This window comes from Armigeres subalbatus, chromosome 2 (assembly GCF_024139115.2).
Source record: "Armigeres subalbatus isolate Guangzhou_Male chromosome 2, GZ_Asu_2, whole genome shotgun sequence".
Taxonomy (NCBI): Eukaryota; Metazoa; Arthropoda; class Insecta; order Diptera; family Culicidae; genus Armigeres; species Armigeres subalbatus.
The window spans coordinates 417198677-417270765 of record NC_085140.1 but is presented as its reverse complement, the minus strand read 5'-3'; the positions used below and the strand labels follow the sequence as shown (position 1 = coordinate 417270765).

The window sequence follows — 72089 nt, the reverse complement described above, 5'->3', positions numbered from 1 at the left end:
TCCAGGGATTTCTCGGATGACTAAGACTTCATTTCAGGGATTTTTGCATTACCCGAAGCATATACTGTAAACACCTTCAATTCTAAGAAGCGCGAAGAGCTTGTAGCATATTTGAAACTGGCTGAATGGCCTTTGGTTACGCGTGTAGACTCTTAAGCCTTACTTCAAAGATTTCTTGTATAACCATGGGCAAAAGCTGTAAACCTTGACAATAGGCAAAAAGTATATGAGTTTCTGTTTCCAAAACTGTCAAAATTATCCAAATCGGTTGAAAATTGTTGAAGTTATGAGAATATCAATTTAGTGGAACACGGGTACCCTGTCGGCCATCGACGTGTGTTTTTTTTGTTGGCCGCATAAGGGTTAATCAACATTCGATGCGTCCGTGTCGTCGTCGGTTGTCTTACTGTGCAGAGATATGGAGGAAAAAATCTGTGTACAATTGCGGCAAAGAAGAAACAAACCTTTGCACGCTTATTTTTTGTTCATAATTGTGAACATTTGTAGTAGCACTCCCGGCAAATTAGGACCAGGTAGAAGAGCCGCTTCTTTCGTTGCTACCGAAGCAGAACATTGGCTTCTAGTCAGGAGTCCCGGATCGACCCTTCCTATAGTGCCGGAAAGGGTCTTATCGCGAGCTCGATGATGCGTGTGAGTCGGCGGCATCCATGGATGTACCCGTAATGATAATCCCATAATGAGGAGTAATTATTTCTGATTATGTTTATGATACAGAAACAGAAAGTTGTCCGATGCATTTCCTACGCGAACGGCCGCCACAAATTTCCTGTAATGTGAATGCAGACTGTGATTAAAATGCAATGCATTTGGCATTGTGACACTCCCTCAGCGACAATTAATGTTGAAAAGAAATGCACAAATTGCAAGGGAAACCGACATAATGCATCCTAGCGGTGTGTATACGACTAACCCAAACAAAAGGATGCAATTCTGCTGGCGGAAAATTGTTCTTGTCGACAGTGACTAAGACAGCCGCCAGCTATTGCACGTTGCCACGTTCGTACTTGAGTACTCGGAACTCGGAAAAAAAGCGGTGGAAATACCTTTCCGTACATTGCATTGCTCATATGTTTAGCGTTCTTATATGTTATGTACTCTCATGAGAGCTTCCCATTCAGTTAGTATGCGAGTTCAAATGGCATCTTGGCACGTACGTTTCCGATGGTCTTTTCAATTAAAATATTTCCGTGCAAATGATGAAGGTTTGTGGATTATACAATGCGAACCATTTGGTATAAGTTGAGGCTATTTAGGATTATAAAGCAGGATATCTATATCAGGATATCAACGTGAAATTGGCATATAATCTTAAGGATTGAAATTTGTTTTGAAATGCAATTCGATAAAAATGCTAGACTTGCCAACCCGTCAATGGGGCTTATACCCGGGTTGGTCTATATTTTGTCTTTATTTATGACTAGCAGCCCCGAAGAACTTCGTCTCGCATAAAATTGATTAATTCACCATAGAAACATTCTTGTCTTCAAAGATCTCCACATGCCAGATTAATTCTCGAGTTATGAAGAAATTGATGATTCATTTGTAATAGAGTCCCCCTTTCCGAAGGGGGAGGGGTCTCGAACCATCTAAGGACGCTTCCCCGGCCCCAAAAACCTCTTCATACAAATTTTCACGCCGATCGGTTCAGTAGTTTTCGAGTTTATAAGGGTCAGACAGATAGAAATTAATTTTTATGTACATATATAGATCTTTAGATTTTCAGAACGTGGGTGGCCCATCTTGTAAGCCTTTTATTATTGTATGTCATTAGTAGGCCGATACAAATATTTAAAATCTATTTTGTCCCCTCGCCCTAGGATTTTTTTTGTCAAAAAATAATATTTTGAGGGGGCAACAAAATAAAATTAGAATAATTTTGAGGATTTTCAAAACATTCTTTAACAAATCCGAGGATTTTTATTAAATATCTTGGTTGGGCATATGCACAGCATATGTTTCGAAATGGACAAATTGATATGAAATTTGTGAAAAAGAATCCACGTGTCTTGGAGGGACTCGAACCCTCAACCTCCTACTCTCTAGATAGGCGTGATAACCCCTACACAACAAGACCACTTAAAGGTCACGTTTGCAGAAAAGCCATCAGAATCCGAGTACCAACCTCCACCGCGGTTAGCTCTCTTTTTTGCAAATTGAATGAATAGTTACTGGGGGGCATGGAGTGCGATCCTCTCGTTTAATAAACAATGTGCACTCGCTTGGCTGTGGATATACAATAGTAAAGCACATGTGGAGATTGGACAAATCAAGCATCCGAAAGATATTCAATTTGCAAAAAAAAAAAGAGCTAACCGCGGTGGAGGTTGGTACTCGGATTCTGATGGCTTTTCCGCAAACGTGACCTTTAAGGTCTGAGGGAAGGGTTTGCCGTTAAAAAAGCACGTGGTAGCACTCTCTGAGAGAGAAAATTGCCCAATTCAGCCCGCCAGAATGACGCTGTCAGTGTCGCCAAAATTATTTCATCATTATGCAGTTTACAATTGCTTGAGAATTTGCCGTAAACGGAGAACAAAAGGAATTGGCAACAGTGAAGAAGAAATTTATCACTCATGCAGTGGTTCGGCGAGAGAACAGCAGCAGCGCCGACCAATCACGCAATGAGGAAATCAAAATAAACAAACTCCAGCTGGTTTTGGAAAATGAAAACATGAGCCGTTTCTAGAACAACATTAGAAAATATCGTTGGAGGATTTCTGTACAAGGTTTCCACACAAGCTTTGAAAAGTATTTGGGTGATAACAGTGGTGCTGGTGTAAGTAAGACAAATAAGACAAATAAGACAAATAAGACAAATAAGACAAATAAGACAAATAAGACAAATAAGACAAATAAGACAAATAAGACAAATAAGACAAATAAGACAAATAAGACAAATAAGACAAATAAGACGAATAAGACAAATAAGACAAATAAGACAAATAAGACAAATAAGACAAATAAGACAAATAGGACAAATAAGACAAATAAGACAAATAAGACAAATAAGACAAATAAGACAAATAAGACAAATAAGACAAATAAGACAAATAAGACAAATAAGACAAATAAGACAAATAAGACAAATAAGACAAATAAGACAAATAAGACAAATAAGACAAATAAGACAAATAAGACAAATAAGACAAATAAGACAAATAAGACAAATAAGACAAATAAGACAAATAAGACAAATAAGACAAATAAGACAAATAAGACAAATAAGACAAATAAGACAAATAAGACAAATAAGACAAATAAGACAAATAAGACAAATAAGACAAATAAGACGGATGACAAATGGCGGAACTTCCGAAGAAATTTTTGGAGGAACTTCCGAAGGAATTCCTGGAGGAATTTCCGAGAGAATTCCTGGAGGAACTTCCGAAGGAAATCCTGGAGAAACTTCCGAAGGAATTCCTGGAGAAACTCCCGAGGAATTCCTGGAGGAACTTCCGAAGGAATTCCTGGAGAAACTTCCGAAGGATTTCCTGGAGAAACTTCCGAAGGAATTCCTGCAGTAACTTCCGAAGGAATTTCTGGAGAAACTTCCGAAAGAATCTCTGCAGTAACTTCCGGAAGGATTTCTGGAGGAACTTCCAAAAGAATTTCTGGAGAACTTCTGAAGGAATTCATAGAAGAACTTTCGAAGGAATTTCTGCAGTTACTTCCGAAGGAATTCCTGGACGAACTTCCGAAGGAATTCCAGGAGGAGCTTTCGGAGGAATTACTGAAGGAAATTCCGGAAGATTTCCAGGAGGAACTTTCGGAGGAATTCCTGAAGTAACTTCCGAAGGAATTCCTGGAGGAACTTCCGAAGGAACTCCTGGAGGAACTTCCGGAGGAATTAATGGAAGAACTTCCGGAGTAATTCCTGAAGGAGATTCAGGAGGAATTCCTGGAGGAACTTCTGGAGGATTTCCTGGAGGAATTCTTGGAGGAATTCCCGGAGGAACTTCCGGAGTAACTTCTGGAGGAACTTCTGGAGGAATACCTGGAGGGACTTTCGTAGGAATTTGTCTTGTTTATCTTGTTTGTCCTATTTGTCTTATTTGCTTTATTTGTCTTATTTTTCTTATTTATTTCATTTTGCTTATTTGTTCTATTTGTCTTATTTGTTTGTTCATCTCATCAAATTCTTATATTTGATTTCAATTTATATATTTGGTATCCTCGTGTTCACAAATAGGAATACGCTTTTTTCTAGTGTCACGCTAGATACAAAGTTGACGGACTTTCTACCGCTCTCATCGCTCCTTTCCTGCCGTGCGCCACAAGAAAATATGCTGTTGACTGCTCTCCCGAAATGGTAACTTTTGTATGGAATTTAAAAAACTTGGTTGAAGTAAAAAGAGCTTCCTGCAAAATTTATTGCGATGACATATACTTTTTATTACATCAAAATGATCGTTGGAAAAATTCAAAACTTTTGTCAGTTGGGTTTTGCGAAATTCGGTTCCTTTGTGCCTCAAATCATCGGAGAGAGGTACTGAGAAGCGAAAATTTCAGTTCTACAATAGTTCAGTATTTAGAGCTTAATTCAAATTTGGGAAATAGTAGGTCCATGAAATTTTGTACGAACATTCCTTGATAAATTTCAAAGAGATTGTCAGTTGGGATAAGCGAAATTCGTTCCCAATTCCGAGTTATAGACATTCTAGTACGAAAATAGCGCTCTACCGCGAGAGATCTTAGACCTTAAGTGGTCTTGTTGTGTAGGGGTTATCACGCCTATCTAGAGAGTAGGAGGTTGAGGGTTCGAATCCCTCCAAGACACGTGGATTCTTTTTCGCAAATTTCATATCAATTTGTCCATTTCGAAACATATGTTGTGCATATGCACAGCCAAGATATTTAACAAAAAATGGTTTCCGTACGGCCGAGTTGCCGAATAATATGCAATTAATTGTAATCAAGTGTCGGTCTTTCACCGTCATTAGTCGTCTGAGTACACGCGACCGCTTACGTAAAAGGCAATCAAACTCATCAAATGGTTTAGCCAAGCAAGCTTATGGCACAGCAGAGTGCGATTGAATTCGCATTCTATACCGTTCCGCCCAGACAGTTACTGGGGGGCATGGAGTGCGATCCTCTCGTTTAATAAACAATGTGCACTCGCTTGGCTGTGGATATACAATAGTAAAGCACATGTGGAGATTGGACAAATCAAGCATCCGAAAGATATTCAATTTGCAAAAAAGAGAGCTAACCGCGGTGGAGGTTGGTACTCGGATTCTGATGGCTTTTCTGCAAACGTGACCTTTAAGTGGTCTTGTTGTGTAGGGGTTATCACGCCTATCTAGAGAGTAGGAGGTTGAGGGTTCGAGTCCCTCCAAGACACGTGGATTCTTTTTCGCAAATTTCATATCAATTTGTCCATTCCGAAACATATGCTGTGCATATGCACAGCCAAGATATTTAACAAAAAAATGGTTTTCGTACGGCCGAGTTGCCGAATAATATGCAATTAATTAATTAAATCCGAGGGTTTTTTTTTAATTTTTTCATTTTAATATTTATTTCTTATTATCCCCCCATCCTTGACCTTTTGGAGACTAGTAGGACCAAATGTTTATTAAATATTTGTAACGGCTTTAGTTAATAAAAACAATGTATTGATTTTGGCCAGAATTATAGTTTTTTTCTTCAAACATTATATAAATAGTTTAACCGATTCAATATGGATTTTTTTCGTCGTATTTGAACATAAATTTTGGATCAAAAACGGATGCATACCATAAAAAAGTTTAAATATGGGGGGAAATATTTATTTTGAGATCTTTTAGGGCTTCCAAACCTTCCTTGAGTTCAGATGATCTACATAAACAACAAAGCGTTTTACGGGGCAACAATTCTAATATGAAGTTGGAAATGGTACTTGAGGTATAATTGAACTATTTTTATCAAATCACAGTGTTACCAGAACATCAACGGTACTCCAAACTATTCCTGAGTTCAGATCTTGAAGGTCTACAAGATCAACAGAGTAATTCATATGTTCCCGAGCTTGTGTAGCCAGTGTGTACACCAGTATATACAAAATACATCATTCCCAGAATATTTACGGTACTCCAAACAATTCTTGAGTTCAGATCTTGGAGGTCTTCAAGACTAACAGAGTGCTTGATAGGTAACTGAGTTTGTGTGTTAGTTGTAGAAATCCTATGGGACATCATTACATCAGCATTTCCAAAAAAAAAAAAAAAATCAACATTCCTTGAATAGCTATGGTAGTCCAAACTATTATTGAGTTCAGATATAGAAGGTCTACAATACCAATAGAGGGATTCATACGGTCCTGTGCTTGTGTGTTAGTTGGAGCACCCCATGGGACATCATACACCAGCATATAGAAATCACAACATTCGCAGAGTTCCTGCGGTTCTCCATATATATATTTTTATTCCTTTCTTTATTTGGTAGGTGTTACTCAACCGCTACTGTGCCGAGATCTACTGTGGTATTCTGCTGCCAGAATCCACAAGGAAACTATTTTTAGATTTATCCATTATTCATTATTGTTGTCGTTGCTGGTCCATCTCAGTCCATTGTGTCCATTTTGTCCGTATCGTGAATCCAATGATCGTTGCATTGTTCGGTTTCCATTTATCCGGGTACCTACGTTGGAGGAATCCCAGTCAACACAAGATCATATATGATGTCACATAAGATGCTAAAGTGGAGGCCATATACGTACTTCCCCATACAAAATGTACGTATATCGCCTCCACTTTAGCATCTTATATGGCATCATATACGATTTTGTGTTGACTGGGATGCCTCCGAGAAGAACAATTTGTCATTCGTCATCAGGCAGTCGTAACCACCCCCATGAAACGGCTGTCATCCACGAACAACTCGCCTGAAGCCAAAAACATGGTGCTGCAACATGGTGCTGGATGTAAACATTGCCGGTTAAGCAATAAACACACGAAGTTAGAACAGTCGGATGCGCAAGCGGCATGTGTTGCATTGTTAAATTATATTCAACGAGATGTATTGCATTGTTCCGGTGTTTTTGACGTGATTAATTGGGTTGTTTAGGGGTATATATGTTTTTACATATTCTGAATCTGCATAAAAAACTGAGCCTAACCCTAATTTTTCAGAATTTTTGGAGCCCCGGAACTATTTTTAATTTGCATTTTAAATTTGTATGGGACTAAAAATTTGTTCATATGCTGCATGGGCCAAATGTCATTCTATGAATGTTAGTGTCATTCTATCGATTGAAATGGCTTATTGTTTGCTGCACAAAAATGTAAATAAAAGGTTTACAAACAAAATAAAAATATGTTGGAGATCAGGAAAGCATGCTCTTTATGTTAAACTATAAAAACCTCATATTTTTCTTTGCTAAACAACCCAATTGGCGCTTTGATCAAGATTTTTTTTATGTATACAGGTTATCCGACTTGTCAATATCCCCAAATCAGCCATCTTGGATTTTTGTATGGAATTTATGCTCGTTTGTTTTCGTTTTGCACTGAAAATGTATGTTTCCCCCCCGCGCTGGTTATTCCCATCTACTGACGAAGTCGGATAACCTGTACATAAAAAAATCTTGGCTTTGATGTTGCATGAAAAAGAAGAGGAAGAAGCAGAAATATGATAATCAAAAATATTCGCACGGGAAAACATACGAAGAAATTTTTGAAACTTTCTTTAAAATTCTAGAAGCAATTTAATTAAAAACGGTAAACAGTACGGCGTTGGACTTTCCTTATACTGTGCATTAAGTATGATATCAAATTGAAATTGAAATATTGTGTTTATTGTTCAGTAGAAAACAAGTCCAAACTCGTACTGCTTACCGTTTATAATTAAATTGCTTCTAGAATTTTAAAGAGAGTTTCAAAAATATCTTCGTATGTTTTCCCGTGCGAATATTTTTGTTTATCATATTTCTGCTTCTTCCTCTTCATGCAACATCAAAGCGCCAATCGCCAATGCTCTCGCGGAGGTATGAACGGAGCTTAAAATAGGAAAGGCAACACTAGCGCCACCCAATCGGTAGACGGCTTCAAGAACTACATCTCATTTCAGGGGGGTGGTCGTAACGGTAATGACGATCCCCAATGGGTTAGGGACAAAAGGTCGAAAAACAAAAGGTCGAAAGACAAAAAGTCGAAGGGACAAATGGTCGAAAAGAACAAAAGGTTGAAAGGGACAAAACGTCGAATGGGACCAAAGGGCGAAAGAAATAAAAGATCAATAAGATCATAAGGTCAAAAGGCACAAAAGATCAAAATAGACAAGAAACTGAAACGGGGAGAATCAATTCCGCACTAGAGTTGCCTTACACAATTGACACAACTCTGCTTTTTTTTATTTTTTACAATTTTTAACAATTAAATAAAACTCATTCAGTTTTCAAAATGTCACTTCGTTCTCTCACAATAGCGCACGCCGCACATTGAATACACTGGCGTGTATTAGGGTTCCCCCCAAACACACGCGATGAGACAATCTTGACGCGATTCTATTGCCTGGCAACTACGATTCTGTCGCCGTTAGTATGGAAGCGTAAATGGAGCATTGCCAGCATCCACCGAACGATAGATCTCCATCTATTATTTGCACTCATTCAATGATTTTTTTTTCAATTGTTAAAAATAAAAGAGCAATTTTTTAGGACAATTCTATCTCACGTAATAAAAGTTTTATTCATTTCTTAAATTAGCAATCTTTTTTATCTCTAACAGAACTATCTAGATATTCATAATATTGGTTTATAGTAATTACTCCTTCTTTGAAAATTGCTCATTCTTTAACTTTGATTGATGAGATGAGTGTGTTATTTCTGCTTGAAAATAAATGCATTTAACAAATTCATTTAGAATACACACAAGTTGTTCTTTATCGATGTTTTGTCCCTTTAGACATTTTGTTCTTTTCGGCCTTTTGTCCCTTTTGTCCCTTTCGACCTTTTGTCCTTTCGACCTTCTGTCCCTTTCGACCTTTTATCCTTTCGACCTTTTGTCATAGATTCCTCCCCAATACGCCACCGTATAGACTGCGCGTCCGGCGACAGACGAGGGTTTGATGGAAGCGCTCGCTTGTAAGGCGAGCGTGTAGCCAACTACGCTACGGGACCCCCCGTACTCCAAATAATTCTTGAGTTCAGATATTGGAGGTCTACAAGACCAACAGAGTGATTCATAGGTTTCCGAGCTTGTGTGTTAGTTGGTGAAGCCCCATGGGACATCATTACATCAGTATATAAAAAAATCAACATTCTCAGAATATCTAAGGTACTCCAAACCATTCTTGAGTTCAGATCTTGGAGGTGTACAAGATCAACAGAGTAATTCAAAAAGTTCCCGAGCTTGTGTGTTAGTTGGAGAAGCCCCATGGGACATCATTACATCACTATATAAGAAATTCAACATTCCCAGAATAGCTACGGTACTCCATACCATTCTTGAGTTCAGATATTGGAGGTCTACAACACCAACAAAGTGATTCATAGTGTCCTGAGCTTGTGTGATAGTTGGAGCAACCCCATGGGACAACATTACACCAGTATACACAAATCACAACATTTTCAGAGTTCCTGCGGTACTCCAAATCATTCTTGAGTTCAGATATTGGAGGTCTACAGGACCAACAGGTTTGTTAGTTTGTTGTATGTTAGTTTAAGCGAAGTATGTAGTATGTCTGTAATTGTATTACGGGGTACCTTGGAGCTATTCCAACTCATAAAAATAGTGGAAACATCAAAGATCTTCTTATTAATCGATTTGAATATTAGGATCTGACCTCAAAGACAGTTTGGAGTGTTGTAGAAGTTCAACGAATTCTGTAATGTGTCTATAATGGTATAACGAAGTCCCGTGGAGTTCCAACTCATAAAAATAGTTGAGAAATCTTGTTGATAGTTTGAAATATCGTTTTGAATATTAAGATCTGTACTCAACGACAGTTTGGAGTGTCATAGATATTGAACAAATTCTGTGGTGCATTTGTAATTCTGTTACGAGGTACCTTGAAGCTATTCCAACTCATAAAACTAGTGAGGACGTCGAAGATCTTCATGTTGATCGATTTGAATGTTCAGATCTGTACTCAAGGATAGTTTGGAGTGTCGTAGATGTCGAATGAATTCCGTAGTTTGTCTGTAATGGTTTGTTTGTTTTTATTAATGGCATTTCACACCGCTGGAGTGCATTTATGCCGAATCAAAAAGTATCCCTGCTACCCTACAAAACATTTCATTTTTTCTTCGATCTTGTGTTATATACTTTTCATCCTGATTCGGGAAGATTTTCTCCGCTGTAGTGTAGTTCTTCCACGCAGCCCTCATCACTACACGATCTCTTCCTGTTCGCATCTAGCCTCGTTAGTTTAAATTTTTCTTCATGTTAGTGATATCCGTTCCATGATTTAAAATATAATTTTCCTAAGGCAATGTATATGAATGGATTTGTATTTGTAACTTAGAGGAAACCGCTGGATTTTACGGGACGGCAATATTTTTACATCCGTTGTAATGGTGTTACGAGGTATCTTTGAGCTATTCCAACTCATAAAACTAATGAGGACATCGAAGATCTTCATGTTGATCGATTTGAATATTAAGATCTGTACTCAAGGACAGTTTGGAGTGTCGTAGGTAATGATCGATTTCTGTGGTGTGTCTGTAATGGTGTTACGAGGTACATTGGAGCTATTCCAAATCATAAAACTAGTGAGACATCAAATATCTTCATATTGATCGATTTGAATATTAAGATCTGTACTCAAGGATAGTTTGGAGTATCGTAGATGTCGAACGAATTCTGTAGTTTGTCTGTAATGGTGTAATGAAGTCCCGTGGTGCTATTCCAACTCATAAAAATAGTTGAGACACCGGAGATCTTCATGTTGATCGATTTGAACATTAAGATCTGTACTCAAGGACAGTTTGAAGTGTCGTAGATATTGTAGACGATCTGTTATACCACTGGGTAGAACAGGATTTTATCATTTTATTTATCATCAGACTAAGGCCGGAGTGGCCTGTGCTGCACATAAAAGACTTCTCCATTCAGCTCGGTTCATGGCTGCACTTCGCCAACCACGCAGTCTGCGGAGGGTCCGCAAGTCGTCCTCCACCTGATCGATCCACCTTGCCCGCTGTGCACCTCGCCTTCTTGTTCCCGTCGGATCGTTGTCGAGAACCATTTTCACCGGATTACTGTCCGACATTCTGGCTACGTGCCCGGCCCACCGCAGTCTTCCGATTTTCGCGGTGTGAACGATGGATGGTTCTCCCAACAGCTGATGCAACTCGTGGTTCATTCGCCTCCTCCACGTACCGTCCGCCATCTGCAACCCACCATAGATGGTACGCAACACTTTCCTTTCGAAAACTCCCAGTGCGCGTTGGTCCTCCACGAGCATCGTCCAGGTCTCGTGTCCGTAGAGAACTACCGGTCTTATAAGCGTTTTGTAGATAGTCAGTTTGGTACGGCGGCGAACTCTATTCGATCGGAGCGTCTTGCGGAGTCCAAAGTACGTACGATTTCCAGCCACTATGCGTCTCCGAATTTCTCTGCTGGTATCGTTATCGGCGGTCACCAGTGAGCCCAAGTACACGAATTCTTCTACCACCTCGATTTCGTCACCACCGATACAAACTCGTGGTGGGTGGCTCACATTGACCTCTCTTGAGCCTCTTCCTATCATGTACCTCGTCTTCGACGTGTTGATGACTAGTCCAATCCGTTTAGCTTCGCTTTTCAGTCTGATGTAGGCTTCCTCCATCCTCTCAAAGTTACGTGCCATGATATCAATGTCGTCGGCGAAACCAAATAACTGGACGGACTTCGTGAAAATCGTACCACTCGTGTCAATCCCTGCCCTTCGTATTACTAAGCGATATTGAATAGCAGACACGAAAGACCATCACCTTGCCGTAACCCTCTACGGGTTTCGAAGGGACTCGAGAATGCCCCTGAAACTCGAACTACGCACATCACCCGATCCATCGTCGCCTTGATCAACCGTATCAGTTTATCCGGAAATCCGTTTTCGTGCATTAGCTGCCATAGCTGGTCCCGATCGATTGTATCATATGCGGCTTTGAAGTCGATAAATAGATGATGTGTGGGCACGTTGTATTCGCGGCATTTCTGCAATACCTGACGTATGGCGAACACCTGGTCTGTGGTAGAGCGTTCACCCATAAATCCCGCCTGGTACTGCCCCACGAACTCTCTTGCAATTGGTGTTAGTCGACGGCATAAAATTTGGGAGAGTACCTTGTAGGCGGCGTTCAGCAATGTGATTGCGCGGTAGTTGCTACAATCCAGCTTATCGCCCTTTTTGTAGATGGGACACACGACACCTTCCATCCACTCCTGCGGCAGAACCTCATCCTCCCAAACCTTGGTAATCACCCAGTGCAGCGCTCTAGCCAGTGCTTCACCACCGTGTTTAAACAGCTCTCCTGGTAGTTGGTCAACTCCAGGGGCTTTGTTGTTTTTCAGCCGACCGATCTCCTCCTGGATTTCCTGGATTTTATCATTAAGCGCTTTAATTTCAATTATTCAACAATAATATGGTAAAGTATGCTGTTGATTCCTAAGAACATCAAAATTACAACTCAAGGATAGTTTGGATACTTTAGATCATCGTATGGCCCGTAATCTGACCTGTGCAATATTTTTCCTAAATGGAGCAGTTAATTTTGAACATTTTTGCTGAAGAAAGCAAGGCTCTATCTCTTAAAACTGATTTTTGACAGCTGATTTTCGTCTTGGGTCATATATGACCCATCCGTATTGAATCGGCTAAGCAATAGGTAGGAAATTGTTGACGTGACACTCGCTTTGATAGAAGCCGACAAGTCATCAGACAAAGCAAAACCAAATTTTGACGACCGGCCGATCGCTCTGCTTGCTGGAGAATCACCTCACTGCAACAGATGTGATTATAGTAAAAAATCATATACCTACAACCACTAACCAGGTGAAACCCCATTAGAAAGAAAACAAATTTTAAATTCATTTTATTGACCAGAAAACGCAAACATCCTAATCTGTTCCTACGCTGGCCTTAGTTTTTCTTTTTTGTCAACGACCAGGATTTGCAGAAATCGCTTTCAATCGATAACGAACAACTATAAAAGAGAAGCAAAAACTGTTCCGAATCATTACAAGCCATGAATATAAGTTTATCGAACTTGTATACAAGTGCGAAAAAACAGAATCGGATAGGCAGCCCCCCACAAGAAGTGATAATCAACGGTTGGTTCTCGCTCATTTTGTGTTAAGGACCATATTCTTTCGCACAGCTGTGCAAAACAAGTTGAAATGCTGCTTGCGGAAATTACAATCCGCAAATTACGCAGGCGGCGCAGAATTCTAGATTGCTTTGAGAATAGGTCGTATGTGCAAAAGAGAGATTCTCTTTGATCACGCTCTCTTTCGCTAATAAATCGGCTAGTTTTGCATGTTTTGCTACGATTCCACTTCAGCATGATAGACAAAGCTATTGTCTTTGGATATCTGCCAAGAAATTCTAAGTAAACTTTTGTATAGTTTAGTAATAATCGAAAGAGAATAGATCCAAAGAGAGACTCTCTTTTGTACATACGACCTATTTGCGTGAAATGCGTGAAATAATCAAAATGCCAGTTGAGCGTTGCTTTCGTATCGAGTGGTGTGCCCCCGTAAACGTGAGCCCTTTGAAACTTGGATTCCGTAAGGAGTGACCTTAAATTTGTTAAACCGAAGCTTGGGCATAAAAATGGGTATTTTTTTGTTGGCGCTTACTGCGATTTGGCAGAACCCCGGACCGATTATAATTCGGTCACGCACGGTCACAATTTTATTATTTTACAAATTATGAAATATTGAATTGTAAATATTAACTATATTTATTTTATCTCACATGATCAATTTTAGAAACAACCTATCTTGTCTACGATTATGAATTGTACATTGAAATCCTTCATAATAGCCACTTACACATGTAGTCGTTTATATGTCACCCCAATCATCACAACTTTATAATGGGGGTAAACTTTGATTGGACCATTTTTCCTCCGGATTGCAGGCCACACACTGGACACCGACCATCCAGGCGATTAGTTTAATGAACTCCATCTCCATTCTCCAGTTGATCCTTTGACAACCTTCACAGAGCAGACCGTATTTTAGGGATTTTCACGTATTTTCACACACTTGACATGTAATGTATGTCACCGGCAGGCATCCCACAGCTTAACTGCGGCGGCGGATCTCACAATTTTATGAAACCCACAATCCATCCCACCCACGACGACGGCAGAGCAACGGTGACGAGAATGACGCGTGACGTGTGCGAGCGATTTTAAAGCTGAGAAATTCGGATGTAATTTCCCGCTCCCTCCGAAACAAGCCACCGCGTTACCACCCCAATGTCGTTGATTTGAAAGGATTTTGTCGGTTGTGCGCTGGCTGGGGACCGACGCCTTTTGTGTGGTGCGACTGCTGAACGTGACGCTTATGGTTCCCGCCAACGCAGCTATCAACCAGCGATGATGACTGGGACGGGGATGGGGTGACGCTGTGACTGAAAGGAGCCAGTGAGCGAACGTTCAGGTCTGTCATTCACGCTCCATGACCGACGTCGTTGAACGGTTCCTAATCCTTTTAAAATTTGAATGAAATTAGAGTTAGAAATACTTTTCTGCCAGGGACATAAACAAACAATTTGAGGTTTTAGAAGGGCGTTGGGAGACCGTTGACTGCTTTCTGGAACGACAGCAACCATTATTATGGTGAGATATTTGTTCATTGGTGTTATAAAGTTTCACACAATATATTTGAACTATATGGCGCAGCTCCATGGTGGTGTTGACATATTAATTTTGCAAGAATATTTAATGCAAAAAAGAACTTCGCAGTAGAGTGACAACTCTAATAAATAGTTGACTGCTATCTTGGGTAGATACATATAAAGGTATCATTGGACAAACCCATTCACTAATTAATTATTCAAGCATCAACACAACAAACGATGTTGCATGGATGAATGGATTCAACTGAGCAAGTGGAAAGCAAATATGATGAATTGTTTTGTACTGCCAACAAACTAGCAACGGAATTCAGAATAGTGTCAATCTGTGTCAACTCGAACGATTTCTTGAAGATGTTCTGCGCTGGTTTGAAAACTAGTGTCTGCATCAGTGCTGGCACACAATATGAGCATTTATGAAGCGATGCTCTCTTTCTGCAGCTCGTTTGTATTTGCATGTTGAAGAATAGTCCAATATCAGAACTCGATGTTCAATACTCTACATATCAGAGCGCAGTTGCGCTTGCACCCCCGGAAATAATTATAACGCATTCGATGATTTTCATTCAAAACATTTTGGCATCCCGGCCTAAAATAAAAAAAAACAAGAACTTTTTTAACATCCCCCCAGCCTAAAATGACAAACATTTTTAATTATGATTGTTTTTTGTATGCATGTTTACTGAAAAGGCCGAGAAGGCACGTTTCAATTGGAAATAATTATAAAGCCACTCCACTTGTATGGAGCTACATATGGTCGGGGTTCAGCCAAATCGCACCAAGCGCAAATAAAAAATTCCTTTTTTTCTTTCTCAAATTGGCCTTTCCCGTCAAAAAATTTTATTCGCTCAATCAATTCTTTATTTTATTTAAGGTCAACTTTCCCAAAGAATCCACATTTTTTTACGCCTCTAAGTATTTTTAAAATTAAAAACATAAAATCGAAAATGTGCTGTTTTTCAAGAACGGACATTTGCCGGACATTGAACAACAAACATCGGGTGGATTTTTCAGACCGGTGCACACGTTTTATTTATTTATTACCAGACTAAGGCCGGAGTAGCCTGTGCAATACATAAAAGTTTTCTCCACTCAGCCTTGTCCATGACTGCACTTCGCCGACCACGCAGTCTGCGGAGGGTCCGCAAATCGTCTTCCACCTGATGGATCCACCTTGCCCGCTGTGCACCTCGCCTTCTTGTTCCCGTCGGATCGTTGTCGAGAACCATTTTCACCGGATTACTGACCGACATTCTGGCTACGTGCCCGGCCCACCGCAATCTTCCGATTTTCGCAGTGTGGACGATGGATGGTTCTCCCAACAGCTGACGCCACTCGTGGTTCATTCGCCTCCTCCACGTACCGTCCGCCATCTGCACCCCACCATAGATGGTACGCAGCACTCTTCTGTGGAAAACTCCAAGTGCGCGTTGGTCCTCCACGAGCATCGTCCAGGTCTCATGTCCGCAGAGGACTACCGGTCTAATGAGCATTTTGTAGATTGTCAGTTTGGTACGGCGGCGAACTCTATTCGAACGAAGCGTTTTGCGGAGTCCAAAGTTCGTACGATTTCCTGCCATGATGCGTCTCCGAATTTCTTTGCAGGTATCATTATCGGCGGTCACCAATGAGTCCAAGTTCTCGAATTCGTCAACCACCTCGATTTCGTCACCACCGATAGAAACTCGCGGTGGGTGGCTTACATTGACCTCTCTTGAGCCTCTTCCTATCATGTACTTCGTCTTCGACGTGTTGATGACTAGTCCGATCCGCTTAGCGTCCCTCTTCAGTCTGATGTAGGCTTCCTCCATCTTTTCAAAGTTACGTGCCATAATCTCTATGTCGTGGGCGAAGCCAAATAGCTGCTTTTCGTATTACTCCTTCCAAAGCGGTGTTGAATAGCAGACACGAAAGATCATCACCTTGCCGTAACCCTCTGCGCGTTGCGAATGGACTCAAGAATGCCCCTGAAACTCGAACTACGAACCCGATCCAAACCTTGATCAACCGCGTCAGTTTATAAGGAAATCCGTTTTCGTACATTAACTGCCATAGCTGGTCCCGATCGATTGTATCATATGCGGCTTTGAAGTCGATGAATAGATAATGGAAACGTTGTATTCGCGGCATTTCTGCAGTACTTGGCGAATGGCAAACACCTGGTCCGTGGTGAACCTGCCTGGTACTGCCCCACGAACTCCCTTGCAATTGGTGCTAGTCGACGGCATACAATTTGGGAGAGTACCTTGTGGGTTGCGTTCAGCAATGTGATTGCGCGTTAGTTTTTTTTTTTTTTTATTCTTTGCTGCAATCCAGCTTATCGCCCTTTTTGTAGATGAGGCACACGACACCTTCCACCCACTCCTGCGGCAAATTTTCTTCCTCCCTAATCTTGGTAATGACCCAGTGCAGCGTTCTAGCCAGTGCCTCACCACCGTGTTTAAATAGCTCTCCTGGTAGTTGGTCCACCCCAGGGGCTTTGTTGTTCTTCAGCCAGTCAATCTCCTCCTGAATTTCCTGGAGATCCAGAGCCTGTAAAATTATGTCCTACGCGCGTTCTCCCAGGTTCATCCATACCGCCATCTTCGTCTACTACATCGCCATTCAGGTGTTCTTCGTAGTGCTGCCGCCACCTTTGGATCACCTCACGCTCGTTCGTAAGAAGGTTCCCGTTTATTTCCTTACACATATCAGGCTGTGGCACATCCTGTTTTCATGTCTTCTATTGTTGCAAGTTGCAACGCAGTTTAACATTTATTAAGCAGTGTGAACGTATAGGCATCATTATATTTTGATTAAATTAAGTTCGATATAGAAAATCAAAAGTGCAAATTCAGTTCGCGTTCAGTCGTGTTTTCTTCAGTAAGCAGAAAGATCGGCCGGTCTTCGAAAATTTTGTTCTGCTTTGTTCGGTTAGCACAACGATCGGCCGACCGACGAAATTATGTTCTGCTATGTGCGGTTGCGTAAATTATTGTCTATCCGGTACAGAGTTAGTAGACATTTTCTACCGAAGATAGATTTTTCTCAAGATACAAGTAAAATACCCGTCTTTGGAAATAGTGCACTGTATTCACCCAAAGAAGCGCTAAATAACGCTTAGTTTAGTTGACAGATGGAACTTTGGAAGAGGGTTCGGTTCGGAAGTCCATACTTCCAAATTTTAATTTGGTGCTACGCCGACAATAATTAGTAAGTGAAGATTCAATTCGCGCCCAGTGGTTATTTTTTTAATGAGCAGAACGATCGGCCGGTCATCGAAAATTATGTTCTACTTTGTGCGGTTAGTAGAATCATCGGTCGGTCCCTAGAAGAATCGTTTTGCTCACTGAGCAGAAAGTACAAATTTGGTAAATTTAGATTTGTTCAACGGATAGTTGTTGATAGATTGAGGTTAAGAAATCGCCTGTAAATTACTTAAAGAATAAACTGTAAATAAAATTGATATTAGCATACTCTTTCGACAGCCGGCTGGCAAGAGTTTAAATAAAAACAGGTAAACAACATAGTCTGTGGGTCGAATTGCCAGCTTGAGGCAAACGTCCATGACCTACCTTACCCTACTAAACCACCAACTCCGTAGAACTTATGAGGGCGTCGCCAAGTCGGGGGCCTCTCGTTAAGTAAGTTCTACATCAACATTTCCTTTCCTATCCCTAGTTACGGTAAAGATGGGCGTGGTTGGAGTAGTAATCCTCATGCTTATGCCATTTTTATCTTAGATTGGAATCAAGGGTAATTCCCCACCTTGATTTCCGATAGCAATCTGGATAAGGATTCCATAAGAAACATGAGTATCACTAGTGTCCAATCTACGAAGTATACCGTAACAACGCTAACGCTAACGCTACACATATCAGGCTGTGGCACGTGGCCCTTACGTGAACGGTTAAACTTCTCATAGAACTGGAGTGTGTTGTTAGCGCGGTACAGTTGTTCCGTCTCTTCACGGTCTCGATCTTCCTGCTGGCGCTTTTTCCTCCGGAAAATGGAGTTTTGTCTGTTCCGCGCCCGCTAATATCGTGCCTCGTTCGCCCTCGTGCGGTGTTGCAGCAATCTCGCCCATGCTGCATTCTTCTCTTCCACAAACTGCTTATATTCGCCGTCATACCAGTCGTTTCTCTGATCCGGGGGCACCGTGCCAAGTGCAGCGGTTGCGGTGCTACCAATGACGGATCGAATATCTCTCCAGCCATCTTCAAGAGACGCTGCGCCTAGCTGGTCTTCCGTTGGGAGTGCCACTTCCAGCTGCTGAGCGTATCCTTGGGCTAGTCTACCGTCTTGTAGCCGCCCAATGTTAAGCCGTGGCCCGTGTGGCCCCCAATGTTAAGCGTGTACCCCGTCAAGATTTTTGAGCGTGGCCTTGTGGATATTTTTGCGGGAAAAGAAGGTGCTTCGGACTACCATTCCGCGAGAGGCTGCAAAGTTTATGCATCGTTGGCCGTTGTCATTCGATACGGTGTGCAGTCTATCCGGTCCAATGACCGGTCTATACATTTCCTTCCTTCCTACCTGTGCGTTAATGTCGCCGATGACGATTTTGACGTCTCGCAGTGGGCATCCATCGTATGTCTGCTCCAGTTGTGCGTAGAACGCTTCTTTCTCGTCGTCGGGTCTCCCTTCGTGTGGGCAGTGCACGTTGATGATGCTGTAGTTGAAGAAACGGCCTTTTATCCTCAGCTTGCACATCCTTGCGTTGATTGGCTGCCACCCAATCACGCGTTGGCGCATCTTACCCAGCACTATGAGGCCGGTTCCCAGCTCGTGCGCTTTTCCACACTTTCTGTCCTGTCCAGCAAATCTCCTGCAGCGCCACAACGTCGAAGTTGCGGGGATGTAATTCATCGTAGATCATCCTGTCGCAACATGCGAAACCTAGCGACTTGCAGTTTCATGTTCCAAGCTTCCAATCGTGATCCTTTATTCGTCGCCTAGGTCTTTGCCGATTATTTCGAGTCGTATTATCTCTTATATTGTTCGTAATTATTGGTTTTCCAGGCGTCATATTGGGTCTGCGCAAACCTCCTGTCTCGTCGGAGGGCCGTCGTGTCAGGTCTGTTTTGTGTCCCACCTGACACCAGGACTTGGGCTTGTGCGCTTTGAGCGGCACAAGGTCACTTTGGCGGGGCCTACTTGCGGATACATGCAGCTTTTTATAGGAATTTAACAGGGCCCACTGTCAAACCCCACCATATCCTGGGCAAGCCCCACAACTCGCAGATGGCCTGGGGAGGGATCATCAAGCCCTTGGACATAGTCCATGCTGCCCTATATAAAAGGTTGGTTAATTTAATGGAGACATGTAAAAAATCATTAGAATACAATTTTAGGTCAGCTGTTGTGGTAAACAAAACAATCGCACGGATTTTGATATAGAGTGCGGTGGTGCAGATAGTTCAGTATGAGACATTTGAAACACGAAACATCCGGGCAAAGCTGGATTTTTTCGCTAGTTGTCAATAAACTTTGTTACCAAAACACGGTTACAATTACTTCGTTGAGAATCAACGTACTTTCATCCAAAAATAACAACTACAAAAAAAACTAACAAAATTTTCCTCCTTTAATAGTGTATTTAATAACGCTACTGTGGAACCCCGAATCCGAGCGAAATTTTATCGGGTAACCCAACCCTGAGAGCGAAGTCGAAAGAAAAAGAAGGATGAGAGGGTGAAAAGTCAGTCGGGGATAGACTATTAAGATAGTAAGACGTGTCTATCAAGTCGCCAACAACACCGACAAGCAAGTGAAAAAAGTCGCCATCTTTACCGCCAGGTTTGGCCGAAGTCCACGCTCCTAGAAGGTTGTGCCTAGGTAGCGACCGGCGGAGAAATACGAAGCTATCGCCCTCAGAGGATTTCCGTTGAACAGAAAAGGACGACATCGAACCAAGCGTTTGGTGTGGCCACCGAACTCCGCGACAAAGTCGTTCGCCTTCCACCATTGTGGACACGTGGCCGATTTCCACTTTTCCATTGGCTTCTCGTCGGTACAAGCCCGGAACCGACACCAGGTCGAGCCCGATTCCCTTCCGACGGCCATTTCAAGAACTCTGCTAACCTCTATCATCGCTGGCTTCGCGTCAGTACCTACCGGTGACCGATATCAGGTCGATCACAAACCCCGCCCGGCCTCTGCCACCCGGCAGGCCTCTTCCATCGCTGGCGTCCTGTCGGTACCTGCCGGTAACCGAAAGCAGATCGATCCCGAACCCCGAAGACCATCTCAAGAACCCTGTAAGCCTTGCCATCGCTGGCGTCTCGTCGGTACAAGCCCGTAGCCGACACCAGGTCGAGGCCGATTCTCGTCCGAGGGCCAATTCAAGAACCCTGCTAAACTCTATCATCGCTGGCTTCGCATCAGCCGGCGTCCGATATCAGGTCGATGCCGAACCCCGTCCGGCCTCTGCCACCCTGTAGGCCTCTTCCATCGCTAGCGTCCTGTTGGTACCTTCCGGTGACCAACATCGGTTGTCCGTCTAGTTTTCCTTTGGTACATCAATGTTGGCCTTCTACCAACTAGGGCCAACATTATGAACAAAAACTCTGAAAATGCACCTAACGGTAATTGTGCCTTTCTCGCGCGTAATGAAAGTAATATTTTGGCCATTACTTCCAAGCCCATAGTCTGATCCAGCTACCCGAGCAACACACATGTTGCACAATAGTTTCTGTGACCCATATGCACCCAATTTAGTCACATATGAGTTGCTGCAGCCAAATCGGACTGGATTGTGCTGCTAGGGTATTTTTTTTAGGAAATAATAGGATAGGATTCTCTTGTTACAATAAATCGGTTGAGAGTAAATACAATAAAATAAGCACAATAAAATAAGCCCCCAATGGGGGTTAATTATTATGTATGTTATCAACACTGAAATTCAATAATAATGACAGATGATAAACAACGAATATAAAGGCTACTAGGATGCAAGTGTAAAAAGCTGTACACAGTATCTGTCACTTTGAACCACACCTCTCCAGATTTATGGCTAGCGTAAGAAGCTAGATATAATTGGAGTGGTTAATCCTTTAAGCGATGAATCAGCTAAAACGTTTTCAGTTTTAAATATTAGGATATTTTAATTGTTTTTTAACGTCTTGAAAATTGTTTAGTAATTTGCTGAAAAACCTTTTTTTCGAAAACTCCTCCAGTAATAATTTAGAAAATTCCGCAAATATGTCCATTGGATACTTCTTTAATAATTAAGTGATGATCTTCCTATCAAGATAAAATCACTAATATACAGCATTAAAAAATAATCTTTAATGATACAAAAATAGCTTTTGGTGGAATGTTTTTACTTGTCATAAGACGAGTTTGTACTATTCCATTTAATTCAACAATTTTATAGTACCTTTGACAGATACGTATTTCGACCTCAAAAGCAATGCCTCGAGTCAAGCACGGGACACTGAAGACGGCCTTACTATTGAGGTCGAAATACGTATCTGTCAAAGGTACAATAAAATAGTGGAATTAAATGGAATAGTACAAACTCGTCTTATGACAAGTAATCTTTAAGGATTCCATCAGAAAATCCTGCGGAAATCCTTTCGGAATTTGTCCAGAAATTCCTTTGGGAGATCCTCCATGAACTCATACAAAAATTCCTTTAGAAAAATCATCCATTCCTAAAGGAATTTTCGAAATATATTACTAACGGAATTAACGGAGGACCTCCTGATGGAATTTAATGCATAGGAATGTAGCTTTCTTTCGACCGTCTCAATCACGAGAATATGTGGGGCGCCCTGAGACGCAAGGGGGTTCCTGAGAAAATCATCGGCCTCATCGAAGCACAGTACGAGGCCTTTTCGTGTAGAGTGGAGCACAATGGGATCCTGTCCGACCCTATTCGGGTCGTAGCTGGTGTGAGGCAAGGATGTATTCTATCACCGTTACTGTTCCTCATCGCAATCGATGAGATTCTGGTAGATGCGATTGACCGTGAACCAAACCGCGGGCTGTTATGGCAGCCTATAATTATGGAGCATCTAAACGACTTCGAATTGGCTGATGACGTTGCACTCCTCGCGCAACGGGGCTCTGATATGCAGAGTAAGCTCAACGACCTTGCCGAGCGCTCCTCTTCGGCAGGTTTAATCATCAACGTCAACAAAACCAAATCGTTGAATGTAAACACGGTGACTCCTTCCAGTTTCACAGTAGCCGGGCAACCAGTGGAGAATGTTGAAAGCTTCCAATATCTTGGTAGCCAAATGGCGTCAGACGCCGGTACCAAGATCGACATAGGCGCACGGATCAAGAAAGCAAGGGCTGCCTTTGCGAGTTTAAGAAATATCTGGAAAATCAGGCAGATAAGTGAACGCACCAAAATACGAATTTTCAACTCTAACGTGAAATCTGTGCTGTTATACGCTAGCGAAACATGATGTGTATCAGTGGAGAACACTCAACGGCTGCATGTGTTCATTAACAGATGCCTGCGGTATATAATTCGGGCCAGGTGGCCTCACAACTGGATCTCAAACAACGAGCTCCATCGTCGTTGTCACCAGAGGCCGATAGCAACAAAAATTCGGGATCGGAAGTGGGGCTGGGTCGGCCACACTCTACGTAGGGGCGGAAACGAAATCTGTAAACAAGCATTAGACTGGAACCCAGCGGGACATCGCATCAGAGGCAGACCCAGAGGCTCATGGCGGCGAAGCCTCAATAAAGAAATAAAAGAAGTCGACCGAAATCTAACCTGGCAACAGGTTAAAGCGATAGCCGGGCAACGCTCAGGATGGAGATCTTTCAAGTCGGCCCTTTGCACCATCGGAGGTGTACAGGATCCATAAGTAAGTAAGTAAAATGTATAGAAAAACATAAATAAAGTTCTGAAGAAATTCTTAAAGTAAACTCCGAAGGAAATCCTAATAGAAATCTCGAATAATCTCGTCAATTTCTCCAGTATTCATTCAAAATTTCCCCACGTCTTTCGAAAGTTTCCCTAGTGTTTATCAAAAATGGTGAAGTGTCGGTTTTGCCTTTCTCGTATACTAAGTATACGGTAAAGGCTATATGATCGCTCCAAAAACAAACTTTTTATAGAAGGCCCGGAGACCCATAGTGTTATATACCAATCGACTCAGTTCGACGAATCGAGGTGATGTCTGTGTGTGTGTGTGTGTGTGTGTGTGTGTGTGTGTGTGTGTGTGTGTGTATGTGTGTGTGTATGTGTGTGTGTGTGTGCGCAAAACTACTCAAAAAATGTCACTCATTTTTCGGGCACTTATCCTCAACCGATTTGCTCGCAACAAGTTGCATTCGACGCAGAATGCTGTCCCATTGTTTCCTATTTGAAATTGGTCAGATCGGACTATGGGATCAGAAGTTATGGCCAAAATACAAATTCATACGAAAAAATCGCGTAAAAAATGTCACTCATTTTTCGGGCACTTATCCTTAACCGATTTGCTTGCAACAAGTTGCATTCGACGCAGAATCCTGTTCCATTGTTTCCTATTTGAAATTGGTCAGATCGGACTATGGAATCAGAAGTTATGGCCAAAATACAAATTCATACGAAAAAATCGCGTAAGAAATGTCACTCAATTTTCGGGCACTTATCCTCACCCGATTTACTTGCAACAAGTTGCATTCAACGCAGAATCTTGTCCCATTAGTTCCTATTTGAAATTGGTCAGAACGGACTATGGGATCAGAAGTTATGGCCAAAATACAAATTCATACGAAAAAATCGCGTTAAAAATGTCACTCATTTTTCGGGCACTTATTCTTAACCGATTTACTTGCAACAAGTTGCATTCGACGCAGAATCCTATTCCATTGTTTCCTATTTGAAATTGGTCAGATCGGACTATGGGATCAGAAGTTATGGCCAAAATACAAATTCATACGAAAAAATCGCGTAAAAAATGTCACTCATTTTTCGGGCACTTATCCTCAACCGATTTGTTTGCAACAAGTTGCATTCAACGCAAAATCCTGTCCCATTGTTTCCTATTTGAAATTGGTCAGATCGGACTATGGGATCAGAAGTTATGGCCAAAATACAAATTCATACAAAAAATCGTGTAAAAAATGTCACTCATTTTTCGGGAACTTATTCTCAACCGATTTGCTCGCAACAAGTTGCATTCGACGCAGAATCCTGTTCCATTGTTTCCTTTTTTAAATTGGTCAGATCGGACTATGGGATCAGAAGTTATGGCCATTTTTCGGGAACTTATTCTCAACCGATTTGCTTGCAACAAGTTGCATTCGAATCCTGTTCCATTGTTTCTTATTTTAAATTGGTCAGATCGGACTATGGGATCAGAAGTTATGGCCAAAATACAAATTCATACGAAAAAAATCGCGTAAAAATGTCACTCATTTTTCGGGCACTTATCCTCAACCGATTTGTTTGCAACAAGTTGCATTCGACGTAGAATCCTGTCCCATTGTTTGAAATTGGTCAGATCGGACTATGGGATCAGAAGTTATGGCCAAAATACAAATTCATACGAAAAAATCGCGTAAGAAATGTCACTCATTTTTCGGGCACTTATCCTCAACCGATTTGCTCGCAACAAGTTGCGTTCGACGCAGAATCTTGTCCCATTGTTTCCAATTTGAAATTGGTCAGATCGGACTATGGGATCAGAAGTTATGGCCAAAATACAAATTCATACAAAAAATCGCGTGAAAAATGTCACTAATTTTTCGGGAACTTATTCTCAACCGATTTGCTCGCAACAAGTTGCATTCGACGTAAAATCCTGTTCCATTGTTTCCTATTTGAAATTGGTTAGATCGGACTATGGGATCAGAAGTTATGGCCAAAATACAAATTCATACGAAAAAATCGCGTAAGAAATGTCACTCATTTTTCGGGCACTTATCCTCAACCGATTTGTTTGCAACAAGTTGCATTCGACGCAAAATCCTGTCCCATTGTTTCCTATTTGAAATTGGTCAGATCGGACTATGGGATCAGAAGTTATGGCCAAAATACAAATTCATACAAAAAATCGCGTAAAAAATGTCACTCATTTTTCGGGAACTTATTCTCAACTGATATGCTCGCAACAAGTTGCATTCGATGCAGAATCCTGTATCATTGTTTCCTATTTGAAATTGGCCAGATCGAACTATGGGATCGAAAGTAATGGCCAAAATACAAATTCATACAAAAAATCGCGTAAAAAATGTCACTCATTTTCCGGGCACTTATCCTCAATCGATTTGCTCACAACAAGTTGCATTCGACGTAGAATCCTGTCCCGTTGTTTCCTATTGAAAATTGGCCATATCGGACTATGGGATCGAAAATTATACCATTTTGCCTTTCTCGTATACTAAGTATACGGTAAAGGCTATATGATCGCTCCAAAAACAAACTTTTATAGAAGGCCCGGAGACCCATAGTGTTATATACCAATCGACTCAGTTCGACGAATTGAGGTGATGTCTGTGTGTGTGTGTGTGTGTGTGTGTGTGTGTGTGTGTGTGTGTGTGTGTGTGTGTGTGTGTGTGTGTGTGTGTGTGTGTGTGTGTGTGTGTGTATGTGTGTGTGTGTGTTCGCAAAGCTACGCAACAAAATGTCACTCATTTTTCGGGCACTTATCCTCAACCGATTTGCTCGCAACAAGTTGCATTCGACGCAGAATCCTGTCACATTGTTTCCTATTTGAAATTGGCCAGATCGAACTATGGGATCGAGAGTTATGGCCAAAATACAAATTCATACGAAAAAATCGCGTAAAAAATGTCACTCATTTTTTGGTCACTTGTCCTTAACCGATTTGCTCGCAACAAGTTGCATTCATTGCAGAATCCTGTCCCATTGATTCCTATTTGAAATTGGCCAGATCGAACAATGGGATCGAAAGTTATGGCCAAAATACAAAATCATACGAAAAAATCGCGTAAAAAATGTCACTCATTTTTCGGGCACTTATCCGTAACTGATTTGCTCGCAACAAATTGCATTCGACGCAGAATCCTGTCCCATTGTTTCCTATCTGAAATTGGCCAGATCGAACTTTGGGATCGAAAGTTATGGCCAAAATACAAAATCCTACGAAAAAATCGCGTAAAAAATGTCACTCATTTTTCGGGCACTTATCCTCAACCGATTTGCTCGTAACAAGTTGCATGCGACGCAGAATCCTGTCCCATTGTTTCCTATTGAAAATTGGCCATATCGGACTATGGGATCGAAAATTATATCATTTTTGCCTTTTTTGCCTTTCTCGTATACTAAGTATACGGTAAAGGCTTTTTATAGAAGGCCCGGAGACCCATAGTGTTATATGCCAATCGACTCAGTTCGACGAATTGAGGTGATGTCTGTGTGTGTGTGTGTGTGTGTGTGTGTGTGTGTGTGTGTGTGTGTGTGTGTGTGTGTGTGTGTGTGTGTGTGTGTGTGTGTGTGTGTGTGTGTGTGTGTGTGTGCGCAAAACTACTCAACAAAATGTCACTCATTTTTCGGGCACTTATCCTCAACCGATTTGCTCGCAACAAGTTGTATTCGACGCAGAATCCTGTCCCATTGGTTCCTTTTTGAAATTGGCCAGATCGAACAATGGGATCGAAAGTTATGGGCAAAATACAAAATCATACGAAAAAATCGCGTAAAAATGTCACTCATTTTTCGGGCACTTATCCTTAACCGATTTGCTCGCAACAAATTGCATTCGACGCAGAATCCTGTCCCATTGTTTTCTTTTTGAAATTGGCCAGATCGAACTATGGGATCGAGAGTTATGGCCAAAATACAAATTCATACGAAAAAATCGCGTAAAAAATGTCACTCATTTTTTGGACACTTGTCCTCAACCGATTTGCTCGCAACAAGTTGCATTCGTCGCAGAATCCTGTCCCATTGATTCTTTTTTGAAATTGGCCAGATCGAACAATGGGATCGAAAGTTATGGCCAAAATACAAAATCATACGAAAAAATCGCGTAAAAAATGTCACTCATTTTTCGGGCACTTATCCTTAACCGATTTGCTCGCAACAAATTGCATTCGACGCAGAATCCTGTCCCATTGTTTCCTATTTGAAATTGGCCAGATCGAACTATGGGATCGAAAGTTATGGCCAAAATACAAAATCCTACGAAAAATGTCACTCATTTTTCGGGCACTTATCTTCAACCGATTTGCTCGCCTCAAGTTGCATTCGACGCAGAATCCTGTCCCACTGTCTCCTTTTTTTAATTGGCCAGATCGAACTATGGGATCGAAAGTTATGGCCAAAATACAAAATCCTACGAAAAAATCGCGTAAAAAATGTCACTCATTTTTCGGACACTTATCCTCAACCGATTTGCTCGTAACAAGTTGCATGCGACGCAGAATCCTGTCCCATTGTTTCCTATTTGAAATTGGCCAGATCGGACTATGGGATCGAAAGTTATGGCCAAAATACAAAATCCTACGAAAAAATCGCGTAAAAATTTCACTCATTTTTCGGGCACTTATCCTCAACCGATTTGCTCGCATTAAATTGCATTCGACGCAGAATGTCTCATATTTTCTTATTGAAAATTGGCCAGATCGGACTATGGGTTTAGATGTTATGGTCAAATTACTATTTATTGTGAAAAAGAGTTCAAAAAAGTCTAGCTCATTTTTTTTGGCACTTAGACTTCATCTATTCCCCCCCCAAGCAACACAAGTTCAACAAATCTGGTTGCACTAACCATATAGTGACTGAATCCGGTCATATATAAGTTACTGTGATTGATGTGCAATATGTGTGCTTCTCAGGTCGCTCGCAACAGATTGCACTCGACGCAGAATCTTGTCCCATTGTTTTCTATAGAAACTTGACCGGATCGTACAATTGGGTCAAAAGTTATGGCGAAAATACTAATTTTAAAACTACAAAATAAAATGCCATTTTTTGCTCTTATGCTCATCCGATTTGTTTGGAACAAATTGCGTTTGGCGAGAATTTTTTTTATGCATATAAAAAAATATGAAAAATAAGACCAATCCACATGTTGGTGTTATTTGAGATTTTTCCAAACCTTTTGAACGAACGAGAAAGGCACCATCACCGCTAGGTGGATTAATCTGGGTTTTTTTTAGATAAATTTTGTTGTGTTTATTAAAATTTCAGGAAGCATATTCAGGAGCCATTGTTCGTAACTCCGCCAGTAATATTAATTGTACACCAATTTATTGGTAAAGCCTGTAGAATTTCCTTTAAATGTTTCTCCACAAATTTTCTCTTCTTTTCAGATATTTTCGGAAATAACTCCAGGAAATCCTTCAGAAGGTCCTCAGACATTTCATCAAACATTCCTTCAAAGATTTTATCGAAATTTCCTCTAGGTATTCGTTAGGAAAGTTCTCCAGTAATTCCTCGAAGATTGTTTCCTAACAGCCACTGAAAACTCCTTCAGAAATGCCTGCAGAAATTCTCTTAGAAATTTCTCCAGGAATTCCTTAAGGAATCCATAGAAGGGGTTTCTCCGGGATTTTTTTAAAGAAATTCCATTGGACATTTCTTAGCAGCACAAATGTTGCACATAGGTTACTGCAACTCATATATAACCGGATTCAGTCACAATCAAGTTGCTGCATCAATACATTCGAAATTTTTTTTGGAGTTAATTTGGAAATTCCTTTGGGAGTTCTTACGGAAATCCCTTTAAAAAATCCTTCGGAAGCTCCTCTACATTTTTTTTTGGAATTTTATCCAGGAATTTCTTTGGAAATTCTGGCATTTCTTCGGAATTTCCTGCAGGGATTGATTAGGTAATTCCTTTAGAAATTCTTTCGATAATTCCTCTAAGAATTCATGCGGAATTGTGCAATGTAGTTCTTAGAGGACCTTCCATAGAAAATCGTGGAGCTTTTTCCGACGGAATAACACATAGGGATAATTTCACACGCTTAAATAAAGTATCACTTAAATAAAGAGAAAATAAAATGATACAAATACACGAAACAACTCACAAAGAATAAGAATAAAATCAAGAGGGAAATAAAAAGTTGTGAATGTTTAGAATTACCAGGAATTCAATGAATTTCAACTACGTGGAAAAGATTCAGGTGTACTGATGGGATTTTCATACGCGAACACCAAACAATTTACAGGGAGTGCTACCTAGAGGTGACTATTACTGATTGAAAAAAGTATTTAACCCACCTAGAATCACTGCGAAGAAGCCCAGCAGCCCTATGTACCAGTTAATTTTTGAGTCAAGGTTTGGTGCTACCTTACTTTCGGACTCATAACCATTTCCTGCCACCATTACTCCATTGCTGAGGTTCAAACCAGTGGGATTTTAGCCAAGCGGTCGGTATCTGTACTATCGGAAGCTCGATGGATGCCCCTTTCGTCTCGTGTATTCCCGGTCAAAAGCCATGAACAGAATAACAAAACATGATATGAACTTGATTGATATAAGAGATAAAAGAACAGGCAACAATATAAAAAATTTACACCGAAATATCATTCAAATATCAAAATATGCTAAGGATAAGAACAAACTAATGGCACATGATATTGGTTACTTCTTACAAATAGCATAACTTCATCTTCGTGAATATTAGCATCGAAATTTTCAAATTTGTAATTTTTCTGCATCTCTTGTTTGCTCACTCACCTTGTCCCCTGGTGCCAACAAAGAATTTGGAAGAGAAAAAAAATGCAGCTTTGATATACATGAGATTGATTGGTCATTATCAAGATTGCAGTTTTTAGGGATTTAATGAAACGTGCATCCTTTACTTTTTTTATCCCTTTTCATTTTAGGTACATCTTGAAATGTTCCGTACTTTCTTAGTTTACTTAACTTTTGAACATGGTGCATAAAACTATCCCATAACAGCACAGAAGGCTGACCCTTCTTACTTAATCGGTGACACATTTACATATTACAGAAGATACACTCGTGTCGCTTCTTATAGGTTGGACTTAATCAATTTGCTGGTATACTTCTATAAATTTCAAATAACATATAATTACCATCGATTATTCAAGGATTTATTCAGTGGGTACTGTTGCATTTAATTGAAACTAAAGACCATGGAGACAATGGCGTAATAACGATGCAACGATGCTTCTGTGAAGCGCTGTTCTATACATCCCGGCGGTAACATTTTATAAATTAATCCCGTCGGCAACAGTGTGGAAATAAATTGTTTTGCTTTGTTTGTTATCGATCTTCATCAGTTTCAAAATGCCAATTCATCTATCTTAACTGTAGAAGCTAAAATGTGTGTTGTAAACATGATAATGCATGCTTTTTGGTATGCAGTTATATTGTTATAATGTAAATTCATCATCTGTTTTTCCCTTTTCTTATCAATCACAGAGCATAAATTTGCACTTTCAGTTTACACTAGCAAAGCTTCGTGAAGATTTCAAATCCAACCTGAATTTATATTTGTGTAGATGCTCCATCCAAATGCTCAATTCAGTTCCACCCGGGAACAATCAGTCTCTCGACACCCGACCAGAATAAGATAGAAAACGAAACCAAACCGACCTCGTTAAGACGCCAAGCACCGCTCCAAGGACTAAGGAGTTGTACATTTTCCACAACGCTGCACTTTTCTTCGCATCGTTTCTCCAACAAACGACGACGTCGACGATGACAAAATAGCCTCGTTCTTTGCCACCCACACCGTAACACCTTCCGCGCCACTTCACGCATCCGTCCATCGCCCATCTATCAGTGTTTGCTCAAACATTTCGTTACTGTTAGTTTTCCGCCTGGTTCCATAATGAGCTAACAAGCAACAACTACCACTTTGTGCGACTCGGCCGTCGTCCGCCCGCCCGATCATCCCACCCACCGGTACCAGCCTCTATGTAAGCAATGTCGAGCTGCTTTTAGAACACCCAAAGGATGGAAAACGAATTGGCATGGAAAAAAAAGTGGCAGAGTGGTCCACACGAGCGCAACGAACGAATGAACGAACGAGCGAGCGAGCGAAAGGTGCAGCTGCAAGGGGGCGTCACCCAAGAGCTAGACACGGCTAAATAAGGAAGCCAGCGTCAGGATCTCCCGCAGTTGTGATGCGTGATTGCTCTCGCTCTTCGCTCGACGCATTGCAAAAGACGACTACTAATGCATGAGCCATCAGTGTCGGTTGAGCAACGGTAGCAGACAGCATCAGTGTTTCCACATTTTTGTTACCAGTTGGTGTTGCTCTATTATTTTTACTATTTTATGCTATGGTTCTGCCTTCAAAAATCGTGAAAATTCACCATCTATACTACACACTTAAAATAAATCGCCGAATTCGGTAAAATTTTACCGAAATCTCAACAGCAGAACTGTTCGGTAAATAATTTCACTGATTTTCGGTGATTTTGACAGTTAAGCAATGGAAAAAAATAAAAAAAATCTGTGAAAAAAATTACCGAACAGTTCTGCTGTTGAGATTTCGGTAAAATTTACCGAATACTGTAAAATGAGTTAAGTGTGTATGTTGAATTATGTTACATGCGGCAACCTCCCTAGGAATTTTAGATTCACTATACTGAGATTCACTATACTGAGTACAAAAACCACTATAGTGAGTCTACAAAAGATTTTCACTAGGTAGCTGGGAAGATTTTATCTGTGAAGCTTGTACAGCAGACCATCATGCCAGACATTGTCGAAAGCTTTTTCAACATTCAGCAGGGTTATGACTGTTGCCTTTGACACAGGCTTGTTCCGATTGAGGATGTTTTTGACTCGGGTCAGTTGATGTATGGTTGATCTACCACGGCGGAAACCAAACTGTTCCTCTAGCAAGATGTTATGTTGGTCGGAAGATTAAAGTAGCCGACGGAAATTTGCTTTTTCAAACAGGTTAGATAACGCTGCGAGCAGGCTGAATGGTTGATAGCTTTTAGGGGAGGTTGGGTCCTTCCCAGTTCCCAGGTTTCATGATTGGAATCACTTTGGCTGACTTCCGCGGAGGTACTGATTGAAAAGCATGGAAAGATGTTCAAGATCTGCTTGAGTTCTAGGTTGAAGATGTTTTCGAAACCCGGCGACTTCATATTTTTAGAGGTCTTGACACAGGGTTATCGACAACTCTTCCGAATAGTCGCTAAGAAGTTGATCGAGATTGTTTGCGTAGCTTCATGCGACTGTAAATATTTTGCCCCAAACTGTGTGAGCTAACGAAATGACGGCCTATTTGTGCAGCCTTCTCTGTAGGTGTTATTAGGCGATCCATAGCGCCATTGTTGACTAAATAGAATCTACGGTGGAATGGGACGTAGTTTTGTTTTCAAAATTTTCATCAATTTTGGACTGCACGGACTGGGAAAGCACTAATCTTTTTAGAAAAATAATTATTTCTGAGGTCCACCATTCTGGCATTGATAATTTTGGTCAAGCGAGTACATTCCGTCTTTAAGGAAGGCAGGTTGGTGCATTGGAATTGTCCTCGCTTGACATTACGCAGACGGATCAAATCTCTAGTGAGTGTATCAATGTTCAGAGCATTGCTTACCTGATGGACCACCGGTACGTGTGGTACGCGCCTCCTCGATGGAATGTAGTTGCTGATCGATGTTCTCAGCCGTCATGGGATGCGTCTCGTAATTGATGTTTTCATCCACGCACCGCCGGGACCAATCCCAGTGGGTACGATGGTAGTTGCGTCGGGTAAAATGGTGTCGATTTATCGAGGACTCAACCTCCAAAACAACTGGCTAGTAGTCAGAGCTGAGTTCTTGGTACATCACCGGCTGGGTAGTGTTGTTGTCTATGTTGGTGAGGTGGATATCGCGGACTGCATGGGGGCCATTTTGGGCTGCGAAATGGTGAGTTGACATCCGGGAAGGGGCGCCTAACATAGCTCTGGTCCTCACAAGTTCCAATACTCACGCTTCCACGGGTCTTCCGATGACAATTGACCGCCAGCTAAGGTTTGCGTACTTAGCTGGTAGTGCAGCTCTGGGCACTGTTGTCCTTCTGACATCAGCTAGAGTAAGAGGGTGCGTACTGTGGGGTCTGCCTAGGATGTGGTGGGGTTCGACAGTGGGCTCTGTTGAACTTCTATAAAAAGCTGCATGTGTCCCCAAGCAGGCCCTATCAAAGCGACCGTGTGCCGCTCAAAGCGCACTAGCCTAGTCCTGGTGTTGGGTGGGACTTTAAACAAATTTGACCCGACTGAACGAGCGTCTGTCCACCAAGGAGGTGCGGCTCCAACAGCGTCTGTTCTGGCATCCAGCGGCTGAGTATGAAATGCTATTCCCCGGAAGCTATACCTAAGATGGCAGCCCCATCCCGGTGGATAGGGAACCTTGGGCCAACAACCTACTGTTCCCGAAACATCAATTTGTTCGAGAATCCGATAATGAAAGTAAAGCATGGGGGCCAGATCGGTGTAATGTCCTTCGCCCAGGTCTTGTTGAAGGATGGTGCCATTTTGGTTCAACCTACTGTTCCCCCAGTCTTGATGCTTCGCTCGCGTTAAGGTCGCCAGCGATGATGTACCGCCCACGCCGTCGGGTTAGCTTGATGATGTCTTGTCTCAGGGCCACAGCGGGACCACCCCGTAAGCTTGCTTGTCTGGGGTAATACGCCGCAACGATGGTAATCGGGCCGACGGTAGTAGTTACCTCAAAGTTACCCCAAAGTTACCCCGAGAGGACTCTCACAAATCGAAAGTCAGGAAAGTAGACAGTCACATCAGGCTTGAGGTGTGTCTCGGTGAAGGCTGCGATGTCGATGTTCTTTTCGTTAAGGATGTCGATCAGTTCAATGTTTTTGTTCTTGGAGCCTTCAGAATACATATTTAGAAAGAAACGTCATGATCACCGATGTAGTGGCGTCGATCTGCTGTTCCTTTGTTCGGCACCTTCGCAGCCGGTGGAACAAACTCCTCCTTGGACTCCTTGATTTCCTCCAGGGAGTAAAGGTCTCCAGGTTGTTGGTCAGTGGGCTCATCGTTCCCCCAGGCGGATGGCAGAGGATCCCGCAACGGCGGCTGCCGAGAGGCATTGCTGCACAGAGGAGACTGGAACACCGGATGTCTTATGTAGCGTACACACGCTCAAACACGTTGGACCAACATTGACTCCGCCCCCAATGCTTCGGTTGCTGCTTTGTTCGACCGTGTGTGAAGTTGTTCGAACAACCATTTGACAGTTGGCGGCTCGGTTGAAAAAAATTAAAACGGTTTGATTTTGAGTTGTCGGAGGCGGAGTCAAGGTTCGCCGAACATGTTTGAGCATTTGTAGTGAAGTTGCACAAACCCCCATTTATTTGTTGATGGTTGGTGCTCAAGTTTGTGCTTCAGTCGTTCGTGTGTGATATTGTTGGTCGAATAAAATGACTGTTCGTGCCGTTGTTGGTCAAACTTGTTGGATGTTTGAATAAACGAGAGGTGGAGCCAATGTTGGTCAAACTGCTTGACCGTGTGTACGCTCCATTATGTTGGTTTAGCTAGAGTGGTGGGAGGTTCGGAACAGCGTACCGCAGAGGTGGAAATTGCTGCTCTTTCAACGGCGGAGGTGGATCTCGTCGTCGCCCTGACTGGTTCTTACCAGAGACCATATTGGAGATGGCAATGAACTCCACACGCTTTGGGCAGGCACGACTACTGCTCTCTTGATTAGCACCGCAATTGGCACACTTGATTTCGGCTGCTTCTTCCATCGGTTGGCATGTTGAGGTTTAATGCGCTCCGGCGCACTTGCCACAACGAGACTTCATGTAGCAGTTCCTGGTTCTGTGGCTGTGGTTCTGCGGCTTTAACTTATTGGCTTAGATCCGGGAACATCATGTGAATAAAACTCACATTTCTGGCCCAGCAGGTGATTGCTAATATCCTGGTAGTCGGCTGCGGTGTTATAGATGATCTTCGTACCCACGCCGCACTGCTTGAACAGAGGGTAAATCTGCATGGCGACATCCTTGGTTGAGGTGAAGAGGGATGGAATATTTACCTTGGCGGGGACTTGCTCGACCGGCAAGGCTGCATACTTATTCTTCTCAAGCAGCTTGTCGTTATTCAACGACGGGTCGGTGTCATCGCTGCCTACACAAACTGATCTGGGAAACGGAACAGCTACCGGAGGAGTGGAAGGAAGGGGTCAAATGCCCCATCTACAAGATAGGCGACAAGCTGGAGTGTCAGAACTTTCGAGCGATCACAATTCTTAAAGCCGCCTACAAAGTGATATCCCAGATCATCTTCCGTCGTCTGTCACCAATAGTAAATGATTTCGTTGGAAGTTATCAAACCGACGGTCGCTCGACAACGGACCATATCTTCACTGTACGGCAAATCCTCCAAAAATTCCGTGAATGCCAGGTCCCAACACACCATCTGTTTATCGACTTCAAGGGGGCAAATGACTGTGTTGACCGCGTAGAGCTATGGAAAATTATGGACGAGAACAGCTTCCCTGGGAAGCTTACCAGACAGACAGACAGAACGGTGGATGATGTGCAAAACTGTGTAAAGATTTCTGGCGAACACTCCAGTTCGTTCGGGTCCTGCCGGGGACTAAGACAAGGTGCCGGGTGTCACAGCCGGGGTACGATTTTCAACAGATCCAGTCAATTTATTTGTTTCGCGGATGACATGGACATTGTCGGCCGAACATTTGCAAAGGTGGCAGAACTGTACACCCGCCTGAAACGAGAAGTAACAAAAGTTGGACTTGTAGGGAATGTATCGAAGGCAAAGTACATGCTAGTGGGCGAAACCAAGCGCGACTGAAAGCGGTGATACGATAGACGGGGATACTTTCGAAATGGTCGATGAATTTGTCTACCTTGGATCCTTGCTAACGGCTGATAATAATATTAGTCGTGAAATACGAAGGCGCATCATCTGTGGAAGTCGTGCCTACTACGAGGTCCAGAAGAAACTGCGTTCAAACATGATTCACACCCGCACCAAATGTGTCATGCACAAAACGCTGATAAGACCGGTTGCGTAAAATGTGACCTCATTTCAATAGTTAATAACTCAAATTATGTCGCAAAATAGATAGTAGCGAAAGCCAATAATCCAGTGTAACGAAATGAAAGAACTTGTTCAACATTTAGGGTCATGCGCTAATTCGTCCATGGCGCTAATTCCCGTCATATCAAATTCTAATTCACTAATTACTCGCGATTGATCATAAATCAATGAAATTATAACCTGGAGAGATAGAAAAAAGTGTACACTATCATCTATACTCATTCTAGCCACATTCCGGTGTTACTTTCATTGAAAAACTCTTCAAACAAACTTCTCGATTCAGTATATTTGCAACATTACCTACCTTTTCCGTGCGACGAAGGAAAATCCAACCGCTTCTACTCCAAGCAAAGCCGCGTAACATCGTCATCAAAATCGATGTTTTTCCAAAACTTCCACTACACTTTCTCGCTTTTTTTCTCCGCCATCCACTAAATTAAAGGAATATCTTTCACTGAATAGTGAAATTATTCGAAAACACACTCCCGAAAAGCGTTAAAAGAAACTATTTTTTCAAACTTTGGAGCTTTTAATTTTTTTTCTTTCGTCACCTTGTTTACAGACTGAGAACGCGTTGCCAAACTGACGATTTGAACTGGAATAATCTTAATTACATACCTCATAAAACATAATGCAGTCAATAAATTTCGTTTTTCGCTCATTTTCCGCTAGCGTAATAAAAGTAAAATCTCCAAATACATTTTTTTCATCCATACTCGTCATGTACACCGAAATTTGCTACTATTCCAAAGTATTAAAATAATTTCATAGTAGAAATTTGATGGCAACACTACCCACGTTCATGTTCCGCTCTTGTGTTATTTGTTTGACAGACTGATGCATTTTACTGAATAGAAGTACAACCAAAACTTTTTTATGCGAATTAAATGGGCCACACGCGTAACCAAAGATTAATTTACTCAATTGAAAAATGGTGCATGCTCTCTGTGGTACAAAGAATGAAATGCGTTCACAACATATGCTCTTGGTTATCCAAGCAATTCCTGGAGTAAGGCCTCCCGATCTACACGCGTAACCAAAAATCAATTTGGCCTATTTCAATCTGGTACATGCTCTCTGTAGTACAAAGAATGGAATGCGTTCACAACATATGCTCTTGGATATCCAAGAAATTCCTGGAGAAAGGCCTTCCGATCTACACGTGTAACCAAAGATCAATTTACTCAATTGAAAAATGGTACATGCTCTCTGTAGTACAAAGAATGGAATGCGTTCACAACATATGCTCTTGGTTATCCAAGAAATTCCTGGAGTAAGGCCTTCCGATCTACACGCGTAACCAAAGATAAATTTACTCAATTGAAAAATGGTACATGCTCTCTGTAGTACAAAGAATGGAATGCGTTTACAACATATGCTCTTGGCTATCCAATAAATTCCTGGAATAAGGCCTTCTGATCTACACGCGTAACCAAAGATTAATTTATTCAATTGAAAAATGGTACATGCTCTCTGTAGTACAAAGAATGCAATACGTTCACAACATATGCTCTTGGTTATCCAAGAAATTCCTGGAGTAAAGCCTTCCGGTCTACACGCGTAGCCAAAGATCAATTTAGTCAATTTAAAAATGGTACATGCTCTCTGTAGTATAAATAATGGAATGCATTCACAACATATGCTCTTGGTTATCCAAGAAATTCCTGGAGTAAGGCCTTTCGATCTACACGCGTAATCAAAGATCAATTTACTCAATTGAAAAATGGTGCATGCTCTCTGTGGTACAAAGAATGGAATGCGCTTACAACATATGCTTTTGGTTATCCAAGAAATTCCTGGAGTAAGGCCTTCCGATCTACACGCGTAACCAAAGATCAATTTACTTAATTGAAAAATGGTACATGCACTCTGTAGTACAAATAATGGAATGCGTTCACAACATACACACTTAAAATAAATCGCAGATTTCTGTGAAATTTCACCGAAATCTCAACAGCAGAACTGTTCGGTGAATAATTTTACAGATTTTCTGTGGTTTTGACAGTTGAACAAAAGAAAAATCACAGAAAATTTGGTGAAATAATTACCGAACAAATCTGCTGTTGAGATTTCGGTGAATTGAAGCAAAATTCACCGAAATCTGTGAAATGATTTAAGTGTGTATGCACTTGGTTATCCAAGAAATTCCTGGAGTAAGGCCTATGATCTACACGCGCAACCAAAGATCAATTTACTTTACAATTACGCTACAATGGGCGTATTACATATTCAAAACAGGCATGTAGATTATTTGTTACGCGAGTAGATCTGGAGGCCTTCACTTCAGGGGTTTCTTGGATGACCGCGAACATCTTCCATAAGCATATTCGATCATATGTACCACAATGGGCATATTACATATTCATTGGATAACCGCGAACATCTTCCCTACGCATATTCTATAAAATGTACCACAATGAGCATATTACATATTAAAAACAGGCCTGTAGATCATTGGTTACGCGTGTAGATCTGGAGGCCTTAACTTCAGGGGGTTCTTGGATAACCGCGAACATCTTCCATAAGCATATTCGATCATATGTACCACAATGGGCATATTACATATTCAAAACAGGCCTGTAGATCATTGGTTACGCGTGTAGATCTAAAGGCCTTCACTTCAGAGATTTCTTGGATAACCAAGAACATCGTACATTCACATATTCTATTCTGTTTTTCACAATGGATACAAAACATATTCAGAACAGGCCAATATTAAATAAATTTATGTCATTTTGTTTTTACACGGTGCATATGCACCGCATAAAAAACTAGTTTGGTGTACTTGTTGAAATCGCACACCAATACCAAAAGATTCATTTGACAGCAATCCACCGAATATTGGTTTGGACGAATGAAAACTATCATGGACGTGAACAGATTTTCAGAAGACAAAATTGAAAAAAAAATGAAGGGTGTTTTGGATTACCGATTCCTAATAAACCATTATTTCTCGGGTACTTATTCAAAGGGACGTATTTGATTTTGTAAACAAAGATTCAAACGTCGATTTGTCCAATCTGATGGCACACTCACGCAAATCAACACCACCAACAGGTAGCCGAAGCCTCCCCCTATCTGTCTATGGTGATGGTTTGCGTGGGAGGGTTATCAGATCGGACAAATCGACGTTTGAATCTTTGTTTACAAAATCACATACGTCCTTTTGAATAAGTACCCGAGATTTGTTCATTGCGCTAATACTACGCAATGAGAACTAGGAACTCTAAAATACATGTTACATATAAATTTATTAGAGTCAGTAGTTGGGTTAGCGTTTAAATTGGATTTGAAAACTATGCAGTACATACTACGACGGGAATTAGCTCACTACCCTATGTCTAATGGAAATTTCAAAAGTTGCGTTGCGTTGCGTTGCGTTGCGTTGCGTTGTAACGGAGTATTTCGTAGATTGCATACTGATAGTTGTCATGTATATTCTTTACCTTTCTTACCCCAATTGCTTATGGATTTCCATTTGGGATTCAATGGAAATCCAATTGAGGGTCCAAAATGATAAAACATGAAAGCTATCATTGCCGGCCACGCCCATCTTCTCCGTTACAAGGAAAAGGAAGGAAATGATGATATGACATCTACTTAACGAGAGGCCAGCGACTCACCGACGCCCTCATAGATGTCAAGGAATTGGATGGTGGGTAGGGTATGTGGTTTAGGAGTATCATTATAAGCAAATGATAGAAAATTTGTGGAAATACGTTGGGAGTGACTTTGCTAAGAAATTTATGTCACTCCATTATCCTTGCCGATGATTTTCCTCGGATGGGGCGAAGGTATTAGCCTTGCCCTGGCTAATAGCCTAGGCTTAAGCGCCTTTGCTCGCTCTCTGAAACGAAAAAGAGCAAAAAGAAATTAAATTCCCTTCCCCTGATATGATAATGATTTTGATCAACAAATGAGTTCTAAGTGGATGAATAAATGATCAAACGGCTGCAAACAAGCCTCTATTGTCGTAGCAGAAGCAAACCCGATCAAGACAATTAACTTTTTCACTATGCCAAAAGATATTGATAAATAATTATATTAATTGATAAATTAACGAGTCTATTTTTTAGATATAGTTTAATAATAATGAAAAGGCTATTGTGGTAACCCAGATATATGTTTATGTATGGCAGGATTTGTTTTCTTAAGTGTGTCCGGTGTAACATTACAGGCATATGGAAAATGGAAACACTGTAATGGGGTTCAATTCTGCTAAAAAGGGGTATCCTTGCATAACATCGTTTGAAAAAACTTTTATTTAAACTTATGAGGTGTATCACGTATTTCAGTCACTGCAATTGCGTTTCCAGCATACATCAATTCGATTCCCAGCATAAGCGATTTTTACTCAATCTCTCAACATATAAATCTCTCATTCACTCTAGAGACGGTAGAAAATGCGACGTAAACAAAAATATGTACGTTCCACGACAACGTGATGCCAAATGGTATTATTCATAATAGTCTTTATCTGGATGAGAAGATATATTCACTCATCCAAATTCCTTTCAAACATCCAAAAATAATACTTTTCACTTTTTGAAATCGAAAGAATTATAAATAACATGATAGCGTCAACGTATAAAACAGTCCTCCTCTTAACGATGAAGGATTATTTTATACATACTAGAAAAGATTCCTGGCCTTTTGGCAGCACGGGCTGAGGGGATTTTTTGTTCGGTTCGAGGATTTTCAAAGGTATTCTAATACGTTTTTATAAGTTCTAGTGAAACGAACAAATAGGAAAGTTTGAAGTGCGTGAGTTTAGCATTATTGTGTGGTGGTTAACAGCTTTAAGCAATAATTGTATCGCTCACTGTGACGATTTTCAGGTATGTGTTTATTTTAAGATACCGTTTTGTAAAAATAGAATGATTCACTCCGGCTCAGTGGTGTTACAACGAAAAACGAAGATATCTACATTTTTATTTTCTATAATTGGCTCAATTAGGAGTGAAATAAATGGTTAAAAATATTAAATATTGTGCGAAATAAATGTGAGACTTTAAAAAAATTATCATTCGTAAACCTACGGCTTCCAAATAGTATAAATCATAAGTTTTATGTGCAGTGAGCCGGAAATCGTAACCATAGGCCCAAGTAGTGATTTACCCTATAACTACTTGGCCTCGGGAATCGGTTTAGTTATGAAATAGTTGCATCCAGTGTACCGAATTTAATGCATGACATTTTAAATCATTTTTAAATATTTTGAACTGAAAATGCACGCGAACAATCCAGGTAAAAGTTACACATGAGCTGTTAAAAAGTGCTGACTCGATAACCCAGAAAATGTTTTTGTGTGGTAGGATTTGCTTTCATGAATGTGGTCGGTATGAAGGATCAGAACATCGACTCATGGAGAATCGACCGTAATACATGGACAAAATAGAATCAATATGGTGAATAAAAGAATATGATGATTATATTGAAGGAAATGATGTACTTACGAGACTAAGACTGGACCTACAATAACCATTACTTCTGAGATTCCCTCTGCCAGTTGCCAGAATAGAGTGTGTTGAAATCCGCACCCCAGCTTTGCTCGGAGTGGCGATTATCTTCAGGGCGTTGCACTATCGTGATTAATTTGTTTCATCATGATGAAATTTAGCTCTTCGATGTCCACCATGTTTCTTTCTTGATCCGCATTATTTTCCAGATGAACTGGAAACCACAGCGCTAGAAATAATGCTCCTCCCGTATACACCAGCTTGAAAATGCCCACAGAGAAACTCCAACAGCCATCTTCAGTCCTAGAGCACTTCATGTTGTTCGAAGACTTGAAAAAAAGCAATGCATTTTCCATCTTTGGAAGGAATTCTAAACGAATTAGAAAATTGTGACGGGACAACGAAATTTTGCGACCTTCTTCATTCACAGCACACTATGTTTTTTTTCTCTAATGGAAATTTCAAAAGTTTACCAAAACAAACCTTGCCACACTCGTGGAAGTGCAGATGACTCGTCGGCTTCTATAAAAACGAGTGTCACGTCAACAGTTTCCTACCTATTTCTTAATTGACCTGCATTCGGACACGGTCGGCGCCGGTATTGTTTACTTTTGGGTCACCAGTTCTTACACATTGAATTCAAAAATACAACATTTTGGATGACATCAACGTTAAATTCGGAGCTTTGCTTAGAGAGCTTAATTAAGAGATATTTTTCTCCAACAACATTTTATTTATAAATATTTAGATTTTTAGTGATTTAGTGATTACATGACGTTTCGACACGAGGACGGTGTCTTCATCATGGGAATAATACGGTGTGAAATCGTCGGATAAATATACATGTTGTTTCAATCATTCAAAACTGCATAGCCGATCTTAAAATCGAAATAAAAATGTACATGCGATTTCTTAATAATTTATTACGAATAGTTATCCTCAGTCTGATAAAACCAACCAACGACCCGCTACATAAGATTGGCTGGAAACCACTGACAGGCCGGAGCATGGCCTGACCAGGCATCGTCAGCGTTGTTCTGAGCCATCTCTACGCCTATATGTAGGTTCGGTTCCGATAGATAGGTACATGCTTCCAATTTCATCCGGAGAATACGCGGAAAGAAAGGCGACCAACAGATAGGGAGGGGTGCTGCTGAGAGAAGATGTTTGTACATAGCATTAACGCTATGTATGACTGTGTCCTTTTTCCGGCTCGTTGCTCATTGTCGGTTGGCAGGATGAATGGCTCGAAGGATTGCGCGCTCGAAGCGAACGCCGCCGCCGTGTCGTCGGGAAGGGAAATCCTCAGAGCGCAGGGTGAGCAAGCAGAGGGATGTTTTTCCCTTTTTATGCTCGGTGCCTTTTTCCAGCGCTGCTGTTGCTGCCATCGTTGCTTCCTTTGCGCCTTTCTCAGTGTGTGCTGTATGTGCTATGATTATGCGCAAATTCGGTACAGCTTGCAGGCTTTGTTCGTATGTGTGCGAAAGTGGTTATTGAAGGAAGCATAGCAGGAGAAGGTTACGATCTGAGGGCTCTAGCAGTCACCGTTCAAAAGCTCAAAAAACATCGAACAGCGAGGATCGTGCGCTCTCGTTCGCTCTCGCGTAACAGACCATAGAGGATTTGCATTTCGCCTCATCGATATCCTGTGGATAACGAAAGGACTGACCGAGATTTACTGGAGCACTATCAGCGGGATTGTTGTTTGCTCAGACCAGTTTCAGCTGTCGAACCGGTTGCATTCTCGGTAGCCATTTGTCCGCGCCTCACATCACGGATACGGAACAGTGAACTTGTGCTTGGACGATGAAAATAGCAGCGTGTTTTAGTTGAGTGCTTTTCTGTTGTGTGTGGATCCTGAGCTGCAAGACTGCTCTTAAGTGGTCTGACAAATATATCTACCCATCTCTACATGAAATACACAGCGCACGCACTGGATAACACAGAGTGTTGGAGCGAAGTGGATAAAGGCATCACAGTTCAGAGTGTGAAAACCCTACCAGCCTCTTGAAATCTTGTAATCAATTGAATTAATTTCCCCAAACCGGAGTTTCGCCACCCGCATTTGGCACCTTCCGGAGAACATCTTGAACCAGAGACGAGTGGTGTTGAGTTTGTTGAGTGTGCTTCTGCCCCGTATATATGAACAAACGGTGTACATGTGCGAACTAAATACCGGCGGATGACTCCGGCAGAAGAAGGAAACTTTTAATTTAAGTGCTATTTGGTGTTGTGAGTTTCAATTAAAGCCCGAGCAGTCTCGTGTGGGGCTAGCTGCAGTCGATTCTAATCTAGCAGCACCGATAAAAGGATCGCACCCGAAGTTGCTCGAGAGGCAGCACTTGATCAACGCCATCGCCAGCGGGCCACCGACAGGGCAACATGGTTTATTTCGTAAGTATCTTTGATTGCGTGATTTGTTTGAATTGTTTGTGGAAGAAAATTATTTTGAGCTAGCAATAAAAATGAAAGATGATGTTCTATTTCAATTAACAACGAATAACATAAAAAAAACAGAGCATCTGATGTACTCGGTAGGTTCTATTATGTTATCGTGTGGAGGATCTTATCTCTTGTACACAATATTCTTTTTTTGGGTCTGCTATTTTTTAGCCAATATTATAGTATTAATGCAATTGAGAATAATCTTGCTCAGTATTGTTATGTAGGACACCTTCCATGATTCTATTTACTTTTTCAGCGCTAAGCTCTTTTTGTCCGAATCCAATATAGAACCTTTCCAAAATATTCCCATTATTTTAATAGGAAATAAACGTTGAACATTTTCTATTCTAGAATTCTTCTCAAAATGCTTTTGAATAATCCAACATAACTTAATAAATTGATAAGAAAGAATAATGATTACGTTGGTCTAACTATGAATGTTTTAATTAGCGTGAAATATTATTTTGAACTGTTTTTACATGTTACTGACTTGTTGTTGTACTACTTGTTGTTTTTTAATTTATCAAGGAAGTTGAGTCCTTTCGCTTCCGAATGGAATCAATTTAGCAGTAATCATTTTTCGATTTTATATGATACAGCCTTTGAAATAAAAAATGTGCCAATTACTACAAAAATTAAATTCTAAACAATTTCGAAGCTGCCAACTCGATGATTTGTAAGCAGAAGATATGATTCACTTTCAAATAATTTTGTTCATAACTAATATGCGATAATTTTATTTTCCTTAACATATTACATGACATAGATACAGACAAGAAAGACTTAATTCTTTTTCATATATTTGTATCAGTTTTATAGCTTGATGGTATGTGCTATAATTATGTGGAAGTTTTTCTATCTGTGTGAATGAGCTGATTCAGAAACAGCAATCTGAAATCAATAAAACTGGAGTCGGTTTTTACATAAAGTTCAGAAACCAGTGAAAATACGTAAAAACTGCGTAGAACCAACTCAATTAGCTCATTACGCAACGAAGCACCGACTACCGGTTATTCATCATGGATTTTTAAGGAAATTTTAATTATATGCGATGAAAATATTATCAATACAAGGTAATTTTATCTGTTCATTATAACAAATTTATTTATTTATTACAAAAGCAAATTATGCCATATTGTAAAATATTATCTACGTTTATGTGACAGTCCTTTTAAATAGCTTTCAATGTTTTCTATGTTCCTTCTCTGTCGACTCATGTAATATTGACTGTAATTGACTAGATATCTCTCCATATTTCTTTTAAACATTTTTTGGAAAATCTGTAAAAGAGCTCGGATTTGACATGTAGGGGAGCGTCCACAAATTACGTAACGCTTAGAAGGAAGAGGTGGTGTTGAGCGAAGTGTGACGATCCATACAAAATTTTCAGATGTTTCAGACAAAAAGTGTGACATAGGGGGGAGGGGGGTTGAAAATGTCCAATTTTTGCGTTTCGTAATTAATAGATCTTGTATGAAATTAGAAAATTAGTTGGAAAGTATCGTTTTGACTCAAAAGCCAAACAGTTTCATGTTTCGAACAATCATAACATGGAGATTAATCTGAAATATTTTGTTATTATGGTATAAAAAAACAACTTTTTTTCAACAGGCTTACAGATCAGAGACATTATAATTGCACAAAGTTGAAATACCGTTGAAATTATGCATTTTTAAGTACCGTCAAACGGGGTGACTTGCAACACTTGGGTTTTCCACAAGTTTTTGTTTTTTTTACAATGAAAATATACCCAAACATCGACCTATGTCATCACGCATCCCTAGTTTACATTGTATTTGCTGTGTCTAGTTGGTATTGAGGTGAAAATATAACTCACTGTTGTTTTTTGTATTATTTTATGAAACTGTTTCGTTAATTGAAAGTTGAACGTCGAAAATCGTAAGTTCGTGTAGCAAGTTGAAAATAATTTCACCAAAATCGATCCCCTCTCCAGTTACAGTACCTAATTAGGTATGTTATTTCGCAAAAACTATAAAATAATAAAATTGTTTGTTTTTGAAATATCAACTTTTTTTGAAAATTGTTTCTGTGCAACAGCTGTTACACGATACTTTATTTTTCAAAAACTGCTGATACAGTTTTTAAACATTTTTTTTCAAACTAGCATTGATTTTATGTTACAGAATTCCATTATCATGCCGCGAAACTACAAGAAACCTGCAGGAAGTCGCATGTATGCTAATTTTGCAAAGAAAACTTTGATGAAGGCAGCGGTAGATGTTAAAAAACAAATTGTTTGTCCCTAACAAAAATTTTAAATTATCCCAATACAGAAAACAGTAAAACTAAGACTTACGGTGGTCAAACAGTGTTGAATCTCCAAGAAGATCCAACACTTGTGGATGATTTACTGCTTGCTGCGGAAATACCTTTTCAAAATAATGATCTTACCATAATTTGGTAATTTGGATGGAGGGGAAAGAAAGGAAACCCGTTTTAAAAACAGCTATCCAGGGAATGGTGATGGTGCACACCATTCTTAAACCCACATAAAGCACTTTCAAACCGATGACCTAAAAATATCAATCGAACCGTTGAAATCGTAATAAAAATCGGAATATGGGGAGGGGGATCCCTCAAGTAAGGCCCCTGCATTGCCAGTGGTGAAGAATGACCCAGGATGAAAAATCACTATGATTAAGTTGTTCTAAAACATGTTATGATTGAATTCGATGAAGTGTTGCAAGTCACCCCGCAGTAGGGGTGGCTTGTAACACCCATCATTTTGATATTATTTTCATAATTTTATTATTGTTATATGTCTGATTATACATCTAATCACTAATATTAGAACACATTAAAAGTAAGTAAAGTGAAATGAATAAATCCTTTTAATTCAGAATTATTGAGATAGAAACTTGAAAAGTGTTCCAAGTCACTCCGTTTAACGGTATTCCAAAAATGATTGAAAGTGCATGTTCAGAACTTGAATCAATGTTTTCGAAAATTGAAGCAATTTTTGCTATGCGTATTCGGAATTTGGGACAAAGTTTGACAAAATAAGATCATTCAGTATTGATACACCCGATTCTTTTTTTTACACGGGGGATGCGTTCCGTGTAAAAAAAATGTTTTCAGTTCAAATTTCGGAAAACATGTAAAAAAAGTTTTATGATTTCTAGACGAATAATGCAAAATGGAGCAACTTTGCAAAAAATTTAGTATGGGTTTTTTTTCCAAGGCTGTGTAAAAAAAATCCGTGTAAAAACAGAATCGGATGTAGTTACATACAATAAAGTATGATTATCAAGCGCTTTGAAAGTTTTATTCTTTCGCTGCACGAAGGAAACAATTGATCTATTAAAATATCTATTCTAATTCATGTGCCAGAAAGACCCTCGTAATGCAAAATGTTCGTACGTGTGAATCAAAATGGTATTCGTTCTTGTCAAAAAGACAATTACGATGGATTCCAATAATGGGTGCCATAATGGCCGTCTTAGTTCTCATCTCGTATTTTTGACGGTAATTTAATAAATGAAAATTGTTTCATGATGCAGCGAGGCAATAATGTTATTTTTTTTTTGTTTTTGCCTGTCGTTTGCTTTTGCAGATTTGTGTACCCGAAGACTAGTTTTGGAACTGGTTTCTATCCTACCGTAATCTGAAAAAGTGACGTATGCGCCAATTTACAACATGCATGTATTCTATTTTTCTGTTGAAGAGCTCGACGAATACTACTCGTTAACACCATTTTTGGAAAATGGCGTATACGTCACCTTTTCAGATTACGGCAGTATCGGGATCCACCTTATTTGTACATATTAGGTACGATAATGTCCATCTGTTTTGCGCTCGTAAGATCGTGCGTATAAAAAAAAAATAAGGTACGGTGGGGTAGGTTTTTTTTAACTTGATTGAAGTGATTTTGTTTATTAATTGGGTAAGTGAAAAATTGCAAATATTTCAATAATGCAGCATAGAATTAATTAGTTTCACTTCAGAACCATACATGGCCATTTAAATCAATGCGTTGAATGAGTAAAACATGAAATGATAAACGCGAATAACAAACGAAAGTAAAAGTTTATTATTCTGCCAAGCTTATCTTTCGCACAAGTTGTTTCGCTTGTCAATAAATAAGAATATTTTTTATTTTGGTTTTCAAAACATTTATGTAGGTATTTATAAGTTGGTTTTCTCTTTAGTTTGAATTCCAACTACAAAAATATTTACACCCGATTCTTTTTTTACACGGGGGATGCGTTCCGTGTAAAAATAGTTTTCAGTTCAAAATTTGAAAATCCATGTAAAAATAGTTTTATGATTTCTCGACGAGTTTTGCAAAAATTTTGTGTGGGATTTTTTTTACACGGCCGTGTAAAAAAAATCCGTGTAAAAACAGAATCGGGTGTATATGAATAAATAACACAAGTCTTGAAAAAAAATATTTTATTTTTTAGACTGATTTTGCTGAAAATGGTGAAAATTTCTCGACACTGAATGCATTTCTATGTTTTTTTTTTCAAACACAAACACAGTTAGTATATAAACAACAATGTTCTATTTAGTCGAAATTTAGTCGAAAACTTATGTCGTTTTCGGTTATTGCTGGGTCGAACCTAGTTCTGCACCGGATCCGCTCTAACTGCTGTCAAAACGTTCGGTTATTCGTTCAGGTTGGATCGCGATCCGCACCAGATCCGACCCAAAATGAATGAGGTTCGCTCTGCCGATTTATCGAGATCCAACCTAGGTTCACCAATACATTCGAACACAAACTGTCAAACTGGTGTTTATGTTTACGCTAAAGGAAAATGAAAACGTAAAAGACACGGATGGGTATTTGATTTTGTTTGTTTCATTTGTTAAATTTATCAATTTTGTTGCTGTTTTCCACGCAAAAATGGATTACACTGGATTTTGTTTTTACACGATTTATATTTTTTCAATTTTGCCCTCATCCTAAATGTTTAATGCATAACGCATATCATGTGATTTTTCTTTGATTTATCCTGGATTTTTTGAAACATGTTGCGAAGAGTTTGGTGGTAAATTGAAGTCACACGATCAAAAACACGAGCGAAAAAAAATCGTGTAAAAACAAAATCCTGTGTATTTTAATTTTGTGCTGTCTTCAAGCTTCTCTGATGGTGAATCGCATTCCGATATCGACATATTTTTCGCAGATGGTAGCTCCACTATAAACAAAATGAGGGTTGAAAATTTTGTCGATAAATAACGAAATGTGATTTATAAAATGCAGTGACGAGAAGGTAGCTGCTATTTATTCACTATTACATTGTGTATTCGAACATATACTTCAGGTATAATTGCTCTATCAATGGGGAAATATCGTACCAGAGTATCTGCCGCTATGAAGTTATTTATACCAAAATGTTCATACCATTATTTTATTCATTATTGCAGTTCTGTGCATAATTTGTTCAAGGTTACGGATTTGAAGAACATAAACATAATGTATTAACCCTGACATTAACCATTTATAAGGCTTTGGCAACTATATTGACATGAACAAATTTATTTTATTTATTTATAAATGATTATTCATAAATATATTCAAATGTTTATTTAGGAACAGTTTTTATACGAATTTAATTTTTGAGTGGAAGAAGGATTTTTACTTGTAATTCATTAAAAAACCGACAAAGACATATTTTATCTCATTGATATTTATTATGTTGAATCTCCTGTTTAGATTATGTAGTGAAAAATGATTTGCCTCTCTTGTATATTTGGTTTTTGCAGTTCTGACGAAATCACAATTTATCCCAAAGAGTCCCCTCTTGGGGGAAAAATAGCAACAAAAAAAAAATACAAAAAGCAAAATAGAATGCTGTTCAACTCTTGTGCGATCTGATTATTTGTTTTAAAATAAAAGGCCCCAAATCTCAATTGCTTTCATATTTTTTTGTTCTGTTCCATTTCAATGACATAATTGATAATTCAAATCTACTGTAACACAATCACTGTTATCCAAAAAGCCATATAAAATCAGCATAATAGTTTATCGGGAAACACGGATTGGCATAAATTTCACGGCAATCCACATTGCCGTCGTCATTCATCACAAGCTCCTAATCATATTAATTTATTGATGGATTAATAGTCATTTTAGTCATTAAACAATTAACAGAAGAAACGTCTGATTTCCCCCATAATTCATAAAACAAGAAAAAAAGAACACTAATAACAAAATTCAGTATTTAAAATATGTCTGTTTCTGCCAGCTGATAAAAGTGCGAATTGAAAACAAAACAGATGATAGGGATTAAGTTCTCACTAATACCATCATACTGACTCGATCCCGATTCGTTTTTCGTTCGGTTATTCAGAGTCGGGGTCGGACCTGACCCAGGTTTAAAACCGAAAACGACATTAGCCATTTGATATTGAAGACTCTTCTACTGAACTGCCGTGAATCGCATATTTGTCCCATCTTTTCTGGGTTTCCTATTCATATGGGACAAATATGCGATTCACGGTTGTGAAGTCCTAGGTGGATTATTAATTAAGCACAACGCTGATGATACCAGGTTTGATGAATATTTCAAGGAATTTTGTTTTGCATGCACAAAGCAACATTATCACCAAGTTTTGTTATCTTATAACCTGAAATGGAAAGAAATGTTGGACACAAAATTGTCAAGAAATGTTAGTTTTTGTTATTATATCGTTTCCATTAATTGTAGATTTTTGTTTGGAAAGATTTTTTTTTTAATTTTTTTTTTTTTTTTTTTTTTTGTCCTGATTTTTGTGGAAGCTAACAGAGAAGTTTTTTTTGTTTTATTTTAATTTGCTATTTTTCTGCCATTTTCAAGTGCTCAAAATCGTTTGATTTCTTTAAATTATTTCCCTCATTCAATTAATTATTCTCTTTAATTTGTGCTCTTTGAATTATTATTATTTTTGAATTTACCATAGAGAAATGTGGAAAGGCATGGTCCATTCACAGTCGTTGTTTTATGGCCAACATTGATGAAGAGTGGACTAAACAATCTATCTATAAACTGCCGTTAACCGCAAGTCGAGCACATCTGTATATGGACGCGGCAGTAAAGGAATCTGTGATGCAACTGTTACCGATAAGCTATGATAAAGGGCCTAATTCTTGATTCAGCAATTAGAATCAAATAAGTTTTGCAGAGCCGTTTATGATTTCAATTTTCGGCCAAATGCAATTTGAGAAAACCATAATCTTGATTATCATAGCTAGAAATGTTTTGTTAAGTAGATATAGAATAGAGTTTCAATTCTATACTTACTTATATGTCGCACTTTATGTATATTTCTACAGAAAACTAAATTCAAGAAACGATTCAAGATTTCCGGACAGTTATCCACGTAATATATTTGAGTTTCGTCAGTTTTCCGGATAAACTGACACGATTGATCAAAGCGACGATGGATCGGGTGATGTGCGTAGTTCGAGTTTCAGGGGCATTCTCGAGTCCCTTCGAAACCCGCAGAGGGTTACGGCAAGGTGATGGTCTTTCGTGTTTGCTATTCAACATCGCTTTGGAAGGGGTAATACGAAGAGCAGGGATTAACACGAGTGGTACAATTTTCAATAAGTCCGTCCAGCTATTTGGTTTCGCCGACGACATAGATATTATGGCACGTAACTTTGAGAAGATGGAGGAAGCCTACATCAGACTGAAGAGGGAAGCTAAGCGGATCGGACTTATCATCAACACGTCGAAGACGAAGTACATGATAGGCAGAGGTTCAAGAGAAGACAGTGTGAGCCACCCACCGCGAGTTTGCATTGGTGGTGACGAAATCGAGGTGGTAGAAGAATTTGTGTACTTGGGCTCACTGGTGACTGCCGAAAATGACACCAGCAGAGAAATTCGGAGACGCATAGTGGCTGGAAATCGTACGTACTTTGGACTCCGCAAGACGCTCCGATCGAATAGAGTTCGCCGCCGTACCAAACTGACAATCTACAAAACGCTAATTAGACCGGTAGTCCTCTACGGACACGAGACCTGGACGATGCTCGTGGAGGACCAACGCGCACTTGGAGTTTTCGAAAGGAAAGTGCTGCGTACCATCTATGGTGGGGTGCAGATGGCGGACGGTACGTGGAGGAGGCGAATGAACCACGAATTGCATCAGCTGTTGGGAGAACCATCCATCGTTCACACCGCGAAAATCGGACGACTGCGATGGGCCGGGCACGTAGCCAGAATGTCGGACAGTAACCCGGTGAAAATGGTTCTCGACAACGATCCGACGGGCACAAGAAGGCGAGGTGCGCAGCGGGCAAGGTGGATCGATCAGGTGGAAGATGACTTGCGGACCCTCCGTAGACTGCGTGGTTGGCGACGTGTAGCCATGGACCGAGCCGAATGGAGAAGACTCTTACATACCGCACAGGCCACTTCGGCCTTAGTCTGAATAAATAAAAATAATTCGTCAGTTTTCAAGATGATTTTGGAGAATCGCTGTTGGACCAAAAGTCAGATACAAACGATGGAATCTGGAGGATTGGATAGTTTCAAATATGGTGAGTCCGTTCCATGTTTGCTTGTACAAAACTTATTTTACTAAATACGGGCTAGGTGCAAAGATGTATATTTATGATGTATGTCAATGTCATTGACATAAGTGCTTCCCGTTTCTCTACGACAACAGCGCGTTAATTAAAAAAAAAAAACTTCACTCTCGTCTAACACGGAAAGGTAAAATAACAAGTAGTGGACGCCCTAGTAGTGGAATTTTGCACTTCCCCTTTGGCAGGTTCTCCCTATGAAATTTCATACAAAAATGTTTATATTATGCTGTAATAATGCAAATATGAGTGTTCACTGCGAAAAAAAATCTATATATAGTATATCTGTCGCCTTTATAAATTTTTGCAATAGCTCCACCCTAAAATAATCGGCATGGACCCACACATAAATAAAAATAATTGCTCATTCGGGTCCACACCTAAAATTTATTTAGATATTGATTTTATAAGTAGTTTGCACGGAGAATAATTTTGTGCGTGTAAGTAAAATCTATGGATCCTCGCCATTAAATATGTGTGGATCTTTAGTAGTGTAGGGTCCAAATACTATTGGTCATTTTACCCTAATCAGCACAAAATTAAATTAAGTTGTTCAAAATGTGTTTAATATTGAGTTCTTTCAACAAATTACTATTTGTTCACCTGAAATTACCCATATTTGATGTCGTTTGTGTATCTCTCTCTAACTCTCGCGAGAATCATAACTTCAACAAAAATTAGCACGGGCACAATAATCGGTCGACTTCTCTCAAGACCTCTCCAATGTAAATTTAAAACGATATTAACAATTATGTGTCCAACCTTCGAGAGCTAATAGTTTCCAAATTTACATTCACTACTATACCATCATAAATAGCGTCTTCGTTCTTGTCATTATTGATTGATAGAGTTATGAATCGCGTTGCACACTATTTCCACTAGCAAAAGCACTCCATTCTTTGCTCTAAGCTCATTTTCCCCCTTCTAGTTTTGAGTGCTCACAGTAACAGTTATAACAGATTCAGCCCTAGATCACAATATATATTTATTCTGGCCTTTGCTTCTATTTTGACTATCACTTTTGTCAACTATCTTCCTCGCTTTCCATTTTGTTAGTAGAAAATGCATTTTAGACATAGATAATTCTTTGAAGAGTGGTTGAAAAAATGTTAGTACTTATTAGGTTGGTAAAAAATAGATCATATATGCAGATTGTTCGCGAGAATCAGAAGCTTTTGATCTGCTTGTGCGGTCGATATGTGAATAGATTTTATTAATAACAATGCTGTACTTGAAAACATGCCTCAGAGACGTTTAAGTATTTAGGAGTATCAACTTTTCTGTCGGAATTGAGTGAAAATGGATCATGTTTGCTTGTTGCTTGAATGACAAATGTTCAGCATTCATAGGTCACATACAGTCGTGATTTATTTAGTGGGCAGAACGATCGGCCGGTCATCACAAAATTTGTTCTGCTTTGTGCGGTTAGCAGAACGATCGACCGATCATCGAAATGTTGTTCTGCTTTGTGCGGGTGAGTGCATTAATTAGAAAGTGAAGGTTCAGTTCGCGTCAGTAAGCAGAACGATCGGCCTGTCATCGAAAATGTTGTTCTGCTTTGTGCGGTTAGCAGAGAGATCGGCTGGTCATCGACAATTTTGTTCTGCTTAGTGCGGACGGTAATTAAAATAATTAATGTTCGTTCGATTATGTTTTGAATTGATCAAACTACACGCTATACACGGCATACCGTTTACCAAAACGAACCCTGTCTCAATACCTACCCCATATATCCAACATCCCAGTGATTTCTCGTGGAAGTGCAGATGACTCGTCGGCTTCTATCAAAGCGAGTATCACGTCAACAATTTCCTACCTTTTCCTCAATTGACCTGCATTCGGACACGGCCGGCGCTGGTATTGCTTATTTTTGGGTCACCAGTTCTTACACATTGAAGATGATGTTAGTCCCAAACTTCATCTGTTGGTTCTCTGTGTAATTACAGCTGACCTGGCAATAACGGAGTAGCAACCGTGGGCGGTCAATCATGCTCATGCTCATGCTTATATCGTTTCCATTAATTGTAGGTTTTTGTTTGGAAAAGTGAATTACCGATAATTAGCACTGACTACGCTCGAGCAATTCGTCCGAAAAGAGCAAGTGAATTGGGGTATACCACCCAGAAAGTGAGTACCAAAAACACCGCGTCTGACAGTCGATTCAGTCTCATGCGTTCAATGTAGTTACGTCCTTATGATCCTATGCGCGAGAAATGTTTTGTTGAAGAGGATCACAGTTGAAGGTATGTGAATGCAGCTAGACGGCTTACGCCGTTAACTGTATGAAGTCGTGGCTCTTAACAGATATTGATATTGGCAGATATTGAAAAAAGTGTTGTTAAAATTTTCATGGTAACTTTGAAGCTTCCCTATAAAATGTGGAATTCAAGAAAGATTACAATTAGTTGTTCCTTTCGTGAAAATGAACTTAAAGTTTGATTACAGAATATTGTGGAGTGAGTTTACTTTTACACCCGTCTGTGTACTGGGGTCGTCAGCTCGAGTCATATCCTTGTATCTTAAGGCACATTTCTTTCAGATGCTGTACACATGAAAATAAACTCTGTAAATAATGAAATAATGAAAATAAGTTTTTAAATATAGTCCACGTTGGAGACATTGTGAAAAATAGGCATTTAAGTTTGATTTACAATTGAAACCCACTCTTGTACCGTTGTTAAACCTGGTTGGAATAGACATGATGTCATCAATAGGTTGAAAGAGTTTCAAATGAATGTACGTTCAAAAAAAGTTTATCCAATATATCTTTTTTAGCAGAAAACCTTGAGAAGCATTTGAATCATCTTTTTCCCTAGTCCATTTCTCCGAGAAAATATTCAAAGATTGTTTCAATTAAATTTGATGGAGATTCCTGGATATTCGTTATTCAATTAAATCAACTTAATGAAAACGTTTTAGATAAGAAAGCAATTAAACGCAAATTTTTACAACTGTACGGGTTATTTGGGGATGAATTTTTGTTGTAACATTTCCTTTAAGAAGAACAAAGAAAAACAATTTCGGAAATTGATGTTCTGCAATGCCAGACAATATTAAATACTCGTCCTACTCGGCTGGCATTGTACAAATAAAGGCTCTCCAAAACCTAGGCGATTTCTTCGCGCGACGGTGACAACTAGTTCTATTCTATCGCCACGATTCTATCACTGAGTCGCTACATGCTAAATTCAATTTACGCTTCCATACCAACGACGACAACTGCAATCGCCAAATTCATTAATTGTTTTGGGATTTTTCATCAAACTGTCTTTATTAAAAGATGCGCTCCAAAATATCTTTTTTTATCTGTTGCGTTTATTTAACAGGCTCTAGCATGTATAACACTTAATGGAGCCGAGACTCTTCAGAATATCCTAAATATCTAGAAACTTCTGGGGATTAATCATCAAACTGTGTTTGAAATGACGGTTTTGGCAGATTTTGTTCTATTATTGTCAGGGGGTTTTCTATAACCAATTATGCTCAAATTTGGCCTAAAAATTCTTTGCATATCAAAGAATATTGTGACCGAATTTCATAAAATTTGGTCAACAAAACCCCCTCTGACAATAATAGAACAAAACCCTGCCAAAGCCGTAATTTTCCCTATCTAGAATCAATATTTTTTGTGTTTTTATTTTCCGATCGCAAAAATGACAACAAAAAAACATTATGCACCGTGAGATAGTTTATGATCATTATTTCTCCTCCCAAATGGCTAACTGTAAATTTTTATTAGGTTCCGGCCGTTTAAAAAAGAAGTTTCCCTGACTGTATCAAAAAATTCTCGAATTAACACCTTGCTGCAAACTATTTCTGCTAAGACAGGAATGTCTTTAGCAGTTTAACAGATCATCCTACCCGCTAAAAATCATTTACTCATTAATGGGTAGTTCTTTTCTGCCTTCTTTTTCTCTCTGCTGAAAAAATTACCCCTTTTGGAAGAAAGCCAGAAAGAGATAGTAAGGAAAAAGTTGCCATTAATGAGTAAACGATTTTTACCGGGTACTTTACCAAAGTCCAGTGAAATCTATTTTAAGTGTATACTGTCCTTGAGCACAGCCGAGCCCTAGCAAACATGATTTTTGCCGAGATATCTGTCAAAATTGCTGAAAATTAGCAAACAATTTGCCGAAACCCAGCTAACAAACCTTATTTTTTTAAGGGATATCAGATTTTTATGTTGCTGGGCACACGGCTGTGCGGATTTTGCCGAGCTGCAGAAATGAAAATGGAGTGTGCACGACAATTCCTAAAACATCCTAAAACAATTAAACCATGTTTGTTAACCTTCATAAAAATGTATTTTATGTGGTATTAAGTTTCCTCTTTAAATAAAGGCAGAAGGCAGATGGAAAAAACTCACTTCTATAAAAAAAATCATTCCTGCCATCCTAACGGAATTATCAAATCTATACTTTCAATCTAATTCTTTCTTAAATATTTTCATATTATGAACTTCGTTCAACTTCACCCAGAAGCAAATCACTCATCTCATTAATCAAAGAGGATGAAGATGTTCTAGTGAGCGCTTCATTGTTTCCGCCGTTTTCATATTACGGATTTTCGTTTGACATTGTGTTATTATGAATTAATTTTATTGACCCCGGTTTTATGAAATGCATGTTGCAAAACAACAAAGAACTTAATTGTCCTACCACAAAATATTTGTTAAACAATGAATAATGGAATCCCTTAAATATTATTAGAAAAAGAGGCGTGTGCCATGCGTCAATTGTTTTCAACCTTTATATATTGCCCAAACATTTCATTTAATAGAATTATGCGATACGTGACATTCCAACAAACAACAATATTTCCCAGATATGTTTGTTGATTGCCGAGGCTTAAAAAAGTTGAAATATAATCCCCTCGTATCCCGTACGAGTTTTTCATTCCATTTGAATTGCAACCCTTCGTCCTCTTATTAATATGAATAGCCTCAATTGATTCTCAATGCTCTCCAATCATTAAGGTGGCACCCAGCGGCGCCTAGTTTCAATTCAAAATCACTCGAATGACCTGCCCCGCTTTTCTGCTTCCCCATATGCAAAACAAAAATCTCACATCTTCCCTTTTCGTTCTCCTCTTTTTCTGCCAACAGAGTCCACGTGGTATGCAGCCGCCGTGTAGCCCACCAGGATTGCCGATCACATCCAAAAGCCCAACCATGGAGTCAGCGAACAACAACACCAATATCGATCCGGTCGAGCCGGTTGACCAGAAGCCGATCAAAATGCAACGGACCAACGGAGGAGCGTTAAAGTTCTCCATAGCCAACATTATGGGCCGAGACGACGATGGAGACCGAGAGGAAGATACGGAACCGCGAAGAAAAGAACGGCCAGCGCCGCCAGAAAGTCCACCGTCAGCTGGGTCCAGTCCCAGCTACGAACAAATGAGTGTAAACGAATCAGCTTTCAAAAAATACGTACCTAGTTCCATGCATCAATTTGTGGTCAACCGCCACCAAGATCTACTAAGTCAATATCCTTTGCTTTACTATCCGGGTCAATTAATGTGTGCCGCCGCCGCTGCGCAGTACGCAGCACTTGCCCAGCATCCGGTTTCGTTATTGAATGGATCTTCTTTACCATCAGTAGCCAGTTCCAGCAGTGGCAGTGGCCCGTCGGCTTTGCATGCCTATGCACCGACGGCAAATGCTCTGCGAAACTTAGAGGCTTCTTCAATGTCACCACCACAGCACACTCTCAGTCATCACAAGAAAGTTAATCTAAACTCATCAACGTCCTCATCCGCGTCATCCAGTGATTTAAACAATTCAACCAATTCAACGAACTCGACCAATGCAGTCTCGGCTGCAGCCCTCGCTAAGCAGAAGACATTTGCTTGTCCTGAGTGCGGCAAAGTGTTCAATGCTCATTACAACCTCACCCGACATATGCCAGTCCACACTGGTGCTCGTCCTTTTATCTGTAAAATCTGCGGCAAAGGTTTCCGTCAGGCATCGACACTGTGCCGACACAAGATCATTCACACGGCGGAGAAACCACATAAATGTCAAACCTGCGGAAAAGCATTCAATCGCTCCTCAACGCTGAACACCCACACTCGTATTCACGCCGGTTACAAACCATACGTCTGTGAATACTGTGGAAAGGGCTTCCATCAGAAGGGAAACTATAAAAACCACAAGCTGACACACAGCGGAGACAAGGCCTACAAATGTACCATTTGCAACAAAGCATTTCATCAGATCTATAATCTAACCTTTCATATGCACACCCACAACGATAAGAAACCTTTCACGTGCAAAATCTGCGCCAAAGGTTTCTGCCGTAACTTCGACCTTAAGAAGCACATGCGAAAGTTGCACGATGTCAGCGTCAGCTCCAGCTTGAAACGCCAGCATCATCACCACCTCCACCACCATCAGCAACAGCAACAATCTTCACAGCATGCTTCGGACCACTCCCCACACAACTCAGCAGCCTGGCCAGGAGGACCCTCCTCTTCGGCCACCAGTTCCCTGGCAGCCCTATCAGCCTCACCGCTCTCCACACTGTCCAACCTACACCACTCGGCGGTAGCTGCGGCAGCGCTGCGATCCGGAGACTACACTAGCCCGTTCCTGATGCCGAATGCACGCGCAGCTCGGCTGGATGCTCCCTTCATCGGAAAGGTCTTCTGACAGAAGTACTACCAGCATACCTTCGGCGGTGGTCATCTACATCCGCCGCCGCCGGGTCAGCCGCCAGCCGGAATGATCCAACAACCTGCGTCACCGCAGTCGCAACAGCCGCACCAGTTGACCGCTAGCTTGACCAAAAGCATTCTGATCAACTAACCGGGGACCATTTCCGTGAATTTTTCTCTCGGTTTTCCTTCGTCGGAAAATTTATCACTACGAGAAGAAATTTACAACTAGGGAGAAAACAGTGCAATATGTGTAAATGTAATAACATTAGAGGCTTTCAATGGTGAGGCTGGAATTCGAGCAAAGATGCAAATCAACGAAGAACATTTTTTCAAAGTTGAGCCAGTGATTTGAGTGAGTGATCAACGTTAAAGTAAGAATTAAATGCTAAGGATGTGGAAAAATCGCGACAAACCCACGCAGACAGTGATCGTTTAAACTTATTCCATCGTCTAGATGTGTAATTATTAGTAGGGTAATTGGGCGAAAACGGTGAAACCATGTCGACACAACTCTAATGCAACTTATGCAGCAAACAAATCAATTGTATCACAGATATAGAAGCTAGGAGTAAGGTTAGAAAAAACGATTAAAGACGAATTTATTTGTAAACTTTAAACATTTTAAAACGGATTCTAGAAATATGTGTAATAGAATGTTTCCATCCTTATAAGAAATATACTATAATCGAAATTAAAAAGTTGTGGTTTGAAAATTATTTTATTGATGACATCTTCTGAAAACACCAGTGAAGCAAGGTAGCATAAATTCATGATATATAAACTTTAAAAAAAGATCTGAGCCTACGGGATACCGCCTGAATATAGCCTTCGGACGAAAGAATGATACCCTTAATGATTAAACTTACAAAAAAATTGAATAAGAATCACCTATTATTGAATTTTTTAGCCAAAATATATGGCTAAAGTGTTGTTTAGTCAGACTATTGGCTTTGTACGTAAATAACGTTAGTTAACTTAAAAATGCAAATTTCCGATATTTCTCACATTTCTGTGCAATCTTCAAGTACGATTAGCACCGCCCAATCATCGATTGATTTGAAAATAATTTTCTCAGAGCATCAGGGTTTCAAATAGAATGGTATAACAACAATGCAACTATTCAATTTTTTTTTTCCCAAAAATCACTTTTACCATTACTCCTTATGTCTGAAACTCAATTTGAGCATATATTCAACATGTGAAAGATTTAGACAAGCTCGGTGGTTCAGTGGCTACCGCTTCTGCCTAATAAGCAGGAGATCGTGGGTTAAATTCCAGGCTCATTCCTTTCCTACTTTGTACTTCTATCTTATGGGCTGTCCATATAAACCACGTAGACTCATTGTTCTAATTTTCAAACTCCTCTCGCCACTAGCAGACTTTTGTAGACTTTTCAGAAAAAAACCCTCCCCCCTCTCGAAGTCTACGTAGATTTTTCCAAATTATACAAAAATGTATATGTACTGTGCGTTACAAAATAATGTGGAGATCAATCATGGGTTAAGTAGATGAACTGCTACTGGAATTCATCTCATGGCTCCAATATTCATTTCATCAAAAACTAAGCAATGGAAAACAATTTCATTCGTTTCTTATTTTTACTTAGTGAGCCCAGTAAGCGTCAAAATTGGTGCTGTATTTTTTTTTCGCGATGAGATGAATATATGTTTAGTGACATGAAGATTGGGCCCTCCTTAGCCGTGCGGTAAGACACGCGGCTACAAAGCAAGACCAAGCTGAGGGTGGCTGGGTTCGATTCCCGGTGCCGGTCTAGGCAATTTTCGGATTGGAAATTGTCTCGACTTCCCTGGGCATAAAAGTATCATCGTGCTAGCCTCATGATATACGAATGCAAAAATGGTAACCTGGCTTAGAAACCTCGCAGTTAATAACTGTGGAAGTGCTTAATGAACACTAAGCTGCGAGGCGGCTCTGTCCCAGTGTGGGGATGTAATGCCAATAAGAAGAAGACATGAAGATTGAGACAGTTTCCCTAATATAGTTATCAAATTTCGAATAAAGCGAAATCAAACTAAACAAATTCAACAGAACAAAAATTAGTTTAAAACAGAATCAAATTGAATCCTCTGTCCACAGCTGCAGAAACTGGAATTCTCGAAGTCAACTTATGGAATCTGTTGGATTCGAGTCCTCCCAGAAGTGTGAGTCACCGACGTCGACATTTTTGCAATGGTGCGTCGCTGTTTAAAATCTGTGACGCTACAGACCTATTCAAATTTGTATAAGTCCGATGAAATTTCAAGGAAAATTTCAAAAAGTTTTAAGTAAGTTTTAAGTTGTAATTCAAGAAATTTTTTCATGGAAATTTCGTAGAATTGATTGATTGAATTCGATTGATTACCATAAAACTTGATACTTCAAAGAACTCTCCGTGAAAATTTTAATGCTTTCCTCGTAAATTTCTTGCACTAGAGCAGTTCGAATAAAAATAAGAAGAAGACACACAACGATGTTAACTTTGACAGATCCTACAGCACGGCATAGGAAGATAATTTCAAAATGCTTATAATAAATTCTGAACAAATTGTAATTAAAATCTGATTAATGTACGATACGTCAAAGTTAACACCGTCGTGTGTCTTCTTCTTATTTTTACTTGGATTCGTCTATATCTATATATCTATATATCTATATCTATATATCTTCTTCTCTTATATATAAAAATGAAATGGTCTGTGTTCGTATCCGCATAACTCGAAAACGGCTCGATGGATTTTTTTCATTTCTTCAGCAGAAACATTCGTTATAGTTTCCGACGGGTTTATATGACATTTCCTAATGCGAAAATTACGAGTAAAGTTGAGCAAATCGTGAAAAACTAAAATTAAGAACCGTATGGAAATTTCGCATGGGTAGTTCGCCTACTATGCCGGTTCGACTAGTACTGTTGAAATTTCGAAGAACTTCCGGTAAAAAAAAAAGAATTTTCGTGGAAATTCTGAATAATTATCCGTTCAAATATAAAGAATTTCCTAATAAAGTCCAAAAGTTATCCCTATAAAGGAATATATTTCTTCAAAATTTTCAAATACATACAAATTTGGTCATTCCGAAATATTTCCTGTAAAATTTCAGAATAATTACCCACGCTATTTTTAATTTATTTTGTGGAAACTCAAAATATTCCATAGAAATTTCTGAGAATTTCCGTAGACATTTTGTAACAATTAACTCTGGAAATTTTCCAACTCCTTTCTAAAGAAATCGTTTGCAATCCCGGCAAGAAATGGTCTTGAATTTTTTTGGAAAATAATCCCGGAAACTCGTTACTAGGAAGCCAAAATAGTGTTCTGATTGTTTATGTTGACTTTTTGTTCAATATTTTAAGAGGTCAGAAAAATATATTAAGCTCTTTTAGTGGAATGTATTAAACCGTCTAAGACGAATTAAGTACTGTCCATTTAATTCCACCAGTTAAAGTAGGCAAATAAGATTAGATTAGGTACCTAGCGTAGTATAAATAGTGTAAGTTGCGATTGTTGTCTTCAAGTCGAGTCAAGTACGAGACACTGAAGACGACCACACAGTTGTGGTCGAAATACGTATCTGCAAAGATAACGAAAATTAACTGGTGGAATTAAATGGACAATACTTAATTCTCGGGTACTTATTCAAAAGGACGTATGTGATTTTGTAAACAAAGATTCAAACGTCGATTGATCCAATCTGATAGCACTCCCACGCAAACCATCACCACAGACAGATAGGGGAAGCCTTCGGCTACCTGTTGGTGGTGTTAGTTTGCGTGTGAGTGCCATCAGATTGGACATATCGACGTTTGAATTTTTGTTTACAAAATCACATACGTCCTTTTGAATAAGTATCCGAGAATTCGTCTTTTAGACGGTATTAAGAGGTGCTGTAAAAAGAAAAGTACATAGGGGAAAAGACGGATTTGGCAGGATTTGTTCTATTATTGTGAGGGGGGTTTTTGTTGACCAAAATTTATGAAATTTGGCCACAACATTCTTTGATATGCAAAGAATGTTTAGGCCAAATTTCAGCATAATGCCAATAATAGAACAAAACCTGCCAAAGTCGTCATTCTCCCTACATAGTTTTTCCAAATTTGATCCAGACTATCTTTTGGAAAAGGCCAATTTTTTCATTGATTTTTTTCAAATGGATATAATCAAAAAACGACGCATCCTACAAAAAAAAATGTTGTATAGGTAACTATCACAAAATCAGTCAAACGAGAAAAAGTTTTTGTTAGAAAAACTTTATTTCCTTCCAAATGCCCAGCCTGCGATGTATGAACGGTTGGTAGGGAACATAATCACCTATCTTAAGATACGATTTCATTCAAATCAAAAAGGGCGTTTTTTCGCAAATCGAGTTTTAATTTTAAAAACTGATTTTTTTTCAGTGTAGGGCTCAATTAGAATTGTTTTCAATATCTTTTTTTGAAAGCTTGGAAGACAGATTTGGCGATAGTCACCCAAACAACACCTTTTTGTGAATGCGTTGTTTTTCGTTTATATCCATTTTAAAAATTCAGCAAAACCCTTTGGCCCTTTTAAAAAGATAGTCTAGATCAGCGGTTCTCAACCTTTTTCTTGAGTGGTACCCCTTCAGACCATGACACAGCTTGAGGTACCCCCTAGTTTTTTTTTAATTTACCGGTAAGCTCAAATGAAAAAGTGGGTAGGGAAGATCCATAAAGTACGTCACGCAAAATTTGGCAATTTTCAACCCCCTCCTCCCCCCTTCGTCACACTTTTTGTATTTGTATCTTAGGATTTAAAGCATTAACCCCAAGAAACGGAAAGTTCTAAACATCGCGTTTTCATTGAAGATTGACAAGAGAAATTGTATTCACCTTGACCAGAAGATAACCAGTTTCCTTAATTAGTTCACTGCAGTGGAGATATATCAGCTTCCACACTGATATTCTTCCCTCCCCCTTCATACGGGAGCTTGGCAGAAGGAAGGTCGTGCGATATGTGCCATCACAAATATTGCCCTCCGCTCGCTTTCAAATCGACTTCTATAAAAACATTCTTCATGCCTGCCGTATCCTAACGGAACTATCAATTCTATACTTTCGCCTCTAATGCTATCATGAACATGTACGTCCAAGTTTGGAAGATGATATTAGCATTTCCATATCATTGTAAATCGTTTAACTTCACGTAGAAGTAACGCACACGAAATCATTAATTTAGAGAATATTATGTTTGATTTGATTTCGAAGGAGTTTTAACGACATTGCGAGACCAAGCATTGTATGAAATGTGATATTTATATTGGATCATTCAGTGGCGTAGCCAGAAAATTGGTCTGGGGGGGGGTTTTCTGAAAATGGCTACGCCACTGGATCATTAAAAAAAGTTGGAAAAGTCTCAAAGGTAAGGTGCTTATTTAGTATAAATTAACAATATTGATTAAAATTACTTATGGAAGAGTGAGCAAACACCAAGTCTGAAAATGCTGAACGTGTCAGTTTTGCTGTAGGTGAATTTTTGTCAAAACAGTTGAAACCATTTCAATTTAAGGTCACTCCTGACGGAATCCAATTTTCAAAGTACTCGCGTTTTCAAGGGCACACCATTCGATACGGAAGCAACGCACAACTGTCATTTTTATTTTTTCACGCATGCTGCGACGCAGCAAAGCTGAAAAATAAAAATGACAGTTGTGCGTTGCTTCCGTATCGAATGGTGTGCCCTTGAAAACGCGAGTACTTTGAAAATTGGATTCCGTCAGGAGTGACCTTAAAGAACGGAATAGATATATGTTGTTCTTGACATCGTCTGCCCTAAAAAAACCTAATTCAGTAGATTAGTTTGTCGCGGAACAGGATGAAGATCAAAAGTTCTTGCACAAGATTTGAAATTACGGTATGTGAAAAAGATTCCTGATATAATCTGATACATTCCCGCAAGTAATGAGAATACTGATGTGAAAACATGGCACATGTAGCTATCTTCTCAAGGGGAATTGAAGATAATCGTCAATCATGGGAAAGAACAATGTCATTATGATATTTCTAAGAAAGGAGAAGCACCACCAGCTGTATGATGGCATTTCCCTGCACATTGCATTATTCACCAAGAAAATATATGTGCGAAAACGATCAATATTCTTGAAGTTTAGACGATCGACAATCAACTTTATCAACGCGAGGGAGCTCAACCACCACCAATTCCAAATGATGTTGACAGACATGGAAGCAGAATACGTAGATTTGCTGTATTAGCGGGAAATTCGTTGACTTAGCCGTGGTACAATACTTGAAAGATTTTTTTTCTCTTCGAAAGTAAATCGCACTCTCTTTACCAGATAAAGGAAAATCAATGGTTGAGCTGAATGATCTTGAATAAGTGAATGAATAGCTTCTCTAGTAGATGTCACCAAACATCTCGATTACTTGAATATAATGCTGCAAGGCAAGAGTCTACACGTCGAACTTTTAGTTTCCAACATTGAAGCTTTTAAAAGTAAATTGATACAAATAGATTTTAAGTAGATTTTAAAGCACAGTAGGTTTACTGGGGTTTTCGAGCCCATTCGCTGATTTTTGAGAACACATTAACAAAACCTTCATTTTGAGTGCGTGTTGGCTCTTGTTTCGGACGGCAGAACGATCGCGCGATTTGCCGAAATTTTGTGTTTTGTTTTGTTTTTCCCTTAGGATGGTTCGTAAGTAAATTGATGAATATATTTTATTATTTTTACAGCATATACTGTTATTGACAAACGCTCTATATTGTCGAATAGAGCTCCCTATTATTCACCTTTCCCACTAACACAAATTTTCCTTCCCGAGACATCTATGAAGGTAGTATGGGTTCCCTGCATCTTCACTAGTAGATGTTGAACTAACATTCCTTCCCTTCCTTCCGTGATTGTAAGGACTTGGCCAGGTATACAACTGCTACTGTATAGGAAAAGGTACTAATCCCAAGTACCAATTTGCGACAATATACAGTAGATTGCTCAATTCAAGCTCTGTCTGGTGGGGTGTCGCGGGAGAGGGTTTTCTTCGTCGACTTCCCCTCATTTGAATGGAGGTGACGGGCAGGGAATTTCTTTGCGGTTTATCACCTCAGAATGCAAGTTCGCATTATTTTCTTTCGTTCTGAGGTGATAAACCACAGAGAGATCTGCTTCTTGTCACTTTTGTTTAAGGGAGGGGGGTCGACGGGGAGAGTCCTCTCTTGCGACATTCGCCCTTATTCCGGATGGAGCTTGAATTGAGCATTGTATAGCCACCCACATTTTGTACAATCACATATGCTATGCTATGCTATGCTAACACATTAACAAAACCTTCATTTTCTCAACTCCGTTTACTGTTATGAACAATGTACATGCAATATTTCAAATGGAGATTATTAACCTCCAATGTAAAAACAAGCTTAAATCTATACAAGCAACTTCGTCGGTAGTTCCGTTTCTATTTGCCCCTAAGGACGTGATGCATGTTATAGAACCTGTCCCAAACTTCATAGAAATAGCTCTGGTCAATTACGAAATAGAAATTATGATTTCGTCAACATGTTATGTTGTGTTTTAGAATCAATTTTCACTATATCAATTGATGAACCTTTTCTAAATGGGCGTAATAGATTTTGACCTTGGGCTTTGAACAGCGATTGTAAAATCTCACCAAATCCCAAAACCCCATAAGAACTGTGCTCTTTATTCAGGACAACAAATCTGCTCAACACAAAAAAAAACTGTTCTCTCTGGTAGTAACGTCAATTATATAATACAGCATTCGCTATTACGCATTTTTGTCACTGGTACCTCCGGAGACCAGCAAAGGTACCCCCAGGGGTACATGTACCCCAGGTTGAGAACTGCTGGTCTAGATTGAATTTGGAAAAACTTAGTTAAGGGCCATTCACAAATTACATAACGCTTTATGGAAGATTTCTGTCCGAGCGTTACGGCATATACAAATTTTAGAACCCCTCCATCAGGGTTCGGATTTCTCACTCCCTCACGCGACAACAGATCGCTCCACCATCCATTTTATCCGGATAAATTACAGTGCGATAAACTCCGGCACAAGCGAAGGTGCGAAAAATTGTTATCCCTCATCCCATGTTTCGCGAAAATCACATGCTGCTTACTTTGCTTCTCCGAACTGATTGCATACGACGATGCGCCACGATCAGTAGTAGGTTCAATACAGCAGTTTTTCTATTTGCTTTCAATTGGTTCGTGTGGTGGCGTGGTTATAGTGGGCGCTCTTAGTTTTGGGTTCGAATCCTGTTGCGGACCTACATTTTTGTGAGTATGCATTTAAAGTTTATCTGGAGAAGTGGCGAGGTGGAGAATTTGGAGGCCCAAAATAAATTATGCGAGTTTATCGCCCGGCTTTCTATCCAGATGAAATATTGTGTGAGAACACTTCCTCAAAGAAGAATATGGAAAAATTGCACTCCGTTGTTTGGATTAATCCTGGGTTTTTATGCATATGAGTGAGAATTCTGAAGCCTGTCTTCCATACAAAACACGTTACGAGGGGATGAGGGCTGAAAATGATCCATTTTAGGGTTATGTAATGTAATGTAATTGTGAATGAACCCTAATTTAACTATTGATTTATCAATTAAAAAACGACGTCATTCAAATCAAACGACATTAAAATCAATCAATAACGGTGCTCACCTGCACTTTTGACAGCTGACGACCGACCGACGATGGCTCTCAGCATGTGGTGGTCAATCTGGGTGTCACGCTTACCTAAGGTACTCACGTATCAGCTTCTGCATGTCACGATGCGCTTGCAGTGATTGTCAGAGTAAAAATCTGAGACTTGTTTGGGTGCTCTAACTCAAGCACACCCTGCCTCTCCTCCTGACACTCACTGTGAAAAGTGAGTACTGCAAAGTGTGAAGTGAGACGTCTCTCCTGCGAGACGAAATGAGAAGTGAGTATAGGGTCAAGATATTCGAACTGCCCGGTTAAATGAATACGGTTTTCAATACATTTAAAAATAATCAAAACATTATATGTTATTATTTCTTTAAAACAGGGCTGCCCAACGGATGCGGCCCTTGGCTCCATTTTTTCTGGCCTGCGGATCGTTAGAAAAAATACTCCATAACCGGCCGAAGGCTTTTCTATCTGACTCGAGGAGATCCTTTTTATTATTTATTGATAAATACTGTAGTTCATTACTAATTAAAAGATTTAAATCTGGGCAAGCACAGATTCGAATAATGCAGCACGGGGCAGTTTTGCCGTTAATGAGATTTTGGCAATACGGATGAAACCTTTCCAGGACTTGTTAGGGAATGCATATCGGCTGTTGTTGATATGGTGTGCTCTAAAGAAAAAGCCTCCTTCAGTAATATTAGTGTGTCATAAGGCACGGTAAAGTGATACAGTTCTCACAGAAAACTTGAAAACTACGTTACGTGAAAAAGCCATCTGCTTTTGAATCTACCTGCTCACAATCGATGAAAATACTGAGTGTAAAAAACAATGTACAAACAGCTGTCATCATAAGGGAAAATTTCAGAGAAATTAGCAGCTTTGATCTCAATGAAGGAAACGACTTTCTCAGGTATAAACATTAAGCCGTGTATGAAGGAGCCTCAACTCTAGACCAACATTTGAAAAGGGCGTAACAGCCAAAATTTATTCCTTTTGATTCTTCGTCCTCATATATAGCTTTATAAGTAGACAAAGAATCAGAAGGAATAAATTTTGGCTGTTACGCCCTTTTCAAATGTTGGTCTAGAACTCTTCTTTGAAAACTTAAGGCCTAAAAGCTGATTGAGTTCGGGCTATGACGGGAAAGAACACGGGCGTTGTGACAATTGAAAATTAAATCAGTTTGTTTATTTGTTATACGATTGTTAATCAGCCACGAAAGTTATTTTGTGACTTTTCTGAGCACATTGCATAATTTTTTTTAAAAAGATCTATGTGCAAAAACGATCAATATTCGTGATGTAGCGACGCTCGTTATTAAGAAAATCAACTTTACCTACGCGATAAAACTTAACTACCACTTATTCCAAATTATGTTGACGAAAATAGAAGCAGAGATTTGTTGTGTTATTGCAAAGTTCGTTGGCTACCTTGCTTGAGATATTATATACTCTTCGAAAAAAAACACACTATTTTTACAAGCCTTTTTAGTAGATGTCACCAATCATCTCAATGACTTGAACATAAAGCTGCAAATCAGGGATCAACACATCGAACCTTTATTACCCAACATGCAAACTATTGAAATAATTTGGCACAATTGATTGTCGAAATCTGATACATTTATCAAATTCCGGTAGAAAACAATCGAAGTCTTTGAACAGATATTTTCAAGCCTATTCGCTAATTTTTGAGAACACAGTTCCTCAACACCGTTTACTGGTGTGAATAATTTACCACCAATGCAGCAACGTGCTCAAATCTAAATTGCAGAAAGACACATCTTTCGTAAGATATTTTCTCTCTCCAGAAGTACATTCATATTTGTGTGAACAACTCTTATCAAGAATGAAAGCAGTAAAAAGTAATTTTTTGATCTTCATTATCTTGTTTGAAAAAATCGATTACCGCTTGGGAAATCAATATCAAGATATTGAAGAATCAATAACGGTGCCAGCTACGTTCTAGCAGTCATCTTTGACAAGAAAGAATCCTCTGTCATAAGACGAGTTTACTACTTACAGATACGTAATTCGATCTCAACTGTGAGGGCGTCTTTAAGTACCGTCTACGAAATACGACGAAAATAGCTCAATAATATCAAATGTTGATAAGATAGGAAAATGAGATGTTGGCATGATTAATAAAAGAGATAAAATATCAAACGACAATATCAATATTTTGCATTTACATATTATGAGGAGATCAAGTTATGCTATTTGTAAGAAGTTATCAATATCATGTGCCATTAGTTTGTTCTTATCCATAGCATATCTTGATATTTAAATGATATTTTGGTGCAAATTTTTGATATTATTATCTGTTCTTTTATCTTTTATATCTGCCCGGGTAAAGATTACAACGATTTGGGTCCCGTTGCTTAATTGGCTACCATATTTGAAAAAAAAACTATTAAATTGTTTTGTCCAAGAATATTTCCAAAAAATAATTTACTGCTTAATACACTTTTCAAAAACCTATTCCAATGTCTAAAATTGTTAGCCGTAGATAAGGTGATAAGGAAAAAAACTCTGATCAATCCATTTTGTGGTTTTGGTGCATGTTTCGTGCGGTTGAAAAAGGTAAATTAAAGTAAAACTAAACTAAATTTTAAAAAAAATTAAAGTATAACAAGACAGAAGAGTACTAATGGCCCGTTTACATATTCGCTAGTTCTAGCGGACAATGCACTATCCGACAATTCTAGCGCGATATTAGCACAATGTAAACAGGAAATGTCATCTGCTAATAGTGTTTACATTATGCTAATTTCGCGCTAGTATTGTCGGACAGTGCATTGTCCGCTAAAACTAGCGTATATGTAAACGGGCCATAATGGCCCGTTTACATATGCGCTAGTTCTAGCGGACAATGCACTGTCCGACAATACTAGCGCGATATTAGCACAATGTAAACAGGAATTGTCCTCGCCAATAAGCGTTTACATTGTGCTAATATTACGCTAGTATTGTCGGATAGCGCATTGTCCGCTAGAACTAGCGAATATGTAAACGGGCCATAAGAGATATGAAGAAACATACGAATTGTGCAACGAGTCAAATCTGAAATGCTGTAAATCGAACACGTGAGCGTACATGTCAGCAAATCAAGTATGGGCAGAGAACACAATGATTGTGAACTGTTTTCAAGATGGAGAACCGCATTCTACATAAGGCTTAACGAACTATTGAGTGATGTATTGAAATTAGTTTCTGGTTAATGTAGAGAACACAAAAAACGAACTCTCAGGCAACATGTAAATGCTGTTCTGTTGGATTTCCATAGCACAGGCTCCATTCGATTTTGGCAACATATTCGGTGCATGTGTGTTGCGAAAATCGAATGGTTTTGTTTAGGCTGACCAGATCATTTCGAGGAAAAAACGAGTCAAACGCACTTGCAAAACGGGACATGTCAAACAACATTGTGACAATGTGTGGTTTAAATTTCAAAATAACTTTACGAAAAACATCGTAAGGAGGCAAATGCAAAAATGCAATAGGGTGGGATTATTGTTTTCTCGTGCTAAATGCCTTTCCTTTCGAAATTTTATTTAATTCCATGCAAATGGGTGGCGCATGAGAATAAATGTCAAATCTAATCAATATACAGTCTCTTTTTATCGAGAATGACTCAAATGATTCAAATTGGCTTCACTC

At 39.7% G+C, this 72089-nt stretch overlaps 1 protein-coding gene across 1 annotated transcript; it reads left to right on the top strand.

Moving 5' to 3' along the window:
- The first annotated feature begins 43715 nt into the window (after nucleotides 1-43715).
- Nucleotides 43716-60491, top strand: LOC134217703 (fez family zinc finger protein erm). The gene is made up of 2 exons (XM_062696513.1): nucleotides 43716-44543; nucleotides 58238-60491. The coding sequence occupies exons 1-2, from the start codon at nucleotides 44532-44534 to the stop codon at nucleotides 59783-59785; spliced, it is 1560 nt and encodes a 519-aa protein (XP_062552497.1). The 5' UTR covers nucleotides 43716-44531; the 3' UTR covers nucleotides 59786-60491.
- Nucleotides 60492-72089: the final 11598 nt, after the last annotated feature.